Below are 72089 nucleotides of genomic sequence, written 5' to 3'. Positions count from 1 at the left end.
TTGGAAGGTACCCTAAGACACAAACAAACACACAAAAACAACTCTTTTTGGCTTTTTCAAAACAATTTTTTTTTCAAATTTTTGTCAAATTTTCGGATTTTTATGTCAAAACATACTAACATGCTTAAAAACACACTAAAAACACTTAAAACAGCAAGAAACAACATTGTAAGTGATAGGTGAATAAAATCCCACGAAAATCATGCAACAGCAACTTGTTTACCCCCCCACACTTAAATCTAACATTGTCCTCAATGTTTCAAACATAAACTCACACAAAAGCAAACAAACAAACAACGAGGAAACATGATAAACATGGCAAAGTAAAAGCAACAGAGAGGAGGGTTAAAGAACGCAAACACCTGGTTTTGGAGTCGGAAATTCCTAGGTCTTCTTTATTTCCATGGGTTGCCTCCATCACTAATGAGAACTCTAGGCATGCCAAACCTAGCAAAGATATTAGTTTTCACAAAATCTGCAACAACCTTTGAATCGTTAGTCCGGGTGGCTTTGGCTTCCACCCATTTGGAAACATAATCAACAGCTAGCAAGATATAAGTGAAACCAAAAGATGGAGGGAAAGGACCCATGAAATCTATACCCCAATGTCAGAAAACACTATAATGCAAATAAAAATAAAATAAATAAATAATAAGAAACAAAATAAAGCAATTGGACTGAAAACTTCCCTAGTTTGCAGTAAAACCAAGCGATGACCCCCCAAGCTAAAATTCTGCAATCAACTTCAAGGGTGGAAATAACCAAAAGTTCCTGCAAAGAAAAGAAATAATTCAGTTTAGTAACACAAGAAAATATAAAAAAAATTGCAAACGAAAAATTGAAAATCACGATAAAAGACAATGAATAGAACTAATAAGTGATCATTGGTCGTGCTTGTTGACTTTCCACAGCTTTCCTCTTGAACAGGGTGACACTTAGCTTTTTACTTGCAAGTGATGATTTGATGATATTGTACGGCGAAGCTTTGCTCTTTGGTGATGTTGCAGTTCCTTATTTGTTCTCCAAGCAGATGTGGCAGCTTCTCTAGTTCTTCAGCTCGGACTCCTTCTGCTGGGATGATTGTACGAGCTGCATTCTTCTCTGCTTGTTTCCTCTGCATGGCGGGCAGGCACGAGGTAGAGGTATTGGTCTGTTTCTTTCTTCAATCTTTCCAAGTGCCCACCTCTTGCTCTCTTTCTCCTTGTCCCTAGCTGAGGATGAATCAGCACGTTGTCTCCACATGCTTCGAGGTATCATCTTCACTTCCCTTATACGTGAGAGACGAAGAGGAAACATAAGATGATGAGTACTCGAGAGCAAGTGCTGGCTGGAGAAAGGACAGGGAGAAAGCATGATATGAGATACTCTTGCTTTCAACCTTCATGATATGAAATACTTTTGCTTTGGATGGGTTGTTTGCAGGGGTATCCCAGGGGATGAAAAATACAGAGTGACTTGAGAGGGTTTGTTGGAAAGCCATTTCAGAGAGGAAGAAGTGCTGAGAGGGTGTGCCTTTGCTGTGGAAGGCGAAGGTAGATACTTATGGGACTTTTCTTCACAACCGGAACTATTCCCTCACTCATTGTCGGCAGCCGGTGGATGGATGAATAGTACAAATTACGCGCTTTCTGACAAAGCTGCCCGTAATTTCCGCAAAGCAGATTCCTCATTGATATCTGGAATCGGCGCTTCGAGCTTTGAGCATCGTCGATTGTAGAGGTAGCATGTGACACGTGCGGATAAATCTGGAAAAGAAGATTTGCCCGTGGGTTGAAGCCCAGCTTTTGAGAAAGCTAGCGTGTCTTTGACTGTTGAATTTCCCTCTTCGATTTCTGAATTGGTGCTTCGACAAACTGCCCGAGATTTTCGCAAAGCAATTTGCGTGTGACAAGTGACGACACGTCTGGACAAATTGATCTTTTGAAATCCGGGGTTCGGCTCGTGGTTTCTGAGCAAGCCCAGCCTTTAAGAAATGAAACGCCTCTTTTGAGAAAAGAATCCGGCTTTTGAGAAAGGAAACTCCTCTTTTGAGAAAAGAATCAGGCGTTTGAGAACGGAGCCCCGACTCTTCGATTTGCGAGAGGACGCCTCTTCAATTTCTGAGGAGCGCCTCTTTGATTTCTTCTTTTTATAGAGGCGCTAATTTTGTTCCACAACACACTTGAGCTCCCTCCTGTAAACACTCCCTTCTTGCACTTCCGAAATCTTAATCTGTCCGATCTCTTCTTTCTCAACACCTTCAGAAAATGTCTGGCCCTTCCGATCGTCGTTTTGACTTGAACATTGGTGAAGAGGCAGCTCCGCCTTCACCAGACAACATATGGCGCCCATCCTTCATATCCCCTACCGGTCCCCTTACCGTGGGGGATTCGGTGATGAAAAATGACATGACCGCTGCGGTGGTGGCCCGGAACCTTGTCACCCCAGAGATAACAAACTGCTCGCTAGACGGTCTGATGAATTGGCGGTTAAGGAGTCTCTGGCTCTTAGCGTGCAGTGTGCCGGTTCCGTGTCCAACATGGCCCAACGCCTATTTGCCCGAACCCGTCACGTTGAATCGTTGGTGGCTGAAATACAGAGTCTCAAAGAGGAGATTAAAGGACTCAAGCATGAAAATAAACAATTGCATAAGCTTGCACACAACTATGCCACAACCATGAAGAGGAAAATTGACCAGATACATGAATCTGATGGTCAGATTTTACTTGATCATCGGAGGTTTGTGGGTTTGTTCCAACAGCATCTGCCTTCGTCTTCTGGAGCGGCATCGCGTAGTGAAGCTCCAACTGATCAACCTCTGTTGCCTCCTCCTTCTGTGGCCCCGCCGACTGCTGAAGCTCCGCCGACTACTGAAGCACCACCTGACCAATGAATGCTATTAGTTTACACATCATTGTAAAATATTTTTACTTATGTTTTTTTTTTTTTTTTTTTTTTTTTTGTTGTTTTAAATTATATGTAAATTAATGTAGAAAGACTTTGGTTAACCTTCCCCCACACTTAAACTAAATAACACAAACTTACAGAAATTAACCAAATAACACAACTAACTAAACAAAACAAAATGAAAGCAGTAAAGATAAGGGTGTAAGAATTCAAATCTGATTTGGTTAGCGATTCCAAAGTCTCCCTTCGTTGAATGCTTGGGTTGCCTCCCAAGAAGCGCTTGATTTAACGTCTTTAGCCGGACGAATCTTTCCTTTAAACTCCCCTCGGCTCCAAAGCATGGAATTTATCTTTTAATGGGAGGTGATACTTGAAATGATTCGGCAATGGTTTAAATTCAAGAGTGGGTGCCTGAATCATCAAAATCAGAAAAATGTTAGTATAAATAAAAATTAAAATTGGAGAAGATGGCTTACTTTCTTTTTCCGACACAAACTCAATGACAAACACCACATCTTTGAACATTTCTGGGATTTTGAACTTGGCCAGGTTTACTATGATGGTTGTGGCTTGTCCCGTGTCATCAAACTCAACTGCTTTGGGCTTGATTGTCTCATGCACAGCCTCTTGGATGTATTCTTGATATGCTTCAACCACTTCATTCTCTTGAATCCCTTTTCTTGGTGTGCAAGGTTCTTTGAACGTTTCAATACCATCGGGAACTTGTTTTGGTGCACCAAGAATTGGGATATCACTTTGCACCTTTGGAAGAGCTTCCACAATGTCTTTTTCACTCTCTTTGATATTTGGAATAAAAAACCTACAAGGAAAAAGGACATTTGGTGGAATAATGTTAGAATGAAGTGGATTTAAAACTTCCTCACCTGAGTTGGATGATATAGGGATTTGAGGAGCTTGCAGCAAGAATTCTTCTAAACTGCCCAGGTCGTCCTCCTCCTCTTCTGCTTGCAGCAGCAATTCATCCATGTTCGGGCTGTGTTTGGATGGTTCTGGGACAGCTTCATCCTTCATAGCACTTCCCAAAGTGATAGCATCGTGGATTTCAAAATCTTCCTTCGAATTTTCAACAGTTGAGTTGGAGAGTTCACTTTGCTCTTGAATTTGTACCATGAATTCCATAATCTCTCCCATTTGACTCTTCAATTTATCCAACTTCTTGTCTTGATTTTGTTGGTCCTGCGTCAAAGAGGTTAGTACTTGAAGAATTTGATCACTATCCATGGACATACTTGAATTTGATTGGAATTGTTGTGGGGTATGCAGTGGTGGCTGTATAGGTGTGGTGTAGAACTCCTCATATGGCTGCCAATATGCATCTTGTTGAGCCTCCTTGGCTTGATTTTGTGAGCCCTGCACCAAACAATTTAATTCATTAAGAATTTGATTATAATTTATTGACGAACCTGAGTTTGATTAAGCATATTGCATAGGTTTTGAATAGAACTCCTCCTCTTGCTGCCAATATCCCTCTTGTTGGAATTGTTGAGGTTTCCCCCACATATAATTTGAATGATCTCTCCAAGCCGAATTGTAAGCGTTGGAAAACATGTTGTTGCTTGGTTGATCATAGCCTTGATAACCCCAAGCATCTTCGTTCACAGTGAATTGAGGATGTTGATATCCTTGCCCATAGGGCACATCAAATGTAGGGACACTTGGCATTGTGGTCCGTTCGGCATTATGAGTCAATTGAGCAGTGAGCTGTGCCAATTGAGCTTGAATGGTCGCAAGTGCCATGTCTTGCTCCATTTGTACCTAAAATCAAAGAAAGAAAAATAACTCAAATATCAAAAGTAACACAAAACAAGGAAAACAAAACTAAGTCAGAAACTAAAACAAAAACAAACTAAACAAAAAGAAAAGAACCAAGGGATTAGCAAAGTTGCTAATCCCCGGCAACGGCGCCAAAAATTTGATGCGAATAATATAAGCACACAAATTTAACCCTCTTTTTGACAATTGTAGTATAGATGTAAGTAGGGATCGTTCTAAACCGGGGATTAGGAGGGATTGCTAAATCACTTGAAAACTAATTTAAAAACATAAAAACAAAGTTAAAAATGTAAACAAAAGATTTTAAAACAAGAAAGTAAAAGGGGGATTTGAGTTTGGTGAAGTTGAAAGTAAAAACGAATAAACTAAAAACTTAAATAGATTTTAAACAAATTTGGGTTGAATGGATAATGGAAGGCTAGCTAAGGGGTTCTTCTCCACACATGTCTTGCTTGCATACAAAATGATTTCCAATTGCATTTCAATAACTTATTAATTCTCAACGCCCCAAATTAACCGTGAATTGCACTAATTTACCCTCAGTTTTTCCACAAGTTATTGGGTTGGATGATTGCATACGACAACCCAAAATATTCCCTACAAGTTCCCTACATGAATTGCATAATAGAGATACAAGCAAGAATCATTAAGTTCTATGAAAAACATAAGCATTGACGAGGCACTCGTTACTATGATTTGCATGAAACTTATGCCAAGGATTTACTTAACACAATCGTGACTAGCGACTTTTACTACTCATGAATATAAGTTCATAACGATTAGGTGAAATTCCCTTATACTCTAGCATCATATTTATGCATGCAAACTAAGTATGCATCCCTAATCAACATACATAAACATGTTATCAATCAAATAGATAAGTAAATCGAATTCATAACTTATGAAACGCAATTAAAAGTAATCAAATCATATTGCAAGCATTAACATGGTTTCGAATCCCCCCTAGCCAAGGGGGGTTTAGTTCCTCATTATTACAAAACAAAGATAAACAAATTTAAACATTGAAAAACAAAGGAAAGAAAGCACCTAAACGTTCCAACGATCCATGTTGGATAGCAAGTGCGTCTAAGGACTTTTCTCCTTCTCTTTGCCGCAACAACAAGGTTGGAATGATGTTGAAGGGTTGGTTATTTGGAGGAATGGATGGGAAGGGGTTTAGATATGTAGGAGAGGCAAGGAAAGGCTTGGAGAATGGTTAATTTCTGGATGATTTGAATGAGGTTGATGCCATGGTATTTATAGGAAGAGGATGGACTTGTTTAACACAAAATGTTGGTGGAATTGAGTAGGTGAGCATGGCAAAGAGTGGGAATTGTTGGTGGGTTAGGTATTGAGTCATCCACTCACATGTCATGGTTAGCTAAGCATTGCATCATCCACTCACATGTCATGGTGAGCTAAGCATTGCATCATCCACTCACATGTCATGGTGAGTTAAGCATTGCATCATTACTCAAATTTCTGGTGGAGGTGGAAGTAAAAGCCACGGCATTGATGTGTTTTGAGTGAAGTTTTGGCCAATCCTTCTAGAAATTTATCCCTTATTGCAACTTGTATTTGTTTCACCAGATTTTTAGCATGTTCTTAGCCTCTTTTGTCTTCAAATTCGTCCATCCATCTTGCTCATATCATATGTAATCCATTCCGAGCTCAAAACTGCTCCAAAATGCACCAAAATGCACTTTCTTGCTACCTTAGCCCTTTGGACCTACAAACACACGAAAATGGCTTAAAGTACTAAAATAACTAAGAACTAATAACGTAAATGCAAGAAAACTAGTTAACTAAGTCGCATAAATATGCGTCTATCAACTCTCAATCATAGAAATTGGAAAATGACACATATTTACATGGAATTTAAACTTGGGAATTGAATGTCCCAAATTCCAAGTTTTTTTTCCACATGAAAATTCTAAATTTCTATGTTTATGAATCCAAACAAGGGAATTGGTGTATGTCAATTTATAAATTCCGACTTTTCCTTAAATTTCAAGTTTATTTCTATCATCCAAACATAGTGTAACTATCTTTACTGGATATTATACAGGTTATATCCGTCTTTACACAATACTCACTATATTCATCCGGTTTCTCTGCTGGATTGTAAAGACAATACTCGCTATATTCATCCGGTTTCTCTGCTGGATTGCATGGATGAAGAGTATGACGTCATAGTTCTGGAGACAGGTCTGAAGGAATACATTTCTGAATGGCCTTTCTCCGTAGATGGTGTCAAAGTAACTCTAACTCCATATTCTTTTTCATTCCTTGCACTTCTTTTCTCTTATTTTATATTAAAGTATAGTTTTACTTTTTCCTAGGTGATTATCTGGGATTTTTAATTTATTGTTAATTGGCACTTTAAGTGCTCAGCTCTAGCTCTATTGAATTATTCCAAATTTGAAAATTTCTCAATTCTAGCGTTATGAGTGTAAATTGGATACTTTAGGACAGGTTATGGAATAGTATTTTTTTGAGTTTCGTCTGTAAAATAGGAGCAACCATATTTTGAACAACTTTTTATTCCGATGCAAATTGGGCTTGTACTGACATTCGTCAATCGACATCTAGCTATCTTTTATTTCTAGGTTTGAATCTCATATCATGGAGTTCTACAAAACGTCCTACTGTTTCTTACTGTAGTGCGGAGTCTAAGTATCGTGCTCTTGCTCACACCTGTATCGAATCTCTTTGGGTGTCTTACTTACTTCATGAACTTCGGTTTCAGGCCTCTTTGCCCACCTATCTCTTTTGTGATAACCTTAGTACTAGGTATATTGCAGCCAACCGACTGTTTCATGCTCGCACAAAGCATATTGAGTTAGATTATCATTTTGTTAGTGAACATGTTAAGCTTGGTACCCACAAAGTTCATTTCATCCAGTCCTTGGATCAACCTGCAAATCTCTTGACAAAAGGTCTATCTAAACCATGGATTCTTCTTCTATGATCCAAACTTGTCGCCTCTCGACCGTCCAGTTTGCCGGGATGTTAGAGAATGAGTCTTGTCCAAGGAAATCGTCTCTCTTAAGGTTTAGCAATTAATATTGTAATCTAGTTATGATTGTATTCATAATTTGAAGAGATCCTTACTTATACACCAAGTAAACACTATTGTATGTATAGGCCTTTTTACTATGAACGTAATTATCAAGTTTATAATTTCTATAAATTTAACATGTTGTAGGTCACCGGAATACAGAGGGCTTAACACAATTATAGAAAAAATTATCACAGAAAGACAGTTGAAAAAGAAAAGGATAAGAAAATTTTGATGCCTAACATGATAAGGAAAGGTCCTCACAAATTTCTTATGAAATAACGATGTTAAACAATTAGAAAAATAATTAAAGCAAACCCATCTTTAAAGGGCGCGTAAGGATTGTGATTAGAAAATACTTTTTGTTTACACGTGAGTGATTGCGAAGAGGCTAATGTATGGATAAAATCCAAATCGAATCGGATCTTGTCAATTTTCGGGTCGACGATGTGTGACATGTGTCCCATTATGCAAGCACCAGGCACCGGCAATAGAAGCTTGGGGCTTCCAGCCCAGCGGAAGAAGAAACCGTTGCTTTTCCGCCGTTAATTCAAAAGTGCCTCGCAGAGTCTTCCGAAACATGGACATGGATATCGACGAAACAGCCAAAGGTACGACCTTTCTCCAAAACGCCGCGTTTTACCATTCTCAGTCGTCGTCTCCTTCGGTGATCATAAAACCTGGACGCCCTTTTGACGGTGGAAGAAAAACAAGGAAAGCCTGTCGTAGTAATATTGGTGGGTGCGCCTGGAAGCGGCAAGTCTACCTTCAGTGAACATGTGATGCGCTCCACTCGCCCTTTGGTTCGCGTTTGTCAGGTATATCTCTGTGCACACAGTGTTTTCGATGAAATGTCGCAGTGGGCTCAAGATTGCTATTTTCAGTACGTAGTATGGTACTCCGGATTTCTATTCATTTGGGTTCTTGTTTTATGCTGTTACAGGTTCATATTTTTTGTTTTTGATTTGATTGACTCTAATTCACTTTGAAGTAGTCTAGGCATATATGCAATCTACATGTTACTCCTATTTTAGTTTTTGACTAACGAAGGCCATATATAGTCGATCATATATACATACCGTTATAGGTGGAAGAAAAACAGAATGGTTTGTGTATACTCATGTTGATTTTCTGGGTAGCAAGAGAAATATATTCTCCGAAAAACTCATGTATTGTATGTAACTATGGTATCGTGGAATTGTGACTGTCGTAGTCTGCTCTGTGGAGAATTGATGGGGTAACTGAACATGCCCAATTCAAATCATATTAAGTGTTAATTCTCTCTTTCAGTAGTTAAGTGTTAATATGGAAGACCTAATCATCGCGATCGATACTTCGCATTTGCCAACTTAAAGTCTTAAATGATAGAAGTTTTTGTCCTATAGTTGAAGTTGAGGTTCATCCTAAAATCAGTTGAAATTGGGCGAGTGACTCAACTCTTGTAAAAGCAGATGAGTATTTCATTGTGCTCTGACATGAAAGGGAGAATACCGATTGAACCGTCGTTTGCTGATTTTGTAAAAGCGGTTGAGTTTTTCATTTCTTCTTGTTACCTGAGAGGGTTGGCTTTTGCCTTTTGGTGCGATCTCAGACATAAAAGTTGGTGAGGAAATTCTAAAACAAAAAGCACTGGTTTGCTCTCTTATAAATTGAGGTGAAAAATAAACTGGATATGATGAGTTTAAAATTGAATTGCAAGATGTTAAAACATATCGCAATTTAGAAGTCAAGATATTCTTTGTAGTACACTCTTTTGGGTGGAGTTGGTCTCGACATCGTACTACACAATTCGAACAAATAATACATTACATGTGGTACACTCTTTTGGGTATATCAATTTACACTAACTTCAAGAACCTCGACGGTACGAGGAAGTTTATTGAAAACAAGGCATAAAGATACACAATAAACTATTACAAATATAACTATAACATACACAAATTTAAAAGGTAAAACCAAAAAGCAAACCTCTTATTTGTTGGATCTCAAATTCCCCAGGCATAGCTTGAGGTCCAGCTCCATTGGTCCCCATGATCATTAACTTCAGCGTCTGAACCTCTGATTTATGTGGACATGTCTTCGGTGAGGACCAATTCTATCTTCAAGCTGAGGGAATATCTTAACAAGGATTTTATACATTGTTTTGTAATACCATTTACTCCATCTCTTGCACAACACAAGTGACCCGACCGCAACTCCAAAGCCAACAATAAATCCAACTTCAACACTGATAAGATCCCAATCAATTCTGTGCGCAGAATTAGAATGTTTGCCTTCTAATGTTGGTGGCAACCTTGGTGATCCGTCATCTAACGGTGGCCCATATAATCCTTTATTGCCTGCGAAAGAATCTGCTGAAAAAGACTGAATCTGAGTGCCGGTTGGAATCTTCCCGACAAGTTGATTGCTCGACAGATTTAGGAATGAGAGGAAATTAAGTTTGGAAAGTTGTGATGGAATTGTTCCGCTCAATTTGTTGTCCGAAAGGTCTAAGGACTCAAGCTGTCGTAGATTACCTAATGATGATGGGATTGCGCCTGTGAGAGCATTACTGGACAAGTTTAGGCCATGAAGTGATGTGAGCTTTCCCACTTCCTCAGGTATTGATCCATTAAAATTGTTGCAGGAGATGTCAATTGAGGTGAAGACTGTTAAGATCCTTGCCAATTCCATCTCTTGACCTTTGGTGGTAACTGTTACGGTATCCTGATAGTACACCTGGCCGTTGACTAAAACTTGAAATTGGAGGTGATTAATCTTTGACACGGCACCATCTTTGTCAGCCATCATTGCTTGCCACGTTTTCAAAAAACTTCCTGGTATTTCGCCAGTAAAATTGTTGCGAGCTAAGTCAATAATTTGAAGCTTTGGCCAGTCTCTTTTAGTCTTGAGGCATTCAATGCTATCATAAAATTTGTTGAAACGCAAGACAAGTACACGCAAGCTGGATATGTTCTGCAATGAGCATGGAAAGACATCTGTTATCTGATTGTTTCCCAGGTTTAACACCTCTAACATTGTGCAGTTGGTTAGAGATTTTGGGAACTGACCACCAATCACATTGCCATTGAGGTCTAGAGTTTGTAGACTACAGTTCTCAGGAAAATTATCAGGAAGAGTGCCAGAAAGTTTGTTTCTCCTTAAATCAAGTACTGCAAGAGGCCCGTTCCTTGCAGTCAAGCACTGGGGAATCATGCCACTTAAGGAATTATTGGACAGATCAAGAACCTCAAGAGATGTCGCCTTGCATACTGATTCTGGAATGATCCCGTGGATGTGATTACTTGCAAGAGAGAAGAACACAGTGCTCACAAGGAAATCACCAATTTCTGCCGGTATGCTTGAGCTGAAATTATTTCTTGAGTAATCCAGATAACCGGCATATGGTGGAAGCATTGGAATTGGTCCCTGAAGCTGGTTGGAATGAAGGTCAAGCACAGAGAAAGAAAGATTGAGGAAAGGACCTGGTAGATTTACCAGAGAGTTGCAAGAAAGATTTAGTTCACCAAGAGTACTAAGCCTCCAAATCCAGTTGGGTATTTCATGGATCTGGTTTAGGGATAGGTCCAAAACCTCTAATATTGATTGATTTCTCAAGAAATCAGGAAAGGTTCTCAACTTTCCAGCAGCTAATTTCAATGTGCGAAGTTGAGGACAGGAGTAGGAGGAATTGGAACTGTAATGATTAATTAGCAAGCTATTGTATGAAAGATAAAGTTCTTGGAGATTTTTCAGTTGTTGAATATCATTAAGCAGAAAGGACCCACTGAAGTTGTTTGAAGAAAGTGAGAGAAAATGAAGCTGTCGTAGATTAAAGATGGACATGGGTATAGGCCCTTCCAAACTATTGCTACTCAAATCAAGGACTTGTAGGGAAGAAAAATTACCAAATTCAGGTAACTGGCCAGAGAAGTGATTGTAAGAAAGGTATAAATGTTGCAGCATGGGAAGAGAAAACAGAGATGACGGAATAGTCCCATCAAGTAGATTGTTAGAAAGGTCTAAATGTTGCAGCATGGGAAGAGAAAACAGAGATGACGGAATAGTCCCATCAAGTAGATTGTTATAAAGATATATCGAGGTTAGATTCTTTGCCATACTGAAGGATGGAACTGAACCATTGAACTCATTCCCTTGCAAGTCAAAATTAACCAATTGATGAAGGTGTTCTGTTGACCTTGGGATTGATCCAATGAAATTGCACCACGAAATATCTATGTTGGACAACATTTTGAGGTTGCCAATAGAGTTCGGTAGAAACCCTGAAAAGTTAGCCCTCCTTAGAACCAAGGACCGAAGAGATGCATTCTTTGGAAATTCTGGTAAGGAACCCTGAAGCTGTGGATTCGAAGATAAGTCAATAGTCTGTAGTGTAGGTACCTGGAAGATCTTCTCTGGGAATGTACCATATAAGCCAGAATCGCTTAGGTGCAAGGAAGTCAAATTTGGGAACTTTGAGAAGAACTCAGGAACTTGAATAGAGAAATCATTGTAATCTAAACGAATAACCGAGAGCGATTGAAGCTTCAGTAATGAACTATCAATAGGGCCTGAAAGAGAACAAGCGGACAAGCTCAGCACCCTCAATTTTGGCAGTGAAGATGATATAGCTTGGCACCATTCAGTCCCCTGTGCTGATATATTCACGCCATCAAGATAAAGTTTAACAAGCTCAGAAAAGTTCCGAATGAGCACTTTCAAATTCGGCTTCTCAAGATTCAACTGAATAACGAGGGTAGACAAATCAAGAGTTACCAACCTCGTCAAGTGCGAAATCTCAATCGGAACCTGCTCCGCAAAGCCAGCATTCGACAAGTTCAGATTGGTCAAACCTGTTAGCTGCTTGAACTCGGAAGGAATCTGAGTGTAGTTGAAGTTGTTGTAAGCCAAATTCAGGTTCTCGATCGACTTCAGACCGAAAAGAGGACTGGAATTATCAAGTCCCCCAGTAATCGCCTCGTTGCTCAAGTCCAGATTCGAAACACAACCCTGTTTGCAGGACACTCCTTCCCAAGAGCAGTAGTCCGAGGCATTGTTCCACTTCACAAGTTTTCGAGACGTTGCAGGGTCAAATGTGAGGCTGTCCTTCAATTTTAGCAGCAAAGATTGCTGATCGCCGGGACATTGGGTAGAGACCACAAACGTATGGAAGGTGAGTGAAACATAGCAAATGCGGAGTAAGAAAAGCCATGAAAGCAGAGGAGTTTTCATCGGAGGTTGTTGCTGATGTGTGACACAAATGTAAGGAAGGAACAGCTTAGGCAGGTCCCTAGTTATTCTTCTTTGTAATTATAGAATGTGTAATGGCGTGTGAGCCAAAGACCAATTTGGTCTTAGTCAGTGTCGGCTGTGGGGGTCCCATTTTATTGAACTGTGATTTGTTGTGATGTGGTTGTAATTTGAACTTTAGTTCCGCACAACCAATTGCACAACATCTACATGTATAACCATTTCATCTCCCATTTTCCCTTATCTCAAGTACAAAATAGTGAAAACTACAAACAAAAAAATAAAATAATTTCCAAGCTCAAGTAGGCTGTTTAATAATTATTTCGTTTTTATTTTCCGTTTATCATTTTTTAAAGAAAATTTAAAACTTATTTAGAAAATACTTTTAATTTTAAAAAATAAAAAAATAATAATTATCAGACGGATTCTAAATAACCGAAGCGACTCAAACGGATTGACGTGTGTATGTATGGCTCTTAGAGACGCTAAGAAAAACGTGGTGATGATTTCTACCAAATCTATGGTTTGCCTGACTTGTTAACTTCAAAGTCTTTCCCCATATTCCTTGTGGGGCTTAAATTGTGGGTTGTTTTTTCAATAGCGAAATATTATTGCTTAAGAGTAATTGTAGTACTACTTTAGGCAATGTGGCAAGTGGAAATTTGTCGCATGAAAGATACTAATTAATATACTTGGATTTATATATGACACTGTAGAATTGTTAGATTAGGAAAAAAATTTGAAATGTTATAGGAATTTTTACACTTTTTTTTTAATTTATCATATGAATTAATATTTAAGCGATTTCTCATACCAATTCTATTAAGTTTTCTATCTAAAATAAATCACGTACTTTGCAATGACTTGTTTTCATTAGTGGAGCCAACAAAGGTGCATTGAGATCCTTTGACCCCAATAAATTTGGAAATATACTCTTATGGGTTTTTTGTTTTTGAACAAATGATATTATTAATATTAAAGAAAAATTGTGAATTTAATATTATAATGAACTAGTAATAATGTGGTTCAAATGAAAAGGAATGTTAGTAATAATGTGGTTCAAATGAAAGGGAATGTTCACAGCAAACAGAAAACAGACTAAAAAAAAAGAAAGGTAAAATGCCTTTGCCTTTCGGTGCCTAAAAAACAGAGACGAATGAAAGGCATTTTGATGCCTTTTGTGGTTATTAAATGCAAAGGGCAGATATGAGGGCGACACTGGTTGAAATGTCTGAAATATTACTCCTGAACATAAGTTATGGGTGCCTTGCATATGAGTTATTTTGAAGGAAAAACATAACGAAGTTAGAGTTAGATGAGAAATTAATGATTCAGAAAGTTGGTATAATAAATCGCTTGAAATTTTAGTTCATATATAACAAATTGAAGAAGGTTTATAAGTTCATATAACATTTCAAAAAATTTCTCTTGGCTTTACGGGTTGACGTTGATTTTGAAGTCTTGGTTGTCTCAATTCATGATTTCTGATAAAGTTTAATTGATTTCTAGAAATTTGTATAAGACAACATAGCGTTCAAGTCTGATTGTGTTGCTTTCCTATCTTCATTTTCCAGTGGCTATGGACTCACTAAGGCAATACAAACAGAAATTACTATCTAAACTCAGCTGAAACCATGATGAAGTTGAACTGTGAACGTGTGTTTATGCACTTTGTTTATCGGAATGTGTAAAACAATTGTCCTATATTTTATAAAGTTCTTCATAGTCCAAATTATAGTTCTCACGCGTCAATTGACCAAAAAAAATAAAATCAAAAATCAAAAATCAAAATGTAAGCTATGCATATACCAAAAGTACTATGACCACTCATCATCAATAATTCAATGACTATTACTATTCAGAATATGCAAAACACACTTCAAACCTTGCCACATAGAAGATCGTAAATAGATATTTTGGTTTTTAAAGGGCAAAAGAGGAAAACACTGACGAGCAAAAAAATAATTATCAAACGAATTTCAACACAAAAAAAAAACGAAACGACTTTCAAGTTCCAAAATGTTGTTTAATAATCAATTCGTTTTTATTTTTTTCAAAAATAAAATTTTATTTACTAACTATTTTCAGTTTAAAAATAAAAGGAAGGTTATCAAACGACTCTTGAATAACTTAGGCAAGCCATACTAAGGAAAACGTGGTGATGATAATGTATGTATAGGTATAGCGGGTGTAATTTTATGGTTTGCTTGACTTGTTGACTTCAAAGTATAAGTTGTTTTATCCAATGTTGACAGACTATTGGGTGGAAAGAGAGAAACTTCACGAAACAGTGAACTCCACGTTCAGATACATGCGTTATACTCCTAGTTTCATATAAAAATTTGTTTGAAAATATTTTTAAAATGATTAAATACATTTTTAGAGAAAATATTTTAGAACTAATCTCTAGTAAAAATAAAAGTGAATATTGAAAAATCACTTGAAGTGATGCTTCCTCCACAAAACACTTCAATTGTTGTTGAGACCCTAAAACATTTTTTTTTCTAAAAACGTTTTCAATAATTTTAAAAGTACTTCAAAACAAGGCCTAAGTCTCTCTTTTACAAGACTACAAGGGGGTAATTAAGGAAATCATGTTTAATTTTTTGGTCAAAAGCGGCATTCTATGAGTGCATTCTACAAAAAGCACTTGAAGTGATGTTACTAACCGGATAAATTGAACAAATAATTTAGATTAGCTTCCATAGAAACACACTTGAATGAGTTAGTGCCTAACTACAACTACACTAAACATTGGTGTAAATCTTGTTGCACCACGGAAGGAAATAAATTAATAAAATAATCTGACAAAAACTAATTTTGTGCTTCAATAACTTTTGAAACTCAAGGAAGAACTTTAGATGGAATGATTGAAGATAAAGAATAGCTAATAATAGGCTCATCCGATCATTTGTTGAGTTAAAAGAAAACTGACCTCCCATCACTAATAATTCAACAATTATTATTATTCAGAATAGGTAAAACACGCTTCAAACCATGCCACACAGAATACCGTAAATAGATATTTTGGTTTTTTGTAAGATGAAAGAGAAAAATGATGACGAGCAAAAGAAATGATTATCAACAAATTTCAACACACAAAAAAAAAACAAACAAACAAACAAAACGACTTTCAAGCTCCAAAAAGCCGTTTATTAATCATTCTATTTTCATTTTTCATTTTTTATTTTTTTCAAAAATTGAAAATTCGTTTGGTAACTTAAGCGAGCCATACTACAGAAAACGTGGTGATGGTAATGTATGTATAGGGGGGGTATAATTTTGTGGTTTGTTTGACTTGTTGACTTCAAAGTCTTTCCCCATATCCCTTGTGGGGTTTAAACTGTAGGTTGTTTTATTCAATGTTGACAGACTGTTGAGTGGAAAAGAGAGGGTAAAATTTCACCCCAACAGAGGGGCTAAAACTTCACGAAACAGTGTATACCCCACGTTCAGATATGTGTTATACTCCTAGATTCAAATAAGAGCTAGTTTGAAACTGTTTTTAAAACGATTAAAAGCATTTTTAGAAGAAAAAAAAATGTTTTTAGAACTAATCTTTAGTAAAAATAAAAGTGAATCTTGGAAAATCACTTGAAGTAATGCTTCTTCTACAAAGCACTTCAAGTATTTTTAGGACCCAATAACATTCTCTAAAAGTGCTTTCAATAATTTTAAAAGCACTTCCAAACAAAATCTATGTCTCTCTTTTACAAGGCTACAAATGGGGTAATTAAGAAATCATGTTTAATTTTTTTGGTTGGAAGCGGCATTCTACAAAAGCGCTTAAAGTGATGTTACTAACTGGATAAATTGAACAAATACTTTAGATTAGCTTCCAATATAATATATATATATATATATTTCAGTTTTATATATTCCAAAAAAAATTATATATGCACAACTTAATTAAGTACAAATAATAATTACTATCAAGCGGATTCTAAATAACTGAAGTGACTCAAATGGATTGACGTGTGTATGTACGGCTCTTAGAGACGCTAAGAAAAACGTACCAATTTTGAGGTTTGCTTGACTTGTTGACTTCATAGTCTTTCCCCATATTCCTTGTGGGGTTTAAATTGTGGGTTGTTTTTTCAATGTTGACAAGAGAGGGGCTAAAACTTCACGCAAGGGAGTGTGTTCCCCACGTTCAAACTCATGCATTATCTTCTCGATTTTAATTAATAACTTGTTTGAAAGTATTTTTAAAATAACTGAAAGTCTTTTAGGTAAAAATATTTTTGGAATTAATCATTTGTAAAAACGTAAGTGAATTTTTGAAAAAGTACTTGAAGTGGTGCTTCTTCGATCCAAAAAGCACTTCAAGTATTTTTGAAACCTAAAAATATTTTCTTTAAAAGCGCTTTCAGTTATTTTAAAAGCACTTTCAAACTATGATTAAGTGTCTTTTACAAGGCTACAGGTGAGGTAATTAATGAAATTGTGTTTAATTCTACAAGTGGATTAAAGCATTTCATGATAACCATTTCATTTTGACTTTTGCTTTCACTTTTTTGTGCTTGATATATGAGAAAAGTATACGGAGAGAGGTATTAACAAATTCAAACATAAAGATCGCAAGTATCTCATGACAATGTCCAGAATTTGGAAGGCGTCCATTCAATGTTGGTGGTGATGACAATTTTGCTTTGTATCCACCGTTAAAAGGTGGACTCCATAATCCTTTGTTTCTTGTAACGGAAGCTATTGGAAATGTGCTGAGTACCCGTTGAGATCCTGCCGACGAGCTGATTATTTGAGAGATTCAAAAAGCAAAAGGAAAGTAAGTTTCGCACACTCTGGTGGAACTTGACATGTCCAAAGATTTAACATGTCGTAGGTCACCGGAATACAAAGGGATTCCCCCACTCAGCTTGTATTGATGCAGTGGCAGCTTTAATGTTGTGGAAAATATCTCCATCAGGCTTTTCGTCGTTTAGTTTGACTAGGAAGTTTTCATCTAGAATAATCAAAGCTATAACAGAGTAAATGTTCATGATATCAAACAAACAGAGCAATACAAACAAAAAAGAAGAAACCGTAAAAGAAAGAGCTAAGAACCAAAGCCAAAAAAAGTGAAGACACAGTCAAATGAAGCTCGATTAAATAAAACTGTTTGATTTAGTGTTGCTTGGATCACCAAACAATTCTGTTTTTCGTAGTTTATGATTTGTACTTTGTGTCAAATTCCGTACTTACGAAAATTTGTTGGCGAATATGTCCTTCTGATAATGAGTAATGTTGATTCCTGTATCGAAAAGAAGAATAAAAAACAGTGAAAAATTTGATCGCAAATATGTCGTTCTTATCTACCTTTTACAATTAAAAACTTGCAACATTAAAATATCAAAAAGTAACAGAACAAGCTCACACTACATCTCATACTTTATATTTATGTGACAGCAGAAGCAAATGTCTTATTTCTTGCCATACACAGGCAGAACAAGGAGGCCAGCTACATTGCCCCTCATAACAATTTCAACGTCTCGGCCTTTGATTTATGTGAACATTCTTCGGTGAGGACCAATTCTTTCATCAAAATGAGGGACTATCTTAATAAGGATTATATACTTAGCTATGTAGTACCATTTACTCCGCCTCTTGCACAACACAGGTGACCCGACCTCAATTCCAACTTGCATGATGATTCATCTTTGGTCTTCCGTCTTGAATATCACTCGGTACACATGCTACTTTTCTTAGAGCTTGCTGTTATATTCGTTTTCTCCAACATTGCCTTTCGAAATCCTTTTTGCTAAAGGACTGGTGAGGTTAGTATTAATACATCAGACTAGATGTAAATAATAAACTTGAATTTTCGGGATATCATCTCTTGTAGGATCCCTCAGTGCAACAGCTGCATCTGCAATTTATTAGCCAGGATTTCGATTCAACACATTTGAAGAACAAGAAACAGTGGAACTCCTTCAACACTGCTTTCTTTCGAGACTCCATGGATGTAGTAGAGGATGTCACTAGTGATGGAAAAGCAAAGCTAAAAGATGATGATAGCCTGTCGTCTATGGAGCTTCGATGCCACCGATGTAGAAGCGCTCACCCCAACATAACGCGATTGAAATCTCACATTACCAACTGTCGAGCCCCCTTTCCAAGCACCCTGCTCCAAAATGGTCGTCTTGTTCACGCACCAAGCAATGTCAGCATTGATCCGTAGGTGTAAAATCCATCACGTCTCATCGAAATTTTGTTGTATATAGACAAATGCTTTTTGGTGGCTTAAACGGTATTGCATTGTGATCCTTGGTATGGCTTTTCATGATTCTCAATCTTCACAAATTTGTGTTCTCGCAGAGGTTAGTAGTAATAAAATGCATTTTCATGATTACCATTTCGTTTTTAGTTGTCGAAATTACAGCGTTTTCGAACTCCTTGGTAGTCATATATTTAGCTCCCGCTCCTAAATATACAACCAAACATTAGGCCATCTCCAATAGTTGATACTTAGTAGTACTGTACGGGTTTAGTAATATTCTTCTTTACTTGTAAGTCAGAAGTCTTATGTTCGATTCTTGTCAAATGCGAATTTGAACCTCATTATTGTTAGCCCATTACGAGACTTAGCTTACTCTCTCAGCCCTTTAGTGTAGATAATATAGTTTGTTTAAAAAAAAAAATTGAATAGAGCATAGCTATAATTTTCCATCTCCAATGGTACAAGGGCTAGATTTTATTCTTCTCAATATTTTATTACTTGTTAGCATATTGAGAAATATTATGGGAACCCAGATCCTCTTCGGATCTAAAAAAACTAAGCCTAAGGATCAAATGATTCGGGCCCTTGAAATTTGATCAAACAGCTACAAACAGGGGATCCCTCTAAAAATTATAATAATTGTAGCAATTAGATCAAATTTCAATGGCCTGGATCATTTGATCCTTAGGCTCAGTTTTTTTAAATCCGGAGAAATCTGGATTCATATTATGGCACATCACTCACACATCAACTACTATGTATTGTCTACATAACTAAACTAATATTTACATATTTGTTTAAGGAGTGTATACCGACAAATATTTCGGGTATGACCCGTGTAAAATTGAGAAATAATTAGCAAGATTTCATATAAGATTTTAGTCCACGTGACTCTTTATCATCGTTGAATCCTAATCCCAACAGTTGGAAAGAAAGATGCATACGAAAACAAAGATAATACTTGCATCCTTCATGGGGAATGCACATATGCGTTTACATGTAGTGTAAAAATCACCTAACTTATTTATTTGTGTAGATATCTACATCATTGGCCTTTATTGTGGAGTTTCATAAGCATCAGAAATTTTTTATTATGCTCAGAATATAAGTGGTATACTATATGTTATTATTTAAGTGGTGAGAAATTTTATTTTTTAAGTTGTTAATTTTTAAACACAAATATCTCACCACTTATATAGTGACACGTAATGTACTACCCCGTACTCTGGTCACACACTACAAATGAGTATCAAACAAATATCAAAGCACACCAGTACAATGATGCCGCATGGCTATCCCACTTTTCCTACCAGGTACCGTCTATTTGGATTATTCGAGCAATTGTTTGACAAAATGGCGGAAACTTAAGCGAGCCATACTACAGAAAACGTGGTGATGGTAATGTATGTACAGGGGTATAATTTTGTGGTTTGCTTGACTTGATGACTTTAAAGTCTTTCCCCACCCTTGTGGGGTTTGAACTATAGGTTGTTTTATTCAATGTTGACAGACTATTGAGTGGAAAAGAGAGGGTAAAATTTTGCCCCTACGGAGGGGCTAAAACTTCACGAAACAGTGTATACCCCACGTTCAGATATGCGTTATACTCCTAGATTCATATAAAAGCTAGTTTGAAACTATTTTTAAAACGATTAAAAACATTTTTAGAAGTAAAAAAAATTTAGAACCAATCTTTAGTAAAAAAAAAAAGTGAATCTTGGAAAATTACTTGAAATGATGTTTCTTCTACAAACCACTTCAAGCATTTTTAGGACCCAATAACATTCTCTAAAAGCGTCTTCAATAATTTTAAAAGCACTTCCAAACAAAGCCTAAGGGCTGGTGATATTGTTGTGCTTTGAAAAAAAAAATTGTTTCTGATGTGCCGTGAGAATAAGCTCATTTTTGCTACTTTACATTTTTAGATTTTTTTCCCTCATCAAAACTATGAAAATAAGTTGTATTTAAGTGTTTACCAAACACCTTTTTTAGCTCAGCTTTTTTTTATACCCATTTTTTATGAAAGCACATTAGTACCAAATCTGTACTAAGTCTCTCTTTTACAAGGCTACAAGTGGGGTAATTAATGAAATCATGTTTAATTTATGGGAATTTTAACGAAAAGTTCCCGGTACTGTTCACTTTAACGAAAAACCACATTTTTACATTAAAAAGTCAATCATGGTACTATTCATTTTACCCTTTATTTTGTTCTTATCGTTAAAACTCAAAGTTTTCAAACCCTTTTCATTAGTTTTCCTTTAATTTATTTGGTTGGAAGCGGCATTCTACAAAAGCGATTAAGGTGATGTTACTAACTGGATAAATTGAACAAATACTTTAGATTAGCTTCCATATAATATATATATATATATACATATTTCAGTTTTATATATTCCAAAAAAAAACTATATATGCATAACTTAACTAAGTACAAATTTGAAAAATACCCAAATGGTTTTTTGTTTTAGAAATACTGTATCTTTTTATATATTTTTTTCTTGGTTAAAAACTTCATTTCTTTAACATATGTCTTCCTTTAAATTCTTCTATATCTATTATTCAGTAGAAGATATTGTGTTACAAAGTTGACTTTCAGACTAAATTTTGTACTTCTATAAATATGCCATAGAAGAAAAAAAAATCTTTTAAACACACAAAAAAAAGTCTTGTGAGTGAAAGGGCCACATTTTAATTTTCACACAATACCCCATTTTATTGAACTGTGATTTGTTGTGATGTGGTTGTAATTTGAATTTTAGTTTTGCACTGCACAACATCTACATGTATAACCATTTCATCTCCCATTTTCCCTTATCTCAAGTACAAAAAAGTGAAAACTACAAACAAAATATAAAATAATTTCCATGCTCCAATAGGTTGTTTAATAACCATTTTGTTTATCTTTTTTTTTAAATTAAAAACTTATTTAGTAACTACTTTTAATTTTAAAAAATAAAAATACAAAAACACAAATAATAATTATCAAACGGATTCTAAATAACTAAAGTGACTTAATGGATTAACATGTGTATGTATGGCTCTTAGAGACGCTAAGAAAAAGGTGGTGATGGTTTCTACCAAATTTGTGGTTTGCTTGACTTGTTGACTTCAAAGTCTTTCCCCATATTCCTTGTGGGGTTTAAATTGTGGGTTGTGTTTTTCAATGTTGACAAGAGAGGGGCTAAACCTTCATGCAAGGGAGTGTAATCCCTACGTTCAGATATATGCATTATCCTCTTGATTTTATTTAATAACTTGTTTGAAAGTATTTTTAAAATAACCGAAAGTCATTTTAGTAAAAATATTTTTGGAATCAATTTTTAGTAAAAACGCAAGTGAATCTTGGAAAAAACATTTGAAGTGGTGCTTCTTCGATCCAAAAAGCACTTCAAATGGTTTTAAAACTTAATAACATTTGCTTTAAAAGCGATTTCAATTATTTTAAAAACACTTTCAAACCATGCTTAAGTATCTCTTTTACAAGGCTACAGGTGGGATAATTAATGAAATTGTGTTTAATTCTACAAGTGGATTAAAGCATTTCATGATAACCATTTCATTTTGACTTTGGTTTTCATATTTTTTTTTTGTGCTTGATAAATGAGGAAAGTATACGGAGAGAGGTCTTAACAAATTCAAACATAAAGATCGCAAGTATCTCATGACGATGTCCAGAATTTGGAAGGCGTCCATTCAATGTTTGGTGGTGATGACAAGTGAATGTTGGTGGTGATGACAATTCTGCTTTGTATCCACCGTTAAAAGGTGGACTCCATAATCCTTTGTTTCCTGTAACGGAAGCTATTGGAAATGTCGAAAGCTGAGTACCCATTGAGATCCTACCGACGAGCTGATTATTTGAGAGATTCAAAAAGCGAATGGAAAGTAAGTTTCGCACTCTGGTGGAACTCGACATGTCCATGGATTTAACATGCCGTAGGTCACCGGAATACGAAGGGATTCTCCCACTCAGCTTGTATTGATGCGGTGGCGGCTTTAATGTTGTGGAAAATATCTCCATCAGATTTGTCGTCGTTTTGCTTGACTAGGAAGTCTTCATCCAGAAAAATCAAAGATATAACAGAGTAAATGTTCATGATATTAAACAGAAGAGGAGAAACCGTAAAAGAAAGAGCTAGGAACCAAAGCCTAAAAAAGTGAAGACACAGTAAAATGAAGCTCGATTAAATAAAACTGTTTGATTTAGGCCCCGTTTGGGATTGAGGTGATTTTAAAAAAAGCCACTGTGAAAAAAAGCTGAGGGTCATTTTTGTGTTTGGTAAACTGAAAAAAAGGGCTTATTTTGGAAGCTGCTGTGAGAATAAGCTGAAAATCAAAGGAAAAGCTGAAGCTGCTATTTGCTGCTTTGAAAAAAAGCCAGTTTTTTCAAAACACATGGAGCTACAGTGCTCCTTTAATGAAAAGACACACTATCATCCTGCTTTTTTTTCCAAAAGCACTTTCACAAAAAAGTTTACCAAACACTCTACTGGCTTTATTTCACAGCCGCTTATTCTCACAGCACAGCCGCTTATTCTCACAGCAACTTTTTTTCAAAGCACAGCAATACCAAACCAGCCCTTAGTGTTGCTTGGATCACCAAACAATTCTGTTTTTCGTAGTTTATGATTTGTACTTTGTGTCAAATTCCGTACTTACGAAAATTTGTTCGCGAATATGTCCTTCTGGTAATGAATAATGTTGATTCTTGTATCGAAAAGACGAATAAAAAACAGTGAAAATTTTGATTGCAAATATGTCTTTGTTATCTACCTTTTACGATTAAAAACTTGCAACATCAAAATATTAAAAAGTAACAGAACAAGCTCACACTACATCTTGTACTTTATACTTATGTGACAGCAGAAGCATATCTCTTGTTTCTTGCCAAACACAGGCAGAACAACGAGGCCAGCTGCATTGCCCCTCAGAACAATTTCAATGTCTTGGCCTTTGATTTATGTGAACATGTCTTCGGTGATGACCAATTCTTTCATCAAAATGAGGGAATATCTTAACAAGGATTTTATACTTTGTAAATTTTGGAAGGTGGTAATTCACCGATTCTCATTAATTGAAATTGTCTTTACAATACTACTATATGTAGTCATATATTTACAATCAATTCCTTTAAACTAGCTACTAATAGACAGCTCATAATACAAAATAGGAATATAATTAATTACAATATATATGGCAAGTACCTTGATGATGATCCTTGACTTTCTCAACACTCCCCCTCAAGTTGGTGAGTGAATGTTTCGAACTCCCAACTTGCCTAGCAAAGAATGAAATATTTCCTTCCCAAGAGCTTTAGTGAACAAATCAGCAAGTTGTGATATGGAAGGAACAAATCCCGTCACAATTTTTCCTTCCATAATCTTATCTCGAACAAAATGACAATCAATCTCAATGTGCCTTGTTCGCTCGTGAAATACCGGATTTGCAGCAATATGGAGAGCGGCTTGATTGTCGCATAACAAGGTAGCCGACCCTTGGTCTTGAACTTGAAGATCTCGAAAAAGGCTTTGGAGCCACGCAAGCTCACAACATGCTGCTGCCATGGATCTATATTCAGCTTCAGCAGAAGATAAGGATACAGTTTTCTATCATTTGCTTTTCCATGAAATAAGACTATTTCCAAGGAAAACACAATAACCAGTAGTGGAACGCCGAGTGGTAGGACATCCTGCCCAATCGGAATCACAATATGCCTTTAACTTCAATGAATTTTGAGATGGAAACATCATGCCTTGCCCTGGTGTGCCTTTCAAATACTTTAAGATGCGTAAAGTTGCTTCATAATGAGACTTTTGAGGTGATTGCATGAATCTACTCCATAAATGAACTGAATATGTAATATCCGGTCGGGTTATAGTGAGATATATCAACCGACCAATCAATCTTCTGTACTTGACTGGATCATCCAATGCATGCCCATCATCAGGGAGTAATTTGAGATTTTGTTCCATAGGAAAGCTTGCAGGCCGTGATCCTAGAAAACCAACATCATTTAGGATATCCAATAAATACTTTCTTTGTGAAATGAAAATACCTTGTTTCGATCGTGCCACCTCAATTCCCAAAAAATATTTCAAATTACCAAGATCTTTGATACGAAACTTGGTATTCAAAAAGGATTTGAGATCATCAATTGCTTTCAAGTCATTCCCCGTTATCAGTATGTCATCCACATAGATGAGAAGCACAGTAAATGACTTCCCTCTTCTTTTAGTGAAAAGTGAGTAGTCTGTTTTAGATTGAACATAACTAGCTGATCGAATAGCTTGTGAGAACTTGAAAAACCATTGCCAAGAAGCTTGCTTCAACCCATAAATCGACTTATTAAGGCGACGCACCAAATTCTCCCCCTGTCGCCGAAGACCAGGCGGGGGAAGCATGTAGATTTCCTCCATGAGATCACCATGAAGGAATGCGTTATGGACATCAAGTTGATGAAGTGACCATGAGTGAGTAGCAGCAAGAGCAAGTAAGCAGCGGAAAGTGACAAGCTTGGCCGTGGGAGAAAAGGTATCATGATAGTCAATACCTTCTAATTGGGTGTAACCTTTAGCAACCAACCGAGCTTTGTAACGCTCAATACTCCCATCAGATTTTCTTTTGATTTTATAAACCCACCGACAGCCAATTGGTACCTTCCCGGAAGGGAGAGGAGAAAGTGTCCAAGTGTCATTGGCCTGAAACGCCTGGAGTTCCTCGTCCATGGCCTTGCACCAATGGGGATGTTTGGCAGCTTCTGTATAACTGTTAGGCTCCAAAACAGTAGACAATTGTGCAATGAAGGATTGATACTTGGGAGAGAGCCCTTGATAGGACAAATAATTAGAAAGATGATACCTTGTACGAGGACTGGAAGGCGAGGAGTTGGCGGGGGGCAACGGAATAGTCGGACAAACATAATCATGGAGCTTGGTCGGCGGAACTTGAATGCGACTGGAATGGCGCAAAGGAGCAGGAGATGCAGCGGAAGGCTGGGCAAATGGTGGACACGGGTCCAGAGAGAGAGCAGGCCCATCAGGAAGAACTGAGACTTGGTCAAGCCCGTCAGTGGCAGAGGTGGGTATTTGTGGGACTAGTGCTGGGCCAGGAGAAAGGCCCGGGTCGGTAGTGGGGTGGTCTATGTGGGAAGGGATGGGGACATTGTTTGGGTCAGTATGTGGGTGCGGGGTAACTGTTGAGGGGTGAGGATTTGGGTGGAATGGAAAAATATTCTCATGAAATGTGACATCTCGACTAGTAAAAATTTGTTTGGAATGAAGATCATATAATTTGTAAGCTTTTTGGCCAAAAAGATACCCAATGAAAACACATTTCTTAGCCCGAGCATCAAACTTATGGTGGGGGTGAAGATTAGTGGCATATGCTAAACACCCAAAAGTGCGTAAATGGGTATATGAAGGAGGGTGGCCAAATAATTTCTCATAAGGCGTAAGACCCGATAAGAGAGGGGTGGGAATGCGGTTAATTAGGCAAATGGATGTGAAAATGCATTCATCCCAAAAGTGCAAGGGAATATGTGACTGAAAATGCAAAGCTCGTGCAGTTTGAAGAATATGTATATGCTTGCGCTCCACAACCCCATTTTGTTGAGGGGTGGAAACACAAGAGCGTTGAAAAAGTATGCCATGATCATTAAAGAAAGGAATCATAGAAACAAATTCGCCGCCATTGTCAGTTCTAATGGTTTTAATTTTGTAGTGACATTGTGTTTCAGCATAGGCAATGAAAGATTTAAGCAAAGATTGAGTGTCTGATTTATGACGCATGAGATAAACCCAAGTGCAACGAGTAAAATCATCAACAATAGTAAGGAAATAAGGAGCACCCGAACAGGATGCTACTCTATGGGGACCCCAAATATCACAATGTATAAGTTCAAAAGCATGCTTAGTATTAATATGACTTAATCCAAAAGACAATCGAGTTTGTTTTGCCAAAGGGCAAATGTCACAAGGTTTATTTTCAGAAAATGAACTTTCAGGAAAATGTTTAGCTAAGAGTTGGAGTCTCAAGGGTGAAGGATGACCAAGTCGTCGGTGCCACGTGACGGAAAAAACCTTGGTAGTTGTAGGTGATGTCCGCCCTTTGGAGTCCATCAAATAATAAAGTCCATTATGTTGTCGCCCCCAACCAATCATCGTCCTCGTCTCCAGGTCCTGTAAAATAAAAAAATCAGGATAAAAGGTTATTGAGCATCTCAACGATCGAGTGATCCGACTAACGAAAATTAAGTTGATCAAAAAAGAAGCTATGCCAAGCACTTTAGAAAGAGATATTTGGGAACCAAAATTGTATGTGCCAATAGAATTGATAGGAACCCGAGTCCCATTAGGTAATGCCATAGGTGGTAGATGAGGATTTGAGGTTGCATTAGTCAATGGGAGACTAGATATGTGGTCAGTGGCACCACTGTCTATAACCCATTGGAAAGAAGGAGGCCCACCTGCTAGATTAGCCTTGGAATCAAGACCCATCTTTTGACTCATCATGGATAAGAGTTGCTGAAATTGGTCGGTGGTGAGGTTGGGCATGGACAGTGCAACGGTGGAGGCCACATTGTTGACAGCTGGTTTGCCGCTCGGTGCAGCGGTGGAGCGCCCACCAGAACCACTCGAACTACTGGACTTACCATGAAGACGGTGTCCCGGTGGATAGCCATGGAGCTTCCAACACGTTTCAATAACGTGATGATCCTTATCGCAGTATGAGCAATGCAGTGGCTTCCTCTCGGATGATCTTCCTTTTCCATGGTTGCCATTGTTGCCATGGCTCGTTTGAACAGCCATAGATGCAGGTTCAACGAGGCGAGGCCTAACAGCCATGCCTCTCTGCTTCTCTTCTTGTGTCAACATGGAATAGACAGATCGAATCGAAGGCAATGGTTGAATAAGTAAGATCTGCCCACGAATCGCAGAATACGAGTCGTCTAACCCCATTAAAATCTGCAAAACCTTGGTTCTCTCCACCTGTTCGTTATTAGATTGAAGAGCCCCGCAAGAACACGGCTTTAAAGTTTGGTAGGAATCCATCTCATCCCACAAACCTTTAAGCTTGGTGAAATACACGTTGATAGGTTGTTGACTCTGTGTAAGACGTGCAAGTTCACGTTGGATTTCAAAGAGATGAGACACGTTTTGTTGAGAAAAACGTTCTCGAATATCATCCCAAACATCTTTGGTTGTCGTCATGTACACCACACTGGTGGCCAGGTCACTGGAAAGTGTATTGATAATCCACATAAGGATCATGTCGTTGCACCGTTGCCAAAGAGCAGATTCTGTGGGCTTTGTCTTCGTAGATGGTTGTTCAACACTGCCATCAACAAACCCTGATTTGTTCTTTGCACTGAGTGCAATTGACATGGAACGACACCAAGTGCCATAATTTTCACTGGTAAGTTTGGTTGAAACGAGCATCATTTCCGGGTGATCAGAATGATGAACGAAGAAAGGACTAGCAGGATCACTAGATGGTTCAAGTTTAGCCATTGCTGACGTTGAATCCTCCACCATAATCCAAGAAAAAAAAAGAACTAAGAACCCAGGAAAGGCTCTGGTACCATGTAAATTTTGGAAGGTGGTAATTCACCGATTCTCATTAATTGAAATTGTCTTTACAATACTACTATATGTAGTCATATATTTACAATCAATTCCTACAAACTAGCTACTAATAGACAGCTCATAATACAAAATAGGAATATAATTAATTACAATATATATGGCAAGTATCTTGATGATGATCCTTGACTTTCTCAACATACTTAGCTATGTAGTACCATTTACTCCGTCTCTTGCACAACACAAATGACCCAACCGCAATTCCAACTTGCATGATGATTCATGTTTGGTCTTCCGTCTTGGATATCACTCGGTACACATGCTACTTTTCTTAGAGCTTGCTGTTATATTCGTTTTCTCCAACATTGCCTCTCGAAATCCTTTTTGCTAAAGGGCTGGTGAGGTTAGTATTAATACATCAGACTAGATGTAAATAATAAACTTGAATTTTCGGGATATCATCTCTTGCAGGATCCCTCAATGCGACAGCTGCATCTGCATGTTGTTAGCCAGGATTTCGATTCAACACATTTGAAGAACAAGAAACAGTGGAACTCCTTCAACACTGCTTTCTTTCGAGACTCCATGGATGCAGTAGAGGAAGTCACTAGTGATGGAAAAGCAAAGCTAAAAGATGATGATAGACTGTTGTCTATGGAGCTCCGATGCCACCGATGTAGAAGCGCTCACCCCAACATACCGCGATTAAAATCTCACATTACCAACTGTCGAGCACCCTGCTCCAAAATGGTTGTCTTGTTCACGCACGAAGCAATGTAAGCATTGATCCGTAGGTGTAAAATCCATCGCATCTCATCGAAATTTTGTTGTAAATAGACGAATGCTCTTTGGTGGCTTAAACGGTATTGCATTGTGATCCTTGGTATGCCTTTTCATGAATCTCAATCTTCACAAATTTGTGTTCTCGCAGAGGTTAGTAGTAACAAAATGCATTTTCATGATTACCATTTGATTACCATTTCGTTTTTAGTTGTCAAAATTACAGCGTTTTTGAACTCCATAGTTGTCAAGTATTTAGCTCCCGTTCCTAAATATACACACCAAACATTAGGCCATCTCCAATAGTTGATACTTAGTACTAGGTACGGGTTTAGTAATATTCTTTTTTACTTGTAAGTGAGAAGTTAAGATTCGATTCTCGTTAAAGACGAATTTAAACCTTATTATTACTAGCCTATTTTATGAGACTTAGTCTACTCCTTTAGCTCCTGATACAAGGGCTATATTTTATTCTTCTCAATATTTTATTACTTGTTAGCATATTGAGAAATATTATGGTACATCACTCACACATCAACTACTATGTATTGTCTACATAACTAAACTAATATTTACACCTATGTAAATATATGTTCTGGAACAATTTTTTTAAGAAGTGTGTACCGACAAATATTTTGGTTATGACACGTGTAAAATTGAGAACTAATTACCAAGATTTTATATAAGATTTTAGTCCACGTGACTCTTTATAATCGTTGAGTCTTAATCTCAACGGTTAGAAAGAAAGATGTATACGAAAACAAGGATAATACTTGCATTAACAAGGATAATACTTGCATTCTTCACGGGAAATGCGTATATGCGTTTACATGCAGTGTAAAAATCACCTAACTTTTTTTTTTTTTTTTTTTTTAATTACCCTCCACCACCCACACAAACACAAACACACACACCAGGTTTCGAACCTGGGACCTAGAACTACCCCACCCCTTACCCACATCCTCACCACTAGGCTATTCCTAGTGGCTTAGTAAAAATCACCTAACTTATTTATTTTGGTAAGATATCTACATCATTGGCCTTTATTGTGGAGTCTCAGCACGAGAAATTTGTCATTGTGCTCAGAATACAAATGATACATCACGTATTATTATATAAGTGGTGAGAAATTTTATTTTTGTAGGAAATTTTTTTTTTAAAATTGTTAATTTTTAAACACAAATATCTCATCACTTATATAATGACATGTAATGTACTATTCCGTATTCCGATCATACTGAAAAATCGCTCTACAAACACACTACAAATGAGTATCAAACAAATATCAAAGCACCCCAGTACAATGATGCCGCATGGGTATCCCACTTTTCCTACCAGGTGCCGTCTATTTGGTTTATTCGAGCAATTGTTTGACAACATGGCGGACAATGATGCATGGCTAACAAAGATGATTCCCTATCGACGTCAATTTCCAAGAAAATCCACACACCGCTGATGGAGGAGGACCTAGAATATGCTATCAGTTACCGGCTAAGGTTCGGAATTGGATTTGGTAAAGATTCTCACTGCTTGTTTCAATAAATAAAAAAATATAAAAAAATAAAAAAAATTCTCACTGCCTACACCTTGATTGACTTCTCATGCAACTAAGAAACGAGAACACAAATAAACAGCAATTTGTGTTGAGAATGAATTTCACATTAAAGGAAGAGAGACTGTGCATATGCTTATAAGTAAGTTGGGTTACTTCTAATATTTCAATTTTGTTATGGTAGAATCTCAACTTTCTTTTAGTATCAGTGCAAGTTTGTCTTGTGGGTGAAACCAAACTGCCATTGATGCAACATGTCACTTGATTTGTATTATTCACATGCTAAGCTTGAAAATTTGTCACACGTGAAGAGACGTGTTGAGAATAAATCTCACGGTGAGTGGATGAGGGATCTTGCATTGGCTTATAACTAAGTTGGGCTACTTATATATAGTCAATTAGTTTATGGCAAAACATCAACTTTCTTCAATCAAGAACCATGAAAATAGTAATTCGGAGCAATTTAAGTCATTTAGATCAACCGCAAGAGGAATGCATAAAAGTATTTGCCCCAAGAAGGAATCCTAGAATCCCGTCTGTTTTCTAGGTTTGAAAAAGTGCGGATTTTCACAAAAGGAAATCCTATGATATGCTGGGAATCCTTTATGATAACCATCCATTCCTGAAATGTATCTTAATGCCTGAAAGTTGGATAGGATTCATCAAACCATTGGCCCATATCATTAACTTCCATTAAAAGTTTTGCTTGTATGATTACGTTTCATACATGTGGGTCTCATATATCCAAATCTAAATATGTGATATGAATCAAATCTAAACTAAGATTAAAGTTCATGGACTAAATATAAAACAGAATAAATGTTCAGTAACAAGCTGTGAATTCTATATCTTGCCACGCAATCAAATCAACAAAAACACATCGCGAAATAAAAACAATGGTGCACATTTTGTTGTATTCATAGATTCCAGTTGTAAATAAATGGTTCTCTTCTGTCCCTTCCTTCTCATAAAGCACTGATAATTAACCAGTTACGACAATGACACATTTAAACATAATTATTAGGTTAATATTTTGGGTCGAACAATGCTGGAAGATATTAGCTCCTAAGTAATCCTGATATTAGACACATGATTAGTTACAATCAACAATGTTGTTTAAACACGTGGAGTTGTTAAGAATATCATTTTTCATGGTTGTGTCACTCGATAAGAATTATGCACGTATAAATACAAAAGATTCACACGTTACACGTAACAAGACGCATTTGGAAGTCGTCTCAGACTTGAAATGCGATTTGCACTAATATGCAATACGCAAATTAGTTTTGAGTCGAATGCTCGTTCAGATCACATAAACTAATTAAACGATGAGAAATATACTCTTAATTCAAAGGGGAATATACATAAATACCAGCAAAAATTCCAACTGAAAACACAGACCGCGGGAAAATGTGTTAAATTGAAACATATATAAGAAACCCTTAACGAGAAGGAATGACGCTGCGTAGATGAAAGGAAATGACATGGAAAATTTTACTGAGGGTTGGGTGGGCGGCTGTTGGCAGCAGAAACCCTAGACCCCCACTCAAGCAACTTTTTGCTGGTATCATCCTTGTGGACAATCACCTCTATGAAGCACAAGCTATCCTTCTTTGCCCCGGTTGCAGTCTCAATCGCTTCGATCAGCTCCTCTTCGCAACGGACCTGCAGAATTAACAGATTCGGTTACAAGGAGTTTGACGATCCAGGAAACCCTTTGGTTGATTAGTTGGAGGAATAGATTATGGAGACGATTAGAATGCATTAACAAAGTGATTACCTTGGTTGTCCAGCACTTGCCCTCCCCATTGTGGATGGCATCAACCAGTCCAGTGTAGTTCCAGTTCTTGATCACATTGTAGGGTCCGTCATGGATCTCCACCTCAATTGTGTACCCGCCGTTGTTTATCAGGAAGATGATGGTCTTCTGCCCATTTCGGATCATGGTGGACACATCTTGAGCAGTCACCTATTAGGCATTGAAACAATGAAAGCATAAACACATGAACAAAACATTGAAAAGACCGATGATTCGTAATATTGATGAAATGTTATGCCACAAATCTGAGTAATTAACTGAGAAAATTTGATAAGGTTGTTAAGGGTACTTTAAAATTTAGAGAGTGCTAGAGAAAATTAAATGTACCTGGAAACTCCCGTCACCGACGAAAGCAATCACACGCTTCTGAGGAACAGCCTGAGCATACCCAAGAGTTGCTCCAACTGACCAACCGATTGATCCATATTGCATTTGGAACTCATACCTGCAAACCCAATTCCAACTTCCCAATTAAATCATCAACTATATAACATAGAAAGAAACATGAAAAACTACATTCTCTCCTTGGCTTACCCGCAGCCAGCCGGCAATTTCAGTTTCTGGCAGTTAAACCATGAGTCCCCTGTCTCAGCAATCACAGCAGTTTCACTTGACAGCATATTCTGGATGTGGTGGAACAGAACGTTAACCCTCAAAGGTTCTTTCGGTGCAGACTTTAGAGGGTGTCCATCGGGAACAAAGATCCTGCGGTAGTTCTCATGAGCAGTGTTGTTGTGCCTGAGCTTCTTTGCAAGAGCTCTGAGGAAATCCTTCATAAGAACACAACCAAATGAAGGGCCATTTGCTATGGTCACGCGATCAGGCTGCACCACAATGGCCTTCTCCTTCTTGATAAGCAAAGAGTATCCAACAGAGCTGTAGTCATTGAAAATCGGTCCAGCAAACAAGTATGCATCTGCGGACTCCACTATCTCGGCGCAAAAGGCAGTGCTCACAGCACCCCAGTATGTTCCAATAAAATGGGGGTGGTGCTCTGGTACAAACCCCTTTGCAGATGGCATGACAGCCAGAGCATAACCACTAGCATCAGCAAGTTCAACAAAGGCATCGCCGGCATGTGCAACTCGAAGTTTAGGCCCACCAACCATAACCGGCTTCACTGCCTTGTTCAAGAACTCTGCAGCCGCCTCCACCGCAGCCTCTAAGCCCAAATTATTGCTTAATCTGCAGACCAAAACAAACAAACATATAAATTTCACACCTAAAATAAGCATTTCCAGAACGGTTCAACCAAATGGAATCAGAAACCCAAAAATGTGTACTTTGGAGATAAAGAAAATGGAACAGGCTCCCGGCTAAATGTAGGATGAGGAATTCCAGCCAAGTTGCAGCTTATGCTGATATAAACAGGCTTGCTTTCTTTCAAAGCAGTTGAAATTGCGGTATCGATCATTTCATGCGCATCTTCCAGATTATTCACCACAGCCTAGTAAAAACCCACATACCAAAATTAGCAAACTTTAAAAAACGAACCAGGAAAGTGCAAAAAACCAAACATTAATTTAACAAAATCAAATGAATATGAATTCTTCAACAAATCCATCAAAACCCAAAAAAAAAAATTGACTGAAATAAATGGCAAATACAAAACCAAACTTGGTAAATTCATGTACAACTTCCAGATTTTTTACCACAGCTTAGTGAAACCCACATGCCAAATTAAGCAAAATCAAACTCACTATGAACTTTTTTACCAAATTTATCAAAACCCAATAACAATCATTGAAATTAAATTTGAATAAGAAAATAAACAACCAAACATGGTAATTCTTGTGATTATTTACCACATCCAAGTAAAAACCCACATTCCACATTTAGCAAAACCAAACTCACTACAAATCTTTCACAAAACCCAATAAAAATCATCAAATTCAACTTCCAAAATAAATTAAAAAGCCAAAATCTTGATTTCATACTAACCTGATAGCAAGTTACAGTCTGAAAGCCTCTCAGCTCTTGGCTAAAGTCCGGCAACCCAATAGTATGGTGAAGAATCCTGTTCGTCTCATAATCGTTCGAGTTCGGCCCTCCAACTATACAAATCAATGGAAGATTCTCACTGTAAGCTCCGGCAATCGCATTGAAAACCAAACATTAATTTAACAAAAGCATATTGAGTTACGTTGAGGCACAAAATCAGTGAAGACTTTGTACAACAGAAAGTATTAAGTTTGTGACCTTCACTAGATTGCTCCGGTCACTAGTGTGGATAAGTATGTAAATGGATAGGGACTGGGAAGCAAACAGAAGATATACGTTCACCCAGATTGGCTACGTCCAAGGAGTAGAGGAGTTCTCATTAATTGTGAAGGATTTACACAAGTACATAGGTTCAAGCTCTCCTTTAGTGAGTACTAGTGAATGATTTAGTACAAATGACTAGGAAATATTGTGGGAGAATGATCTCCTTTTATAGAAGAGTTTCTAACTTTGTTTTGACATTGACACGTGTCGTGTTGTTGTTGATATGTGTCGTGATGTGATTGACTTCTGATGTCGACACGTGTCGCATTGTGATTGACCTCCTGGTTGGAGGGAAACTCTTCTGGGTCCTTGATGGTATAACGTTGACCGGTGCTCAGTAGTTTCGGGATTGGTCAAATATGGTACAAACAAGTTAGATTATCATTTTGTTCGTGAACATGTTAAGCTTGGTACTCAAAAAGTTCATTTCATCCTGTTCAGTTTGCTGGGATGTTAGAGAAGGAGTCTTGTTCAAGGAAATCGTCTCTCTTAAGGTTTAGCAATTAATATTGTAATTTGGTTCTGATTATATTTCTAATTTGAAAAGATCCTTACTTGTACACCAAGTAAACACGATTGTACGTATAGGCTTTTGTGCTATGAACGTAATTATCAAGTTTATAATTTCTATAGATTTACCATGTCGTAGGTTACTGGAAGCTTTAACACAATTATAGAAAATATTATCACAGGAAGACGATTGAAATACCTAATATGATAAGAAAATGCCCTCACAAATTCTATCTATACTAAACGTTGGTGGAAAAACACTGTTCATTAACAGTGCTCACCCGGTTTTGCCCCTGATCTAACGCTCACTTTTTTGGCATTTTGAAGATGCTACATGAAATGTCGTTTTTACCCCCTTCCTTTATCTGTTTTTTTTAACCCGCGTGTTGCTCGGCTTTGCCGTTTTACCCTTTTGATTCTAGGTATTTGTTTCCTTTTTCTCTCCTGACTTCCTGCTTCCCTGTGATCCCTGTCGCCATCTCACCTTCGATCCATGTGGCACAAAACATAATAAAAAATTATAAATAAATTAGATGCATGCATAAAATAATTATTAAAATTTATGAGAAGCCTGTCTCTCATTGCTTTGCCTTTAGGTTATTTTATTTTTAGGTTTTGCTTTTTTTTTGTCTTCCACTCAAATCCTGCAATGGTTTGTGGCAAACAACACATTAAAAAATTATAAAAAAATTAGATACATGGACAAAACAATTATTAAAAATTGAGATATTTATTCGCTTTTTCTGTCCTGACTTCCCCTCGCATGCTTTCCTGCATCCCTGTCATCTCGCCTGTTGGGAGAAGATGAGAATTAATTGTGTCACGTGCTCTACCTGTGTGCGTCGTTTTTGGTGGGGAAGGTGCACGAAGGCTCTTCCATTTTCTTTCGTTGCTTTTCCCTTCTCTTCCTCTCTGTTTCTGTGTTTTTACCTTAGTTTTTTTATAATTTTTTAGTGTTTGGTGTGCCACAAACTATGTGGCCTGATTTAACTTCTATTTTTTAAATAATTTGTTTGTCCTACCATTCATTTTTTAATTATTATGTTTTCTCTCTCTCTCCCATAAATGTTGTTGCTTAGCCTTTGTTTGTTTTAATTTTTGGTTAGACTCTGCTTTTGGTACCTCTAGCTTCCACGTGTTGATCATCGTGGGGGGTTCTGTTCAGAGGCTGGTTGTTTTATTTTTTGGCTGGAAGCATCTTCCACTTTCCACTTTTCACTTTCCTCTTCTCTTCTGTCTTTTCCTTTTCTTTTGCTCTCTCTATATCTCTCCGCCTGTCTTTCCGTTTAGATTTCGATCCGGTCGTCTAAAAAGGTCGTTCGTCTGTTTTTTTCTGCTCTTTTCCAGAAACCAATCGCACCGTTTTAGGTGCGTTGCTTCATTCGCTTCTTTATTTTCTGTTTGGATAGCAAGAAATTTTTTGAATTGATTAGTGTAAAATTCAAGTCTAGGCATTTTGTACCGAGTGTTTTCTTAATTTTTTCGTACTTTGTGTATGGTTGTTTGATCTGATTTCGATTTTGGTTGCAGGGAACATTGGTCTTTGAATTTTAGGGTTTTATCGTACGAGCTTGCAAGCCATTTTTGGGTGAGGTATATAATTTATGTTTTGTTCTTAAATCTTTTTTTTTAACAAAATTTTTAATTTTTTTGGGTCCTGTTTCGTTTCTGGTTCAATTTTTTTTTTTTTTTTTTTTTATAAAAATACTAAAAAAGAACAATACAGATGATTAATTTTTACGGTTTCCTTTGTCTGTTTGGGTTTTTAGTGTGGGTGTGTGATTTGGTTGTTTTAATTTTCATGGACAAGTGTTCATCGTTTATGTGTTTGGATTTTTAGTGTTGGTGTATGATTTGGTTGTTTTTTATTTCAGGAAACGTTGCAAGCCCTTTCTGATTAAGGTATATAATTTATGTTCCTCCTCTTAAATTTTTTGTTGAACAAAATTTAGAATTTATTTCAGTAGTGTTTCGTTTGCGGATCTATTTTCTGTAAAAAAAATTGGTTATAATTAACTTATGGATTAGTGTTTGTGTTTGGATTTTTAGAGTGGGTATATATGATTTGGTTCTTTTTTATTTTCAGGAAGCAGTGGCTATCTTTTTTTGCGCTTTCGTATGTACGGTTCCAGGTGCCTCAGGTATAAAATTTTGAAATTGCTCACCTTAAATACACAATGCGTGCATGTGAAGTTTATCATCGAATAATCAACCTCTTCATTAGTAAATTAACGTTTAAGTTTGTTTTTAATTTAGTTCACAAATGAATCAACCAACTTTTTATGCCCTTTTGATATGAAATTACAAAGCAATGTTAACTATATTTTGTGTATATTTTTTTTTCATTCTTTTGAGATGTATTATTCATTTATATCATAGGTGATGAAGAATTAAACAAATTTAATACCGCTTTGGATGATAAGTTCATGTTGATGACAAGTACTATTGATGATACTAACTGTTCCTCATCTGCTCTAATGTTGCAGGTATATACATTATGCAACTGTTAATATCCATAACCAATGCAGGTTTTTAAGCACTCACACAGGTTTGTATTTCAGTGAAAAAAATCTAGGAAAAACAAAGGGAGGTTGAACCCATCTACATAGTGAATCGAAAGAAAAATTAAACTCAATAGCTAGAGAATGAAAACTGGTCTGATGAAAAAAAAGAAATGAACACATATAAGGTTTGTATCTGTGTTTTTCATTTCATGATGATTATTTCATAGTCAGCGTAAATACAACAATAAACTGAATATAAACTGACTAAACTAAATTTGATATTTTATTTATCTATTTATTTTTATCTGTGTTCAAAATCAATAGTATTATGAAATTTCTATTTGATAAATTGTTGGTTGTTCCAGCGTTTATTTTAAACTTTCTGTAATGACTGTTTACAAATTTACAAAATTTGTATTTAATTTCAGTGGCTTGAATGGAAGATGCAATTCCAACACCTATCAATCAGTTACAACCGTATAAAAAGGCAGTAAAACTTCAAGTCCTGTGTACAATGTGGAGAGCGAGAATTCCAGAAACGACCGATAAATATATAGGCCTGCGCTGTATACTGGTTGATGAAAAGGTGAGCAGTCATTATTTAATGATCTTAAGTAATAAACATTTAGTATTGCCCATTGAAAATTTGTTAATTGTTTCAATGCATATGATCTAATGGTTCTGCTTTCTGTAAGAAACACCATCTAGGATCTGTTTATCATCTTTAGACATTGCTTGATTTTGTATTGTCAAATGGTATATATTTTCACTCATTGTGTCTGTATAGTATATAGAATATTTTTTTAATAATATTTTTTATACTTTAAAACAATTTTTTTTAAAGTGTTAATTAAAATGGTTAATTGATAGTTACTGTTTGCCTATCCATATTCTTGCTTAGTATTTACCATGCACATGCATATTCATGATATACTAAATATAATGTTCATTCTTATTCACTTATTCGCTTTAACAATATTTTTTTCTTGCATTTTTTCCCATGCTGAATTGCCAACCGACAAGCAATGTAAACTTAAATGAATTTTGTTTCTTCATTGTTAATCTACTGATGCTAGGAATAATTTGAGCTTTTACACTCTTTTGAACATTTTTCATATTTGACTTGCAGGATCAGTGTTGTTGTACACCTTTCAGCAACTGTTTGTTCTGTCTTTCTCCCTCCGTGTAATTTTAGTCAAATTGAACTACTTTTTTTTTAACTTGAGATTTAACTGAAGTGCTAATAACTTAGTTAAATGAAAGTTTACTTTGGTTTGATGACATTTAGGTGTTCAGTGTTGAGTGCATGATTATTAGGTCTACAATCATTGGATACATGATCTTTTATATGTTTTAACCATAATATGTTATAATTTTCAATGTTGCAGCAACGCAGGAGTCTGACTTCCTTCAGCAACGCGCGGGTCACATTTTCTAGTTTCTTACGAAATAACAATGTTAAACAATTAGAACAATAATTAAAGCAAACCCATCTTTAAAGGGGCCCGTGATTATAAAATACTTCTCATTTACGCATTAGCACTTGCAAAAAGGCTGAAATACGGATATTAAAATCCAAATCGAATCGGATCTTGTCAATTTTCGGGTCGACGATGTGTGACATGTGTCCCATTACGCAAGCACCAGGCACCGGCAATAGAAGCTTCAGGCTTCCAGCCCAGTGGAAGAAGAAACCGTTGCTTTTCCGCCGTTAATTCAAAAGTGCCTCGCAGAGTCTTCCAAAACATGGACATGGATATCGACGAAACAGCCAAAGGTACGCCCTTTCTCCAAAACGCCGCGTTTTACCATTCTCGGTCGTATAAATTATAAGTTCTGTGATTAAAACTAGTAGGTTCCAAATCATAAATAATATTGAGAAAAATATATCTTCGTTGTTGCGTTGGGGAATCGAACACAGGTTCTAGTATAATGCCTTGCGAATAACGACAAAACATGTTTGAAAATATATGACCGTTTGAATTTCAAAGGATGTTACGGTTGGATTTTCTGCAAATTCAAGGGAAGGGGTTTTCTTTCCGATTGGGCCTTTTCAATTAAGAACATTAACCAACAAAACATGCTTCTGGGTTATAATTTCATCAATCTTGCAACTGATATGATCAATTTGAATGGTTATTCCGCTGCGCTGTTTCATAAATTGGATCTGTGCAAGGAATGTTTGATAAATTGCAAAGTTTTATTCTTTCCTGCTTAAAAGTCCTTCTCCATATTGAGTCGAGGGTTTATGTTCGGTCTTAAAGGATAAGACTTTGAAATAACAAAAAAAAAAAAAAAAAACTATATGGATTCAATTGAATTGAAACTCTTCTGCTAAATTTTTTATCTTGGGTGATTTGATCATGTGTTATCTGCAATTATTTTGAAATCTGCAGAATACTAATGCACCTTTATGTTTTCTGTTAAACCATGAATGATGGTTATCATGCATGAGACATCTCCTGCCGTCGATTTGGAGCTTGAGAAAGTCCTTGGTGATATGCCACAGAAAAGTTTTGAATTCCACAGGATGACTGATGCACGAGAACCACTTGATACTGCTCCTGGAATAACAGTGATGGATTCACTTAAGAGGGTGTTGAGACTTCCATCTGTTTGTTCAAAGCGCTTCTTGGCATCCAAAGTAGACAGGTGTGTTACAGGTCTTGTAGCACAGCAGCAAACTGTTGGGCCGTTGCAAATTCCTCTCTCTGTTGTTGCAGTAATAGCGCAGACTTTTACTGACATGACTGGAGGTGCATGTGCCATTGGGGAGTAGCCAATCAAAGGTTTGTTGGATCCAAAAGCAATGGCGAGATTGGCTGTTGGAGAAGCACTCACAAATCTTGTTTGGGCAAAGGTCACTTCTCTATCTGATGTTAAAGACAGCGGGAATTGGATGTATGCAACCAAGCTTGATGGGGAAGAAGCAGCTATGTATGATGCTGCTACAGCTCTTTCAGTGGCAATGATTGAACTTGGTATTGCAATTGATTGTGGGAAGGACAGTCTTTCCATGGCAGCCCATGTTGCAGGCGAGGTTGTTAAGGCACCTGGCAATCTTGTAATGAGTGTTTATTGCACTTGTCCAGACATTGAGGATGTTCCTTATCTGAAAACAGAGATGACGGAATACTACCTGTGAGGAAATTTGAATCCAAAGCTAAATATTCGAGATTTACAAGCTTTTTCCAGTAAATAGAATCAATCGAACCATTAAACATATTTGACGACATGTCCAAGTAAAACAATTTTGTTAGGCTTGCCATGGACTTAGGGATTGATCCACTAAAACTGCAGTTATAAAGATTTAAAATGGACAACAATTTGAGGTTGCCGATGGAGTCAGGCAATAACCCTGAAAACTTTGTGTGGCTTAGGTCCAAAAATCCAAGAGATGTATTCTCAAGAAATTCTGGAAAAGAACCATGAAGATGTATGTTACCGGAAAGGTCAATAGCTTGTAAAGTAGGTACCTGAAAGATCTCTTTGGGAAATGTTCCATTCAGAATGCAATTACAAAGACTCAAAGAAGTCAACTTGGGAAAGAATCCTGGAATTGGACCGTAGATGTCATTACTATCCAATTGAATCACTGAGAGAGACTGAAGTTTTGCGAGGGACTGACAAAAAGGACTTGAGAGCTGGCTTCCACACATGCTCAACACCCTCAGATTTGGGAGTGAAGATGATATTGCTTGGCACCACTGACTCCCCTGTGCTGATATATTTATCCCATCAAGATATAGCTCTGTAATCTCTGTGAGGTTCTGAAAGAGCATGCTCAAAGTCGGGCTCTCAAGTTTGGTGGCACACTGATGTTTACATAGAGAAATATCTAGGACAACCAACCTTGTCAAGCGTGAAATCTCAATGGGAATCTTTCCGGAATAACCAGAATCAGATAAGTTTAGATACCTCAAGTTGGTAAGCTTTCCGATTGATGATGGAATGCGTGAGCCGTTAACAAAAGAGTTATCAGCCAAGTTGAGGCTTTGAAGATGTTGAAGATGGAAGAGAGTGCTCGAGTTGTCAATGCCACCGGAGATGTTTTTGCTACTAATGTCAAGACCAACAACGCTGCCGTTGGCATTGCAAGTAACATCAGCCCAAGAACAGCAGTCGGTACTTGAATTCCATGATATAAACTTGGTTGAAGCAGGATGCTCAGATGACTCGGGAGCAAAGGTGAGGCTTTTCTTCAGATGGAGCAATTGCTGGTCTTCGAAACACCGACCATGGACTGCAGCCGCAATGTTAACACAGAAAGTATTAATGATGATGAAGAACAGGAGGAAGAAATATGGGAGTGGGAAGAGAGGTTTCATCTTGGATAAACTTAATATTTTGAGGTTTAGAGAGAAGCTTAGGGAAATTAAGTTGTGAGAAACTGAGAATGGTTGTGGCAACTTTAATAGGCATGGTAAACGTGTGGCTTGACTTTGAAGTCTTCTCCCTCCCAAATCCCATATCTGCAAGTCTGTAACCTGCATGAAAAATAGGAACAGAACTAAAAGCGGGTGGCCGTGGCCGTGGGGGCAAGGACTTGGAGAAGCAACTGTTACCTTCGGAAATTTCCACCTACACGGCAAAAAGAAAAGCGGACTGAAAAAAAAAAGGAAAGGCAAATGCCTTTGCCTTTCGGTGCCTAAAAAGCAGAGACGAATGAAAGGCATTTTGATGCCTTTTGTGGTTATTAAATGCAAAGGGGACAGTACTCGTTGAAATGTCTCAAATATTAATCCTGAACATATTATGCGTGCCTTACGCATGAGTTATTTTGAATGAAAAATTTAACGGAGGAAAAGTTAGATGACAAATTAATGATTCGAAAAGTTGGTATGACAAATCGCTTAAAATTTTCGTTCATATATGACAAATTGAAGAAGGTGTATAAATTCACATAACATTTTAAAAAATTTCTCTTGTTTTTATGGGTTGACGTTGATTTTGAAGTCTTGATTGTCACAATTTATAACTTTTGATGGAGTTTAATTGATTTTTAGATATTGTTCATGTAAAATTTAGAGTAAAATATAAGACAACATGGCGTTCAAGTCTTACTGTGTTGCTTTTCTATCTTCATTTTCCAGTGGCTATTGACTGACCACGACAATACATAGTCAATACAAACAAAAATGACTATCTAAGCGTCAGCTGAAACCGTGATGAAGTTTGAACTGTGAACGTGTATTTATGCACTTGGTTAATCGGAATGTGTAAAACAATTGTCCTATATTTTATAAAGTTTTTCAAGGTCCAAATTATAGTTCTCACGTGTCAATTGAAAATAATAAATAAATAAAATAAAATCAAAATGTAAGCTATGCATATACCAAAAGAAAACTGACCTCCCATCACTAATAATTCAACAATTATTATTATTTAGAATATGCAAAACACGCTTCAAACCATGCCATACAGAAGACCGTAAATAGATATTTTAATTTTTGTAAGGCGAAAGAGGAAATCGTTCACATGCAAAAGAAATGGTTAACAAACAAATTTCAACACAAAAAAAAAATGGAAACGACTTTCAAATTCCCAAAGACCGTTTAATAATCGTTCTATTTTCATTTCTTTTTATTTTTTAAAAATTAAAAATTTATTTGGTAACTACTTTTAATTTAAAAATAAATAAAAAGAACTGATTATCAAACAAATCCTAAATAACTTAAGCGAGCCATACTAAGGAAAACGTGATGGTAATGTGTATAGCAGGTATAATTTTGTGATTTGTTTGACTTGTTGACTTCAAAGTGTCGGTTGTTTTATTCGATGTCGACGGACTATTGAGTGGAAAGAAGGGTAAAATTTCGCCCCAACTCGGGGCTAAAACTTCACGAAACAGTGTATACCCCACGTTCATATACATGGGTTACACTTCCAGTTTCATATAAGAGCTTATTAGAAAGTGCTTTTAAAACGATTAAATGCATTTTAGAGAAAATGTTTTGAAACCAATCTTTAGTAAAAACAAAAGGTGAATCCTCAAAAATTACTTGAAGTGATGCTTCTTCCACAAAGTATTTTAAGTGTTTTTCGAATCCAAAAACATTTTCTTTAAAAACGCTTTCAATAATTTTAAAAGTATTTACAAACGAAGCATAAGTCTCTCTTTTCAAGACAAGTGGGGTAATTAATGAAATCATGTTTAATTTTTTAGAGTTTTAACGAAACACTCAATGTACTATTCACTCTTAACCAAAAACCATATTTTTACTTTTCCATGGTACTATTCATTACACCTTTGTTTGTTATTTTTAATTAAAACTAAAGTTTCTTTAGACTTCTCGTTAGTTTTTCTTTAATTTTTTGGTCGAAAGCGGCATTCTCCCAGTGCATTCTACAAAATCACTTGACGTGATGTTACTAACGGGATAAATTGAACAAATAATTTAGATTAGCTTCCATATAAACACACTTGAATGAGTCAGTGCCTATTCCCTGAGCGTCAGAGATTCCAAACCAGAAATTTTCAGTGCATTACTCAGGTTTATGATTTGATTGACTTTGAACTAGTCTAGGCATTTCTGCAATCTACATGTTGCTCCTATTTTAGTTATTGATTGATTAAGGTGATATATAGTCGATCAAATACAAACACCGTTGTAGGTGGAAGAAAAACAAAACAGTTGTGTATGCTCATGCTGATATTCTGGATAGCAAGAGAAATATATTGTCTGAAAAACTCATCGATTGTATGTCACTATGATATCCTGGAGGACTCATCGGGGTAACTTCCTTCAATTAAGTCTCTAACAGAGGAACACGCCCAATTCAAATCATTTTAGTAGTTAAATGTTAACCCTCTCTTTTAGCAGTTACTAGTAAAAATGCCCCCGCGTTGTTGCGGGACTTGAATGCACCAGCCTTAACCACATGAATAAGACACATTGAACCTGAAAAAAATTCAACATAATCATAAACAAACAAAAGGGATAGATGAGTGAACGGCGTTGGTAAGATAAGCAGTTCGGGTTTTATAAACATTGAACAGAGCTGATTACAAAAGATACGGTTGCAAAAAATGCTCTGTTGTTCTTGTTTCAATAGCTAATCTTTCAAGCACTAATGTCCAAAGCAAAAAAGATGCAGGATGCCTGTTTCCGTAAGAAACAGAAGAAACAGAAGCAAGATGCAGTCAACACATATTTTGCCCCGTAGTTAAGGTGGTAAAATACATGTCTTGCAGGTCAGCCACCTGTTTTAGTAGTTAACAAAAACCATAAAAACTGTTCTGTTGTTGGTTCAGCAAGGAAGTTTTCAAGCACATATGTTCAAAGGCAAAAACATGGACAACGCCTTTGTAGCAACTAATAACGGAGACTGCGGTCATTCATTTTTTTTTGTGGGCGGACATCTTTCGCACTATAGCAAAAAACATAAATAATAGTTTAGTGAACACTGGTATGACGGATGTTATGTAGGCGTGCATGTGAAAAACAAATAGTAACTTACCTATCTTTGGTTTTTTTGGCTTGAGACTTTGTTCTGAGTGCGGCTATCGGCTCTTTGTCTGCGGGCTCAATCTTAGGGACAACCAAATTATGGAATTCTCTAGCAATTATAGTAGAATTGGTTGTCTCTATTTGCTCACTGCGAGGTTTTTTGTTGTGAATGAAGGTACAATTTAGAAGGTTAGAGAGAAACATGATAGCCGTGGAAAAGAGTGCGAAAGAGCGGTGCGAAAATATTGGCTAACAGATTTTGATAAGCGGCAAAACACATATGTATACTAAGATAAGCAAGCACATTTATTAAGATAAGCAAGGGGCTTCAGCCAAGGCCATAATTGAACAGTCATGTCATACAACTCACAATTACTTTAATGCATTTGGATATAAAGGAAAATTAAATTTGTTCAATTTCGATATAAAGAACTTAGTGCAGGAACAACTTTTGTGCCTCAATGGCGTGAGAAGTAAATAACCAAGTTTATACACTGCAGTTCTAGATTTTTTAAGTTCTTATGAATTCTAAATAAATGCAAATCATACAATGGTTGAATTCATAAAGACTTAACGGCATTTATCAAATTGGAAACATCATAACATGCTCTACCTAAAGGATTGTATCAACAAACAGATGGAAGGAAAAAAAAAATCACAATATATGTCATGACAGAGACGTTTATTTGTAAGGTACTACATAACCTCATGGTAAATTCACTGTCACCTGTCAAGCAACCTCAAGCTAATTTATACGGAGCAGCAAAGATACACAAAAACCTATTCAACAATTACATTGCTATTTGGACAATTACAAATAAACAGATGCACAAAAACCCATTCTGTAGTACCTAAGTCATGACTGAGAGAGATGATAGTGAAAAGATGACCAAAACGTAATAATAACACTAATATAGATGACCATCAAAGTTAGAGCAGCGAATTTAAAGTCCTATTTCATAGTGTAATGATGCCATAGATGTACAACTATGAAATCTATTCCATAAGTCCTATTTTATGTAAACCTGAGATCAAGGGGGTTTAAATTTCCCAGAAAGAAGTCTCATTTGCTAACTCCGGAATGTTAAGCTCCAAAAATATCAATCCTCCCCTCAGTACTTCATAACCACAGAAAGTAATGTACACTAATCTCTCTCACAATTTGAGCACTTGCCTAAAATAATATTTGACAGTTCTACATAACATGTTCTTCTAATCATGTCCAGTCATATTTAATGGATTGCGCTGCATAACACAGTCCACAGCTCCACGAAACTTGTCAAAATCCTCTACGAATAAGCAATTTGAATAAACTGCACACCTCGTCAATAAATCGAATACACAGCTAAACCAATCATACATATTTCAACCAATTCAATTTCAATCAGGGCAAAACAAATTGTTGTGAAGTTAATTTGAGCCGACCTTTTTTTCCATTTAATTGCGAAACATGATAAGCAATCCTATTGCCCGAAACCCTTGTTTATACAATTAAACTGTCATCACATCCACAGACATACAACATGATAAGTCACACTATAGAATTTCGATATTAATTGCTGGGTTGACTTGTTGACTTATAGAATTTGAAATCTTGGCCGGCTGTTTAGTGAGGGCCAGAAATTTTCTTTTGTTCATTTTACTGTGATTAGTGAAGAAAAAGGATAACCCCACACATTAAGGGTATTGCTTCGAGTTAAATAACGTCATCAATAGCGATATATTATTGTGTTATCAGTGCAGGTAGGTATATCCTTGACGAAACCCTAATTACAAATTTACAATAACCTCTAAGTTACTATAAACAATTATTTAGAGAGTCTCCTTAGCATCTATCATGCATCGTTTCTTAATTTCTTGATAAGAAATGTTGATTTCAGTGCCACAAGGATTAAATACTACAATTTTGTGGTGTGAAATCATTTATAAGTCGGGCATCTTGAATTGTAGGTCAATTTTTGGAAGAGAAATTCTAAGGAGACTATCTCAAAGTAGACTCTTTATGAACTCTCTGACACCTCACAAATTACGTTAATTCACGTGTCAACATTATAAAACCTAATGTAAAAACATGATGTGACAAAGAATCTCATTTTTAAGAGAGTCACCCTAACATTTTCTTCTTTTTGGAAAAGAAGAACAAATTATTGTTTATTTGTTATTTCAATTATGGATGATTTTGAAGCTGATGTCAGTGTCATTGTTGGTAAATAGCAAAAGTCATGCAATCTTGTCGGTAAAATTTGACGTTTAGCCGTGGAGTTTGGTGCTTATTAGTTGTTTTGCTTACTATGATTTGCACATAAAAAAAGACCGAGTGATCAGGGACTATTCTTGTAAGAAATATTTTGTTCATAAACGATTTTGTTAAAAGTGCTTTAATTAGAAACAAGTTGAATTTTTATCAAAACCCCCAAGTGCTTCCTTGCAAGTACGAGAAAGTACTTTCCAAAGAAGTATCTTAATTTTTTTTTTCTCCCAAAACGCTTACTAAAAAATTAAAAAAACCTTTTCTACCGAGCACAATCATGAATAATACCTAACCTGCCGGAACTTGTAAAACAGTTTCGCACCAAAATACACGTCTAAAAATCGAGGGAAACAAACACATACACAAAGATAAATTAATAAGGGCAATGATTAGAGTTCCATACCAATTTGGAGTCTAGACAAGGGAAAGGAGTCGTCGTGTGGTACATATCTTTCTTGGAGTCTTTGGAGTTGTATTAATATTCTGCCTAAACGGTCAAAAAGGGTCCCATGCGATGCGACGTGTCATACCCCAACTACCCTGGTTTCCCTTAGGGATTTGGATCCTCGCCGGATCCCTTTCCTGGGGATAAGGGGATCTAGGGATCAACACACGTGGACCGTTGATAAAAAATCATGCGGTCCCAATTAAATGTTTTTTATATTTTTAAAAGTAAAGCAGCTTCGTTTTACGTAAAAAATATAAACAAGAAAAAATTGTGGCTGCACGATTTTTGATCAACGGTCCACGTGTATTGATCCCTAGGATCCCCAGTGAGGGGATCCAGCGAGGATCCAAATCCTTTCCTTAGACTGTCTTCCTGCCCTTTAGGCAAGGAAAAGGATCCTCGCTGGAATCTTTTCATGGGGATCTTAGGAATCCAGTGATCCGGATCGTTCATTATTAATCATGCGATCAATTTTCTTTAAGTACTATTTATATTTAATTTTAAATTTTAAAATGATTTTTAACCACACGATGTACGATGGATTGTCTGGATCACGAAATTCCTAGGATCCCTAGGAAAAGGATCGGCGATGATCCTTTTCCTTTAGGCAAAGGTAGTTATGTTGTCACTAACAAAGGAGATTGGAAAATCTACTCTAACTTTGTACAAGTTTCTTCAATTTTATAGTGGACTTTGAGTATCCATCCCACGTCGAAGAAAGAAGTGACGAATGTGCTTATAATTTATTGAGTTACTTTCCATTTTGTCAATTGATTTTATGGTGGATTTGGTTTGATTTTTTGGCCTCACCATGGTCCCCTCATTCTCCAGGGTTATTCCGATGCAAATTGGGCTTGTACTGACACTCGTCAATTGACATCTGGTTATCTTTTATTTATGGGTCCGAATCTCATATCATGGAGTTCTACAAAACGTCCTACTGTTTCTTACTATAGTGTGGAGTCTGAGTATCGTGCTCTTGCTCACACCTGTATCGAATCTCTTTAGGTGTCCTACTTACAGATAAAATTCTAGGGTTTTGGTGAATATATTTTCTTATTATTCTTCTCTCGTAGAGAGGTATATAAACTGATACAATCTCCTATAAATTAGGAAACAAGTATCCCATAAACACAAGGATACCAATTACATAATTATATACCCAAAAAATCTCTACATTCCTTATTTTCTAAGGTTGACTCACGCAACACTCCCCCTCAAGTTGGTGCGTAGATATCACCTAGGCCCAACTTGCCAAGTGAGTCCTGAAACACTTTTGCTGACACTGCATGAGTTAACACATCGGCCAACTAGTCTTCAGATCTTACGTACGGAATTTCTACCAACTTAACATCCAACTTTTCTTTGATAAAATGTCTATCCACCTCAACATGTTTGGTACGATCATGCTGAACTGGATTATTAGCTATTTCCCGCGCAGCCTGATTATCACAATACAATAACATAGTTCCATGTGGCTCGAACCCAATCTCTGTAAGAAGAATCCTCAGCCATAATAACTCACAAATTCCATGTGCCATACCACGATATTCAGCCTCAGCTGTTGACCTAGCAACCACATTCTGTTTCTTGCTTCTCCAAGTCACGAGATTTCCGCCAATAAATGAAAAATACCCCGATGTAGAGCGTCTATCAGTAATATTCCCAGCCCAATCAGCATCAGTGTACCCTTTGACCTCCAAATGCCGTTGTTTCTTGAACAACAATCCCTTTCCAGGTGCACCCTTCAAATAACTTAATATTCGCATTACTGCATCCATGTGATCTTCACTAGGAGAGTGCATAAATTGACTTACTACACTAACAGCATATGCAATATCTGGTCTAGTGAGAGACAAGTAAATCAACCTTCCTACTAACCTTTGATATCTTTCCCTGTTTGCCGGGACCTGGTCCGGGTATATTGCCAAATGATGATTCTGAACTATCGGCGTTTCTGCTGGTTTACAAGCCGACATCCCTGTTTCAGACAACAGATCCAGAACATACTTTCGCTGAGATAAGTAAATACCATCACGGGAACGAGCAACTTCAATTCCCAAGAAATACTTCAAACCTCATAAATCCTTCATCTCAAACTCCGTAGAGAGATACACCTGTAGTCTGTCCATCTCTTCGGTATCATCACCTGTGACTACCATATCATCCACATATATTATTAACAAGGTAACCTTTTACCCCTGCGTTTGATAAACAAAGTGTGATCAGCATTTCCTTGTCGGTAACCATATTTCTTCATTGCATCAGTGAATCTTCCAAACCAGGCCCTTGGCGATTGTTTAAGTCCATAAAGAGCCTTTCGTAGTCTGCACACCTTACCTGTTCTATTCTGCACTTCATACCCAGGTGGAAGCTCCATGTATATTTCTTTTTCTAGGTCTCCATGTAGAAAAGCATTTTTTACATCAAATTGTTTCAACGGCCAATCAAAATTAGCAGCTAAAGATAAGAGAACCCGTATAGTGTTCATCTTTGCTACCGGAGCAAATGTTTCCCCATAATCTACTCCGAAAGTCTGTGTGTACCCCTTAGCAACCAACCTTGCCTTGTATCTGTCGATGGTTCCATCCGCCTTGTGTTTGATGGTAAACACCCATTTGCACCCTACTGGTTTTTTTCCTTGGGGTAGTGACTCTACGCTCCAAGTTCTGTTATTTTGTAAGGCCTTCATTTCAACTTCCATTGCTTCTGTCCATCGAGGATCCTGCAAGGCTTCTTCCACTTTAGTTGGAATTTTGATTCCATCCATTGTATTCACAAATGCTTGGTACTTGGGAGATAACCGATGCGTAGAGACATACTTTGCAATTGCATATCTCATTTTTTTCATCCGGAGAATACCTGTCAGGAGGTTTTCCACGATTTTGTCTAGGAGGCAATACATAAGTACTTTCAATGTTAGTCAAATTATGAGCTACTTCAGAATGAGACAAACTTACCTCATGGATATCCTCAGGCATCTGGACGGGTACAACTAGGGAGAGGTTATTTCTTGAAGCATTTGGGTTGTCCACATTTTGAGTCAAAGGGTGTAGAATGTTGCAGCACGGTCCATTACCTGCGCTGGGTTTATATGGCACGCTGAGCTCAAGTACACCTGCCTGATTGGGCTTGCGGCAAATATTCAAATCCAAATTGGGCTCACCCTGATCATTTAAGCTTAGCAAGCCCATATTGGGCTCCCCAATGCTGCTGGGCTCTCGGTGCTCTTCTACACATTTGTTGGGCTCACGGCAGTCACTCGACCCCACTGTTGGGTCTTGGTTGATCACAGGTGGCTGGCAAATCCCACCACTGCATATGTCTTGCTCACGGTGACCATGCACCTGCTCTGTTGGAAGATCAATCCAACTATAATCTTCTATGCTCATCTCCCCCTGAAGATTTTAGTGAGTGTGATCAGGAAGAAAAAACATCTCATGTTCGGAAAATGTGACATCCATGGTGACATACATATGCCTGGTAGGTGGGTGATAACATCGGTACCCCTTCTGCTGACCATTAAATCCCAGAAAAATACATCGAACTGCACATGGATCCAACTTACTGTGCTGATTTTTGTGGAGGTGCACATAGGCTACACAACCAAAAATACGGGGTTGCAAATGGAGTGAGGATGGTAACATCACATGGTTGGCAAAAACTTCTATAGGAGTGCGAAAATTATGCACTCGAGAGGGCATTCGGTTCAGGAGATAAACAGAATATCTGACGGCATCCGCCCAATAGGAATGAGGAGCATGAGCACCGATAAGTAGTGCTCTAGTGGTTTCCAAAATGTGTCTATTTTTGCGTTCGGCAACCCCATTTTGTTGTGGGGTTTGTGGACAGGTAGTCTCATGAAGAATGCCGTGCTCCTGAAAATAGTGAGAAAGTTCAGTATTGAGATATTCCCCACCATTATCAGACCGAAGAACCTTGAGGGGAAGAGAATATTGATTGTTCACCATGCAGTAAAACTGGTGAAATATTTGACCAACATCACTTTTATTCTTCATAGTATAAAGCCATGTCATTCTGGTGCAATCATCCACAAAGATAACAAACCAACGAGTCCCATGATTAGTAGCTACTGGAGAAGGCCCCCACACATCATAATGAACTAACTCAAAAGGAACTGTTCTTTTATTGAAACTCAAATTATATGAAGTACGATGACTTTTTGCAAGAATGCAATCATTACACTGGAAATCAGAGTCTGAAATGCCATGAAATAAAGATGGAAGCAATTTTTTCAAATAACCAAAAGATGCATGTCCTAATCGACGATGCCATAACCAAACTGTCTTAGTCTTGTTTGAGTGACTGCTACGTACTTGATTTACTCGACTTGCCGAGACATCATCCACATAATATAACCCCCTCCTTTTAGTACCACGCCCAATTATCGCCCGAGTCTGGATATCCTGAAGTAGACAAAAATTGGGAAACATTAGCACAACACAGTCTAATTGCTCAGTAACTTGACCAACGGAAAGTAGATGGTTGGATAAAGACGGAACAAGTAGTGCGTTGTGAATGGACAAAGATGGAGTAAGTGAAATAGAACCTGCTTCTGTTACAGGAGCAACGTCACCATTGGCAGTAATGACCTCTTCTTTAGACGGTAAAGTCATGTGATAGAATAATGACGCATCATAAGTCATATGATCCGAAGCTCCAGAGTCAATTATCCAACCAGTATCTTTTTTTGTGGATGTTATTAAAACATAACCGATTTTACCTGAATCTTCTGGATTGTCACTCACTGATATTTGATTGATTAAAGATAGGAGTGGGCTGTTTTCATCTTCTGTGGATGCCGCATTTGGAGTGGACCTTGCAGCTTGGGCTGCTGTGATTGGGTTGGACGAAATAGGCCGGTGCTGACTCGCTGCAATAGCAGCAACTCCTCGGGTTCCCTCAGAATTTCCAAGTTGGGCTTGGAGCCCAGTTTGACTCCCTTGTACACTAGATGCCGCTCCAGATCCAGAAACCGCTACACGGACTTGACCCATCCTTTTAGTTCCCTAGCCTTCAACTCCTTCTTTCTTTCCCAGTACCAATCTGGGTAGCCATGGATTTCAAAACAGGTGTCCTCAGTGTGTCGTGTTCCATTACAGTGATTACAATGGAGTTTATCTTTATCGATATCCTCCTGGGTACGAGATGATCGAGTGTTTCCATATGCCCGTGGACGTGAACTAGACGCCTTGGTTGCCATAGCCATAGGGGGTGCTGCCATCGTAGTCTTTGTTCCCATCATAGTGGCCTTTCTCTGGGATTCTCGTCGTACCAAATTGAAGCATTCTTCGATTCCAGGGATAGGTTTCATCCTTAGAATCTCACTCCGAACTTGGTCAAAACCGCTATCTAATCCAGCGAGAAAGTCGTACACCCTATCTTTTGCAACTTCTTCTTTCTGAGTTTTCAGGTCCGCTCCACACACCATACGGAGAGGACGTCTCCTGTCTAGGTCCTGCCAAACACCCTTTAGTTCAGTTAAATATAGATTGATTGGACGACCGTCTTGTCTCGTTCGTGTAGCCTTGCACCGGAGTTCATAGTATTGTGACTCATCGGAACCATCATAGAACATCTGGGTGACAGTCTCCCAGATATCTTTGGCAGTGGGTAAGTCTATAAAGAGACCAAGTAGGTGTGGTTCCATGGTTTTGAGCAACCACCCGCGTACGATAGCATCTTCAGTTGCCCACTTTACATATCCTGGATCATCTTCATCAACGGCCGGAATTTTACTCGTTAAATAGCCTTGCTTCCCGAGTCCTGAAGCGTGAACCTCCATCATCTTGGACCAAACCTTGAAGTTCGAGTCGCTCAATCGAAACCCGAATGGAACGGCATTGATATTGGTAGACTCACCCTGAGCAGCCACGGGGTGCATGGGAATTAGGGCACCTGCTTTGTTTTCTGCCATTGTACTGACAGTGTAGCTCTGTTGTTTCCAAAGACTACGGGTTTGACCTATGGGTTCAAAATTTGAGAACCAAAGTTTCACAGGTTAGGGCATGTACGATGTTTAGGGGTTCTTTTTCCGAGAGGAGTCAGGTCGAAACCTGGCTCTTGATACCAAGATAAAATTCTAGGGTTTTGGTGAATATATTTTCTTATTATTCTTCTCTCGTAGAGAGGTATATAAACTGATACAATCTCCTATAAATTAGGAAACAAGTATCCCATAAACACAAGGATACCAATTACATAATTATATACCCAAAAAATCTCTACATTCCTTATTTTCTAAGGTTGACTCACGCAACACTTACTTCATGAACTTCGGTTTCATGCCTCTTTGCCCACCTATCTCCTTTGTGATAATCTTAGTACTAGGTATATCGCAGCCAACCAGGTATTTCATGCTCGCACAAAGCATATTGAGTTAGATTATCATTTTGTTCGTGAACATGTTAAGCTTGGTACTCACAAAGTTCATTTCATCCCATTCTTGGATCAACTAACAAATCTCTTGACAAAAGGTCTATCTAAACCACGGTTTATTCTTCTATGGTCCAAACTTGTCGCCTCTCGACCGTCTAGTTTGTCATGATGTTAGAGAAGGAGTCTTGTGCAAGGAAATCGTCCTTCTTAAGGTTTAGCAATTAATAGTGTAATCTGGTTCTGATTGTATTCATAATTTGAAGAGATCCTTACCTGTACACCAATTAAACACGATTGTATGTATAGGCCTTTGTGCTATGAACGTAATTAACAAGTTTATAATTTCTATAGATTTAACATGTTGTAGGTTACCGGAATACGGAGGGCTTAACACAATTATAGAAAAAATTATCACAAGAAGATGATTGAAAAAGAAAAGGATAAGAAAATTTTGATGCCTAATATGATAAGGAAAGGTCCTCACAAATTTTTTACCAAATAACAATTTTAAACAACTAGAAAAATAATTAAAGCAAACCCATCTTTAAAGGGTGCGTAAGGCCCATGATTAAAATATTCTGGTTTGTGCGTGGGCGTTTGCGAAGATGCTAATATATGGATAAAATCTAAATCGAATCGGATCTTGTCAATTTTCGGGTCGACGATGTGTGACATGTGTTCCATTACGCAAGCACCAGGCACCGGCGATAGAAGCTTCAGGCTTCCAGCCCAATGCTAGAAGAAACCGCTGCTTTTCCGCCGTTAATTCAAAAGTGCCTTGCAGAGTCTTCCAAAACATGGACATGGATATCGACGAAACAGCCAAAGATACGCCCCTTCTCAAAAGGGTGCGTAAGGCCCATGATTAAAATATTCTGGTTTGTGCGTGGGCGTTTGCGAAGATGCTAATATATGGATAAAATCTAAATCGAATCGGATCTTGTCAATTTTCGGGTCGACGATGTGTGACATGTGTTCCATTACGCAAGCACCAGGCACCGGCGATAGAAGCTTCAGGCTTCCAGCCCAATGCTAGAAGAAACCGCTGCTTTTCCGCCGTTAATTCAAAAGTGCCTTGCAGAGTCTTCCAAAACATGGACATGGATATCGACGAAACAGCCAAAGATACGCCCCTTCTCAAAAACGCCGCGTTTTACCATTCTCGGTCGTCGTCGCCTTCGGTGATCATAAAACCTGTCGTAGTAATATTGGTGGGTGCGCCTAGAAGCGGCAAGTCTACCTTCTGCGAACATGTCATGCGCTCCACTCGCCCTTGGGTTTGCGTTTGCCAGGTATATCTCTGTGCACACAGTGTGTTCGATGAAATGTCGCAGTGGGCTCAAGATTGTTATTTTGAGTACGTAATATGGTACTCCGGATTTCTATTCATTTGGGTTCTTGTTTTATGCTGTTATATGTTCATATTTATGTTTTTGTAGGATACTATCAAAATTGGTAAAGCCGGAACGAAGGGGCAGTGTATAGATAGTGCAATGAATGCGTTGAAGGATGGGTAGTGTGTGTTTATAGATAGTTGTAATGTGGAGAAAGAAAAAATGGGATGATTTTGTGAAGCTTGGTGGTAGTTCCCAAGTTGATGTTCATGCTGTGGTGCTTGATCTTCCTGCCAAGCTTTGTATATTGCGGTATGTGAAGCGAACGGGCCATGAAGGAAACGTGCAAGGCGGGAAAGCTGTGGCGATTGTGAATAGAATGCTGCAGAACAAAGAACTGCCTGAGCTGAGTGAAGGGTTTGCTAGAATTACTTGTTGCCAGAGTGAGAGTGATGATCAATCTTCCGTTGATGCATATAGTGGACTTGGTCCGTTAGATACACTGCCCAATGGTTATTTTGGTCAGAAGAACCCCGGTGCAAAAATTCAACCAGGTATAATGAAGTTCTTAAAGAAAACAGATGGTCCTGCCAATACTGAATCAACGTTGAAGAGTGTACCGGATTCTAATGCTTCTCAAATTACTGAAGAAAAGGAAACCTCTTTGAAAGGAACAGTTTCACTTTCTGAAAAATCTGGTAAGGAGTCAAAGGAAGGTGAAAAGCTAGTTGTAGGCTCTGTTGACGGTGATGGTTCTCTAAACGATGCTTCCACTCTGGCATTTCCTTCCATTTCAACAGCAGATTTTCAATTTGACCTTGCAAAGGCATCTGATATTATTGTTGAGAAAGTTATAGAATTTAGGAATAAGCTTGGAAATTCTAGACTTGTTTTAGTGGACTTGAGTTATTAATTGAAGATTTTGTCTTTGGTAAGGGCTAAAGCTTCAGAGAAAAGCATTGATTCCAACAAGTTCTTCACATTTGTGGGAGATATCACTCGGCTTCCTTCATTCAGAAGGAGGTTTACACTGCAATATAATAGCTAATGCTACCAATTGGTCAGCATTTAGAAATACTATGCAATATACATGTAAATATTTTGTTGCGGTGCTAGTTCACAATATGAAATTACAAATCTGTAAGATATTGGCATTTGCGTCCGATCTTTTTGAAAGAATTATGTTTACCCAGGATTCAAATGAAAAGAAAATTAAACTTGATATACTGTTGTTATTTCAGGTTAACAATGGAGGCTTTGTTGCATGCATTTTGCTTATTCCCTGAGCGTCAGAGATTCCAAACCAGAAATTTTCAGTGCATTACTCAGGTTTATGATTTGATTGACTCTAATTCACTTTGAAGTAGTCTAGGCATATCTGCAATCTACATGTTACTCCTATTTTAGTTTTTGACTAACGAAGGCCATATATAGTCGATCATACATACATACCGTTATAGGTGGAAGAAAAACAGAATGGTTTGTGTATGCTCATGTTGATTTTCTGGGTAGCAAGAGAAATATATTCTCCGAAAAACTCATGTATTGTATGTAACTATGGTAGTTAAGTGTTAATATGGAAGACCTAATCATCGCGATCGATACTTCGCATTTGACAACATAAAGTCTTAAACGATAGAAGCTTTTGTCCTATAATTGAAGTTGAGGTTCATCCTAAAACCAGTTGAAATTGGGCGAGTGACTCAACTCTTGTAAAAGCAGATGAGTATTTCATTGTGCTTAGGCATGAAAGGGAGAATACTGATTGAACCGTAGTTTGCCGATTTTGTTGAAGCGGTTGAGTTTTTCATTACTTCTTGTTACCTGAGAGGGTTGGCTTTTGCCTTTTGGTGCAATCTCATACATAAAAGTTGGTGAGGAAATTCTGAAATAAAAAGTGCTGGTTTGCTCTCTTATAAATTGAGGTGAAAAATAAACTGGATATGATGAGTTTAAAATTGAATGACAAGATGTTAAAACATATCGCAATTTAGAAGTCAAGATATTCTTTGTAGTACACTCTTTTGGGTGGAGTTGGTCTCGACATTGTACTACACAATTCAAACAAATAATACATTACATGTAGTACACTCTTTTGGGTATATCAAATTACGCTAACTTCAAGAACCTCGACGGTACGAGGAAGTTTATTGAAAACAAAGGATAAAGATACACAATAAACTATTACAAATATAACTATAACATACATAAATTTAAAAGGTAAAACCAAAAAGCAAACCTCTTATTTGTTGGATCTCAAATTCCCCAGGCATAGCTTGAGGTCCAGCTGCATTGGTCCCCATGATCATTAACTTCAACGTCCGAACCTCTGATTTATGTGGACATGTCTTCGGTGAGGACCAATTCTATCTTCAAGCTAAGGGAATATCTTTACAAGGATTTTATACATTGTTTTGTAATACCATTTACTCCATCTCTTGCACAACACAAGTGACCCGACCGCAGCTCCAAAGCCAACAATAAATCCAACTTCAACACTGATAAGATCCCAATCAATTCTGTGCGCAGAATTAGAATGTTTGCCTTCTAATGTTGGTGGCAACATTGGTGATCCGTTATCTAACGGTGGCCCATATAATCCTTTATTGCCTGCGAAAGAATCTGCTGAAAAAGTCTGAATCTGAGTGCCGGTTGGAATCTTCCCGACAAGTTGATTGCTCGACAGATTTAGGAATGAGAGGAAATTAAGTTTGGAAAGTTGTGATGGAATTGTTCCGCTCAATTTGTTGTCCGAAAGGTCTAAGGACTCAAGCTGTCCTAGATTACCTAGTGATGATGGGATTGCGCCTGTGAGAGCATTACTGGACAAGTTTAGGCCATGAAGTGATTTGAGCATTCCCACTTCCTCAGGTATTGATCCGTTAAAATTGTTGCAGGAGATGTCAATTGAAGTGAAGACTGTTAAGATCTTTACAAATTCCATAGCTAGACCTTTGATGGTAACTGTTACGGTATCCTGATAGTACACCTGGCCGAAGTCTACAACTTGAAATTGGAGGTGATTAATCTTTGACACGGCACCATCTTTGTCAGCCATCATTGCTTGCCACCTTTTAAAAAAACTTCCTGGTATTTCGCCAGTAAAATTGTTGCGAGCTATGTCAATAATTTGAAGCTTTGGCCAGGCACTTTTAGTCTTGTGGCATTCAATGCGATCATAAAATTTGTTGAAACGCAAGACAAGTACACGCAAGCTGGATATGCTCTTCAATGAGCATGGAAAGACATCTGTTATCTGATTGTTTCCCAGGTTTAACACCTCTAACATTGTGCAGTTGGCTAGAGATTTTGGGAACTGACCACCAATCACATTGCCATTGAGGTCTAGAGTGTGTAGACTACAGTTCTCAGGAAAATTATCTGGAAGAGTGCCAGAAAGTTTGTTTCTCCTTAAATCAAGTACTGCAAGAGGCCCGTTTATTGCAGTCAAGCACTGGGGAATCATGCCACTTAAGGAATTATTGGACAGATCAAGAACTTTAAGAGATGTCGCCTTGCATACTGATTCTGGAATGATCCCGTGGATGTGATTACTTGCAAGAGAGAAGAACATAGTGTTCACAAGGAAATCACCAATTTCTGCCGGTATGCTTGAGCTGAAATTATTTCTTGAGTAATCCAGATAAGCGGAAGATGGTGAAACAATTGGAATTGGTCCCTGAAGCTGGTTGGAATGAAGGTCAATATCAAGCACATAAGAAGAAGTAAGATTGAGGAAAGGACCTGGTAGATTTACCAGAGAGTTGCAAGAAAGATTTAGTTGAACAAGATTACTGAGCCTCCAAATCCAGTTGGGTATCTCCCCATGAATCTGGTTTAGGGATAGGTCCAAAGCGCCTAATGCCGATTGATTTCTCAAGAAATCAGGAAAGGTTCTCAACTTTCCAGCGGCTAATTTCAATAAGAGAAGTTGAGGAAAGCAGGAGGAATTGGAACTGTCATAATTAATTAGCAAGCTATTGTATGAAAGATCAAGACTTAAGAGATTTTTCAGTTGTTGAATATCATTAAGCAGAAAGGACCCACTGAAGTTGTTTGAAGAAAGTGAGAGAAAAATAAGCTCTCGTAGATTAAAGATGGACATGGGTATAGGCCCTTCCAAACTATTGCTACTCAAATCAAGGACTCGTAGGGAAGAAAAATTACCAAATTCAGGTAACTGGCCGGAGAAGTGATTGTTAGAAAGCTCTAAATCTTGCAGCATGGGAAGAGAAAACAGAGATGACGGAATAGTCCCATCTAGTTGATTGGATCTCAAATTGAGATTCACCAGATTAGTGAGATTTTCCCAGTGAGTGGAATTAATCTGACCTGTCAGCTGATTGTCAAAAAGATTGATCACGGTCAGATTGTTGGCCATACTGAAGGATGGAATTGAACCGTTGAACTTGTTTGATGACAAGTCAAAAGAAACCAATTGATGAAGATCTTCTATTGACCTTGGGATTGATCCAGTGAAATTGCACCACCGAATATCTACCTCGGACAACATTTTGAGGTTGCCAATAGAGTTCGGAAGCAACTGGCCTGAAAAGTTAGCCCCGCATAGAACCAAGGACCGAAGAGAAGCATTCTTTGGAAATTCTGGTAAGGAACCCTGAAGCTGCGGATTCCAAGATAAGTCAATAGTCTGTAGTGTAGGTACCTGGAAGATCTTCTCTGGGAATGTACCATATAAGCCAGAATAGCTTAGGTGCAAGGAAGTCAAATTTGGGAACTTTGAGAAGAACTCCGGAACTTGAATAGAGAAATCATTGCCATCTAAACGAATAACCGAGAGCGATTGAAGCTTCAGTAATGAACTATCAATAGGGCCTGAAAGAGAACAAGCGGACAAGCTCAGCACCCTCAATTTTGGCAGTGAAGATGATATAGCTTGGCACCATTCAGTCCCCTGTGCTGATATATTCACGCCATCAAGATAAAGTTCAACAAGCTCAGAAAAGTTCCGAATGAGCACTTTCAAATTCGGCATCTCAAGTTTTAGCAACGGATTGTCGAGGGTAGACAAATCGAGAGTTACCAACCTCGTCAAGTGCGAAATCTCAATCGGAACCTTCCCTGCAAATTTAGCTTTCGACAAGTTCAGGTTACGCAAACCGGCTAGCTGTTTGAACTCGGAAGGAATCTGAGTGTAGTTGAAGAAGTTGTGAGCCAAATTCAGGTTCTCGATCGACTTCAGACCGAAAAGAGGACTGGAATTATCAAGTCCACCAGTAATCCACTCGTTGCTCAAGTCCAGATTCGAAACACAACCCTCTTTGCAGGACACTCCTTCCCAAGAGCAGTAGTCCGAGGCATTGTTCCACTTCACAAGTTTTTGAGACGTTGCAGGGTCAAATGCGAGGGTGTCCTTCAATTGTAGCAGCAAAGATTTCTGATCGCCGGGACATTGGGTAGAGACCACAAACGTATGGAAGGTGAGTGAAACATAGCAAATGCGGAGTAAGAAAAGCCATGAAAGCAGAGGAGTTTTCATCGGAAGTTGTTGCTGATATGTGACACAAATGTAAGGAAGGAAAAGCTTAGGCAGGTCCCTAGTTATTCTTCTTTGTAATTATAGAATGTGTAATGGCGTGTGAGCCAAAGACCAATTTGGTCTTAGTCAGTGTCGGCTGTGGGGGTCCCGAAGGAACAGCTGCACAGAGTCTCCGTCTCCAAGGGAAGGGAACTTTTAATTATTTATTTTATATACATATTTCAGTTTTATATATTCCAAAAAAAAACTGTATATGCATAACTTAACTAAGTACAAATTTAAAAAATACCCAATGTTTTTCTGTTTTGAAAATACTGTATCTTTTTATATATTTTTTTTCTTGGTTAAAAACTTCATTTGTTTAACATATACCTTCCTTTAAATTCTTCTATATCTATTATTTAATAGAAGATATTGTGTTACAAAGTTGACTTTCAGATTAAGTTTTGTACTTATAAATATGCCACAGAAGAAAAATAAAATCTTTTAAACACACACAAAAAAAGTCTTGTGCATGAAAGGACTACATTTTAATTTTCACATAGTGCCCCATTTTATTGAACTGTGATTTGTTGTGATGAGGTTGTAATTTGAATTTTAGTTCCGCACAACCAATTGCACAACATCTACATGTATAACCATTTCATCTCCCATTTTCCCTTATCTCAAGTACAAAATAGTGAAAACTACAAACAAAAAAATAAAATAATTTCCAAGCTCAAGTAGGCTGTTTAATAATTATTTCGTTTTTATTTTTCGTTTATCATTTTTTAAAGAAAATTTAGAAAATAATTTTAATTTAAAAAAATAAAAAAATAATAATTATCAGACGGATTCTAAATAACCAAATCGACTCAAACGGATTGACGTGTGTATGTATGGCTCTTAGAGACGCTAAGAAAAGCGTGGTGATGGTTTCTACCAAATCTATGGTTTGCCTGACTTGTTAACTTCAAAATCTTTCCCCATATTCCTTGTGGGGCTTAAATTGTGGGTTGTTTTTTCAATAGCGAAATATTATTGCTTAAGAGTAATTGTAGTACTACTTTAGGCAATGTGGCAAGTGGAAATTTGTCATCGTAAGTTGCCATGAAAGCAGATGCGGAGTAAGAAAAGCCATGAAAGCAGAGGAGTTTTCATCGGAAGTTGCCGCTGATATGTGACACCAAATGTAAGGAAGGAACAGCTTAGGCAGGTCCCTAGTTATTCTTCTTTGTAAATTTACTTTGTTTTCTGTTGTGAATAATTACATATGCATTTACAGAATGTGTAATGGCGTGTGAGCCAAAGACCAATCTAGTCTTAGTCAATGGATGGTACACCACGTGTTTCTATATAAATTATGGAAATTTCAATTTTTAAGTTATTAACTTTTTAACATAAATATTCCACCATTTATATGAAGACACATGGTGTACCATTTCGTGTGACGGTCACACTGAAAAATCTCTCGTCCCGAAGGAACAGTTGCACAGAGCCTCCATCTCCAAGGGAAGGGAACTTTTAATTATATACACACACACACACATGGGCGAAACTACATAGGGGCAAGGAGGGGTAGATGCTCCTCCCCTCGCCGGAAATCAAACTTAGAAGCAGTGGTTCCGCCCATCCGAACCCGTCGGAAGTGATGAAGTTGGTCTGTTTTTCTGGGTTCCATTGCTGATATGCAGCTCTGCTGCACAAGAGTTCTATTTTTGTTCCCTTAAAAACCAGGACAACGACGTCGTTTGGTCTTGGTTAAAAAAAATAAAAAATTCCCTTTAGTGGGACGACATCGTTTTAGTTACTGAAATAAAACATAATAATTAATTAAAGGGAACCACATGTCTCCCCGTTGCCTTCACTCTTCCCCACCCCGTTCCATTCACTCCTTTCCCACTTTGAAAACCAATCAGACAGGAAACCCCAGCAGCACAACCGCCCGTTTGGTCTTCCTTGCTTAAAGACTTCAAGCTAACCCAGCCCAGTCGTCATCTTCAGCCCCTTTTCTCCAAATTTTTAGGTAAAATTTTTAATTTCTAAATTTATGTCATCCCTAACCCTAATTGATTATATAATACGACATTTTGTTTAATTGATATAGAACTACAGAGTAATTAGCTAACATGGTTATTGATTATTGATATGAAATCTTATAATTATTGATGAATGAAATTGTTATTTACGGTAAAATTTGAATTATTGATTATTGATATTGAATTGAATTTTAGCTACTGAATATTTATATGAGTATTACTATTGATTAATGAATTGTTGGTTTATTTAGTTATTAGTCATATAGTATATGAAGATGCATAGTGAATTTTCATCATTGAAAGAAATTAGTGAACTTGTAAAGGAGTCAGTGAAGACCGAAAGGTGTGCAAGCTACAAGTTAGTGTATAAGCTTCTTAAATTGACTTTGGTGTTATCGGTTGCAACCGCTTGGTGGATAGAGCTTTTTTTGCTATGAAGATTGTGAAAACACCATTGCGTAACAAAATATGAGATCAATGGTTGGGTGATAGTATGGTTGTTTAGATTGAGAGAGATGTATTTGTTTTTATTGATAATGAGCTTATTTTGCAACGTTTTTATGACACGAAACCTCACCAACAACAATTGTAACTTATTTATATTGATAAATTATGAACAACACTACTATATAAAAAGATTTGGTTGTTGCTATTTTTTCTTAACCTGACACTCTTTTAATGCATAACTTAACTAAGTACAAATTTGAAAAATACCCAAATGGTTTTTTGTTTTAAAAATACTGTATCTTTTTATATATTTTTTTTTTCTTGGTTAAAAATTTCATTTCTTTAACATATACCTTCCTTTAAATTCTTCTATATCTATTATTCAGTAGAAGAAATTGTGTTACAAAGTTGACTTTCAGACTAAGTTTTGTACTTATGAATATGCCATAGAAGAAAAAAAAAATCTTTTAAAAACACAAAAAAAAAAAGTCTTGTGCGTGAAAGGACTACATTTTAATTTTCACATAATGCCCCATTTTATTGAACTGTAATTTGTTGTGATGTGGTTGTAATTTGAATTTCAGTTCCGCACAGCCAATTGCACAACATCTACATGTATAGCCATTTCATCTCCCATTTTCCCTTATCTCAAGTATAAAATGGTGAAAACTACAAACAAAGAATAAAATAATTTCCAAGCTCCAATGAGCTGTTTAATAATCATTTCGTTTTTATTTTTAGTTTATCATTTTTTTTTTTTTGAAAATTTAAAACATATTTAGTAACTACTTTTAATTTTAAAAAAATAAAAAATAATTATAATTATCAGACGGATTCTAAATAATAATTATCAAACGGATTGACGTGTGTGATGGTTTCTAGCAAATTTATGGTTTGCTTGACTTGTTGACTTCAAAGTCTTTCCCCATCTTCCTTGTGGGGCTTAAATTGTGGGTTGTTTTTTCAATAGCGTAATATTATTGCTTAAGAGTAATTGTAGTACTACCTTAGGCAATGTGGCAAGTGGAAATTTGCCGCATTTAAGATACTAATTAATATACTTGGATTTATATATGCCACTGTAGAATTGTTAGATTAGGAAAAAAATTTGAAATGTTATAGGAATTTTTACATTTTTTTTAAGGGGAAACTTGATATAACTCCAATTTTTTGAGCCAATAGTAGGAATAGTTCAGTTTATTAGAATAGGTCCAATTCTTTAAATTTAATTATTTTATTATCAATAATTATCTCTTAATTGAAAAAAATTATTGTAAAAATCAAATTTCTTCCTAATTATCTCTTTGATTATTTCTTTTTATTTATATATTTGTTATTTCTTGTTCTTCCTCGTGCTTTAATCCATTAATAGATTTTATTTTAATTTTTATAATCAACCTATATCACAGGTTAATTGTATTGATCTACCTATATGACATATTCTTTTTCACAGTCAACCTGTCACAGATTAATATGTCTTGCTTGTAGGTATATTATATTTTTTCTACCTTTTAGTTAGGTTCCATATCTCACTTATAGGTATAATATACATTCATATATTTGCTACTTGAGTTAGGGTAGAATTTTTTTTTGCAGATAGATTTATTTTAGTATATTAATTTTTTTTGTTATAAGATATTAATTAGATATTTTGGAGTTGAAAAATGCATAATATTAAAAGATTTTAACTGATTTTTAATATTTTTAGAAAATATAAAATGAGTATAAAAGAAATAAAAACATATAATTTATTAACTGGACTCACTCCTAAAAACTCTCTATGTTTTTGGACCTGGATCTAAAAGCCCCTTTTTTTAATTTATCATATGAACTAATATTTAAGCGATTTGTCATACCAACTCTATTGAGTTTTCTATCTAAAATAAATCACATACTTGCGGAGCCAACTAATGTGCATTGAGATCCTTTAACCCCAATAAATTTGAAAATATACTCTTATGAGTTTTTTTTTTTAAACAAACGATATTATTTATACTAAAAAAATTATGAGCTTAACGTTATAATGGACTAATAATGTGGTTCAAATGAAATGGAATGTTGTTTTCGCTGCACAGCAAAAATAAAAGCAGACTAGAATAAAAGGAAAGGCAAATGCCTTTGCCTTTCGGTGCCTAAAAAGCAGATACGAGTGAAAGGCATTTTGATGCCCTTTGTGGTTATTAAATGCAAAGGGGAGAGATGAGGGCGACATTCGTTGAACTTCTGAAATTAGTCCTGAACATAAGTTATGGGTGCCTTTCACATAAGTTATTTTGAATGAAAAATTTAACGAAGTTAGAGTTAAATGAAAAATTAATGATTCAGAAAGTTAGTATAACAAATCGTTTAAAATTTTAGTTTATATATGATAAATTGAAGAAGGTGTATAATTTTATATAACATTTCAAAATAAAATTCTTGGTTTTATTGGTTGACGTTGATTTTGAAGTCTTGATTGTCTCAATTCATGACTTTTGATAAAGTTTAATTGATTTCTAGATATTTTTATAAGACAACATGGCGTTCAAGTTTGACTGCGTTGCTTTCCTATCCTCATTTTCCAGTGGCTATTGACTGACTAAGGCAATACATAGTCAATACAAACAGAAATGACTATCTCAGCTCAGCTGAAACCATGATGAAGTTGAACTATGAACGTGTGTTTATGCACTTTGTTTATCGAATGTGTAAAACAATTGTCCTATATTTTATAAAGTTCTTCAAAGTCCAAATTATAGTTCTCACGCGTCAATTGACAAAAAAAAATAAAAATAAATAAATAAATAATCAAAATGTAAGCTATGCATATACCTAAAGTACTATGACCTCTTATCATCAATAATTCAACAATTATTATTACTCAAAGTATGCAAAACACGTTTTAAATTATGCCACACAGAATATCGTAAATAAATATTTTGGTTTTTGTATGGCAAAAGAGGAAAAGGCTGACAAGCAAAAGAAATGATTATCAACAAATTTCAACACAAAAAAAAAAACAAAACGACTTTCAAGCTCCAAAAAGACTTTTAATAATCATTCTATTTTCATTTTTCACTTTTTATTTTTTTTTCAAAAATAAAAAATTCGTTTGGTAACTTAAGCGAGCCATACTACAGAAAACGTGGTGATGGTAATGTATGTATAGTGGGTATAATTTTGTGGTTTGCTTGACGTGTTGACTTCAAAGTCTTTCCCCGTATCCCTTATCGTGGTGATGGCAATGTATGTATGTATGAAGAACTTTAAAATGTAGGTTGTTTTATTCAATGTTGACAGACCACTGAGTGGAAAAGAGGGAGGCAGGTTGTCTGCCCTCCTTTTACCATGCCCTTCACATCCTTTTCTATTTGTACAGTCACGGTTAAGTCACGTCAACATGTTTTATTATTTCTATAAAAAATCAATATAAAATGTTGATATGACTTAACCATGACCGCACAATGTAGGAGGGGATGAGAAATGCATGGTAATGGGAGGGCAGACAATCTGCCTTTGGAAAAGAAGGTAAAATTTCGCCCCTACATAGGAGCTAAAACTTCATGAAACAATGTATACCCCACGTTCAGATACATGCGTTATACTCCTAGTTTCATATAAAAACTTGTTTGAAAGTATTTTTAAAACAATTAAAAGTGTTTTAAGAAAAAAAATGTTTTTAGAATCAATATGCAATAAAACAAAAGAGAATCTTGAAAAATCACTTGAAGTGATGCTTCATCCACAAAACACTTCAAGTGTTTTTGAGACCTAAAAACACTTTCTCTAAAAGCGCTTTCAATAATTTTAAAAGCACTTCTAAATGATGTCTAAGTCTCTCTTTTACAAGGCTACAAATGAAGTAATTAATGAAATCATGTTTAATTTTTTGGTTGGAAGCGGCATTCTACAAAAGCGATTAAAGTGATGTTACTAACTGGATAAATTGAACAAATACTTTAGATTAGCTTCCATATATATATATTTCAATTTTATATATTCCAAAAAAAAAAAAACTATATATGCATAACTTAACTAAGTACAAATTTGAAAAATACCCAAATGGTTTTCTGTTTTAAAAATACTGTATCTTTTTATATATTTTTTCTTGGTTAAAAACTTCATTTGTTTAACATATACCTTCCTTTAAATTCTTCTATATCAATTATTCAGTAGAAGATATTGTGTTACAAAGTTGACTTTCAGACAAAGTTTTGTACTTCTATAAATATGCCATAGAAGAAAAAAAAATCTTTTAAACACACAAAAAAAAGTCTTGTGCATGAAAGGGCCACATTTTAATTTTCACACAGTGCCCCATTTTATTAAACTATGGTTTGTTGTGATGTGGTTGTAATTTAAATTTCAGCTCCGCACAGCCAATTGCGCAACATCTACATGTATAACCATTTAATCTCCCATTTTCCTTTATCTCAAGTACAAAAAAGTGAAAACTACGAACACAAAAATAAAATAATGTCCAAGCTCCAATAGGTTGTTTAATAATAATTTCGTTTTTTTTTTTCGTTTATCTTTTTTTTTTATGAAAATGAAAAACTTATTTAGTAACTACTTTTAATTTTAAAAAATAAAAAATAATAATTATGGAACGGATTCTAAATAACTGAAGTGACTCAAACGGATTGACGTGTGTATGTAGACGCTGAGAAAAACGTGGTGATGGTTTCTACCAAATTTGAGGTTTGCTTGACTTGTTGACTTCAAAGTCTTTCCCCATATTCCTTGTGGGGCTTAAATTGTGGGTTGTTTTTTCAATGTTGACAAGAGAGGGGCTAAAACTTCACGCAAGGGAGTGTGCTCCCCACGTTCGGATACATGCATTATCTTCTCGATTTTATTTAATAGCTTGTTTGGAAATGCTTTTAAAATTACTGAAAGTCTTTCTAGTAAAAATATTTTTAGAATCAATCATTAGTAAAAACGCAAGTAAATCTTAGAAAAAACACTTAAAGTGGTGCTTTTTCGATCCAAAAAGCACTTCAAGTGCTTTTAAAACCTAAAAATATTTTCTTTAAAAGTATTTTCAGTTATTTTAAAAGCACTTTCAAACTATAATTAAGTATCTCTTTTACAAGGCTACATGTGGGGTAATTAATGAAATCGTGTTTAATTCTACAAGTGGATTAAAGCATTTCATGATAACCATTTCATTTTTACTTTGGTTTTCACTCTTGTGTGCTTGATATATGAAGAAAGTTTATAGAGAGAGGTCTTAACAAATTCAAACATAAAGATGGCAAGTATCTCATGACGATGTCCAGAATTTGGAAGGCATCCATTCAATGTTGATGGTGATGACAATTCTGCTTTGTATCCACCGTTAAAAGGTGGACTCCATAATCCTTTGTTTCTTGTAACGGAAGCTATTGGAAATGTCGAAAGCTGAGTACCCATTGAGATCCTACCGACGAGCTGATTATTTGAGAGATTCAAAAAGCTAAAGGAAAGTGAGTTTCACACACTGTGGTGGAACTCGACATGTCCACACTACTAGAATTTTGGCTAAGGACACCCTTATGTTTGGTGTCTATTATAAAGAGTAGGCACTGACATTGGTGGCAAACCTCAATTGCCACCATGCAGCCACCAAATAAGAGTACATGTCATATGTAGAAGTCTCTATTGTAACAATAGCTACCCTTACTACATTGGTGGCATCTGAAAACAGTGTCACCCTAAATCATTGGTGGCATCTGAAAACAATGCCGCCTAAATCATTGGTGTCAAAGTTGCAAATTGTGTTTAAAAAAAAAAAAGGATGCCTCGTATGGTACGGGCACCCTAATTGCAATTTCATATTTCTTTTTTTTTTTTTTGGTGAGAAAACAAATTGTAATATCATTGATATAAGAAACAACTACAAATTTGCATAACTGATCTTTTATACAATTTTGCACAAATGTTGGTAACGATGAGTGGTAATAAATAGACTAAATATTTAGAATCAATGAAGGTCTAAATGACAAAAGCTTCCCCTACTGAAATCACAATTCTTATACAAGACTAACTTCAGACTTGCATTTGCACCACTTTAACTGATCCAAAGTGCTCGTTTTGCAAATCCTTGTAAATTCTTTGCTCCAATCTATTAGTGATCTGTGGGGAGAAAATGGAAACACATGAGATGGAACATAGAAAGAATTTGTTTTATAAGTATGCACTTAAAGCAAAAGTATAGAATTGGACATGAACATGATTTTTCCTATTACAACTAATTTCAAAACAGAAATTGTCTTCATGTTGTCTTTTATAAATAAGCTAAATCAATTTCTAGGTGATTACGTGCCCGCTTAAGAGTACTACCTTAGGCAATGTGGCAAGTGGAAATTTGCCGCATTAAAGATACTAATTAATATACTTGGATTTATATATGACACTGTAGAATTGTTAGATCTGGAAAAAAATTTGAAATGTTATAGGAATTTTAACATTTTTTTTAATTTATCATATGAACTAATATTTAAGCGATTTGTCATATCAACTCTATTAAGTTTTCTATCTAAAATAAATCACGTACTTGGGGAGCCAACTAATGTGCATTGAGATCCCTTAACCCCAATAAATTTGGGAATATACTCTTATGAGTTTTTTATTTTTAAACAAACGATATTATTTATACTAAAGAGAAATTATGAGCTTAACGTTATAATGGACTAATAATGTGGTTCAAATGAAATGGAATGTTGTTTTCGCTACACAGCAAAAAGAAAACCAGACTAGAATAAAAGGAAAGGCAAATGCCTCTGCCTTTCGGTGCCTAAAAAGCAGAGACGAATGAAAGCCATTTTGATGCCTTTTGTGGTTATTAAATGCAAAGGGGAGAGGTGAGGGCGACACTCGTTGAAATGTCTGAAATTACTCCTGAACATAAGTTATGGGTGCCTTGCACATGAGTTATCTTGAATGAAAAATTTAACGAAGTTAGAGTTAGATGAAAAATTAATGATTCAGAAAGTTAGTATAACAAATCGTTTAAATTTTTAGTTCATATATCATAAATTGAAGAAGGTGTATAATTTCATTTAACATTTCAAAAAATTTCTCTTGGTTTTATTGGTTGACGTTGACTTTGAAGTCTTGATTGTCTTAATTCATGACTTTTGATAAATTTTAATTGATTTCTAGATATTTTTATAAGACAACATCGCGTTCAAGTCTGACTGCATTGCTTTCCTATCCTCATTTTCCAGTGGCTATTGACTAATTAAGGCAATACATAGTCAATACAAACAGAAATGACTATCTTAGCTCAGCTGAAACCCTGATAAAGTTGAACTGTGAACGTGTGTTTATGCACTTTGTTTATCGGAATGTGTAAAACAATTGTCCTATATTTTATAAAGTTCTTCAAAGTCCAAATTATAGTTCTCACGCGTCAATTGACAAATAAATAAATAATCAAAATGTAAGCTATGCATATACCAAAAGTACTCTGACCTCTTATCATCAATAATTCAACAATTATTATTATTCAGAATATGCAAAACATGCTTCAAAATTCAAATCATGCCATACAGAATATCGTAAATAGATATTTTGGTTTTTATAAGGCAAAAGAGGAAAGCGCTGACGATCAAAAGAAATGTTTATCCACAAATTTCAACACAAAAAAACGAAACGACTTTCAAGCTCCAAAAGGACGTTTAATAATCATTCTTTTTTCATTTTTCATTTTTTATTTTTTTCAAAAATTAAAAATTCGTTTGGTAACTTAAGCGAGCCATACTACAGAAAACGTGGTGATGGTAATGTATATATAGCGGGTATAATTTTGTGGTTTGCTTGACTTGTTGACTTCAAAGTCTTTCCCCACATCCCTTGTGGGGTTTAAACTGTAGGTTGTTTTATTCAATGTTGACAGACTATTGAGTGAAAAAGAGAGGGTAAAATTTCGCCCCTGCAGAGGGACTAAAACTTCACGAAACAGTGTATACCCCACGTTCAAATATGCGTTATACTTCTAGATTCATATAAGAGCAATAAGAGTTAGTTTGAAACTATTTTTAAAACGATTAAAAGCATTTTTAAAAGAAAAAAAAT

General features: G+C 36.6%; 6 protein-coding genes and 1 pseudogene across 6 annotated transcripts; 2 read left to right on the top strand and 5 right to left on the bottom strand.

The window, feature by feature from the left end:
- Positions 1-9784: 9784 nt before the first annotated feature.
- LOC103425067 (receptor-like protein 7) lies at positions 9785-12952 on the bottom strand. The gene has a single exon (XM_008363143.4). The coding sequence runs from the start codon at positions 12950-12952 to the stop codon at positions 9785-9787; it is 3168 nt and encodes a 1055-aa protein (XP_008361365.1).
- A 14129-nt stretch (positions 12953-27081) lies between these two features.
- On the bottom strand, positions 27082-28794 carry LOC139189755 (uncharacterized). Its single transcript, XM_070808940.1, has 2 exons — positions 27655-28794; positions 27082-27367 (listed from the first exon to the last, which is right to left on the bottom strand). Exons 1-2 carry the CDS (start codon positions 28721-28723, stop codon positions 27324-27326), a joined length of 1113 nt encoding a protein of 370 aa, XP_070665041.1. The 5' UTR covers positions 28724-28794; the 3' UTR covers positions 27082-27323.
- Positions 28795-32424: 3630 nt separating this feature from the next.
- LOC103419936 (pyruvate decarboxylase 2) lies at positions 32425-35081 on the bottom strand. The gene is made up of 6 exons (XM_008358020.4): positions 34864-35081; positions 34206-34369; positions 33457-34107; positions 33250-33367; positions 32884-33072; positions 32425-32768 (listed from the first exon to the last, which is right to left on the bottom strand). The coding sequence occupies exons 2-6, from the start codon at positions 34334-34336 to the stop codon at positions 32598-32600; spliced, it is 1260 nt and encodes a 419-aa protein (XP_008356242.3). The 5' UTR covers positions 34337-34369; positions 34864-35081; the 3' UTR covers positions 32425-32597.
- LOC103453480 (uncharacterized) lies at positions 34989-39484 on the top strand. Its single transcript, XM_070809161.1, has 8 exons — positions 34989-35004; positions 36804-37011; positions 37228-37290; positions 37572-37599; positions 37784-37838; positions 38184-38386; positions 38630-38787; positions 39331-39484. Exons 1-6 carry the CDS (start codon positions 34989-34991, stop codon positions 38231-38233), a joined length of 420 nt encoding a protein of 139 aa, XP_070665262.1. The 3' UTR covers positions 38234-38386; positions 38630-38787; positions 39331-39484.
- Positions 39485-53350: 13866 nt separating this feature from the next.
- LOC139189896 (uncharacterized) lies at positions 53351-54289 on the bottom strand. Its single transcript, XM_070809160.1, has one exon. The coding sequence runs from the start codon at positions 54287-54289 to the stop codon at positions 53351-53353; it is 939 nt and encodes a 312-aa protein (XP_070665261.1).
- A 1409-nt stretch (positions 54290-55698) lies between these two features.
- LOC108174913 (transcription factor bHLH140-like) lies at positions 55699-57306 on the top strand (annotated as a pseudogene).
- An 800-nt stretch (positions 57307-58106) lies between these two features.
- On the bottom strand, positions 58107-61793 carry LOC103451200 (receptor-like protein 7). Its single transcript, XM_029089677.2, has one exon. It carries the CDS (start codon positions 61582-61584, stop codon positions 58462-58464), a length of 3123 nt encoding a protein of 1040 aa, XP_028945510.1. The 5' UTR covers positions 61585-61793; the 3' UTR covers positions 58107-58461.
- Between the last annotated feature and the right edge of the window lie 10296 nt (positions 61794-72089).

The sequence above is a fragment of the Malus domestica genome, chromosome 12 (genome assembly GCF_042453785.1).
Source record: "Malus domestica chromosome 12, GDT2T_hap1".
In the NCBI taxonomy this organism is placed as follows: Eukaryota; Viridiplantae; Streptophyta; class Magnoliopsida; order Rosales; family Rosaceae; genus Malus; species Malus domestica.
The sequence above is the reverse complement of the archived record's forward strand: the minus strand, read 5'-3'. Positions and strand labels throughout refer to the sequence as shown.

Excerpts from the sequence above, each read along its gene's own strand:
- LOC103425067 (XM_008363143.4), bottom strand. The coding sequence starts at position 12,952 with ATGAAAACTCCTCTGCTTTCATGGCTTTTCTTACTCCGCATTTGCTAT.
- LOC139189755 (XM_070808940.1), bottom strand. The coding sequence starts at position 28,723 with ATGGTGGAGGATTCAACGTCAGCAATGGCTAAACTTGAACCATCTAGT. Across the intron at positions 27,368-27,654 it reads TTCCAAGGCTAATCTAGCAG|GACCTGGAGACGAGGACGAT; the intron begins GTGGGCCTCCTT and ends TTTATTTTACAG.
- LOC103419936 (XM_008358020.4), bottom strand. The coding sequence starts at position 34,336 with ATGATCGATACCGCAATTTCAACTGCTTTGAAAGAAAGCAAGCCTGTT. Across the intron at positions 34,108-34,205 it reads CCATTTTCTTTATCTCCAAA|ATTAAGCAATAATTTGGGCT; the intron begins GTACACATTTTT and ends TTTGGTCTGCAG. Across the intron at positions 33,368-33,456 it reads AAATTGCCGGCTGGCTGCGG|GTATGAGTTCCAAATGCAAT; the intron begins GTAAGCCAAGGA and ends TTGGGTTTGCAG.
- LOC103453480 (XM_070809161.1), top strand. Across the intron at positions 37,012-37,227 it reads CGATCCGGTCGTCTAAAAAG|GGAACATTGGTCTTTGAATT; the intron begins GTCGTTCGTCTG and ends TTTTGGTTGCAG. Across the intron at positions 37,839-38,183 it reads TACGGTTCCAGGTGCCTCAG|GTATATACATTATGCAACTG; the intron begins GTATAAAATTTT and ends CTAATGTTGCAG.
- LOC139189896 (XM_070809160.1), bottom strand. The coding sequence starts at position 54,289 with ATGGCAGAAAACAAAGCAGGTGCCCTAATTCCCATGCACCCCGTGGCT.
- LOC103451200 (XM_029089677.2), bottom strand. The coding sequence starts at position 61,584 with ATGAAAACTCCTCTGCTTTCATGGCTTTTCTTACTCCGCATTTGCTAT.